This window comes from Gymnogyps californianus, chromosome 1 (genome assembly GCF_018139145.2).
Source record: "Gymnogyps californianus isolate 813 chromosome 1, ASM1813914v2, whole genome shotgun sequence".
In the NCBI taxonomy this organism is placed as follows: Eukaryota; Metazoa; Chordata; class Aves; order Accipitriformes; family Cathartidae; genus Gymnogyps; species Gymnogyps californianus.
The window spans coordinates 164,896,475-164,966,831 of NC_059471.1; the positions used below are offsets into that span (position 1 = coordinate 164,896,475).

General features: G+C 47.6%; 3 protein-coding genes across 3 annotated transcripts; 1 reads left to right on the forward strand and 2 right to left on the reverse strand.

Annotated features, from left to right (window-relative positions):
• Positions 1 to 11,257: 11,257 nt before the first annotated feature.
• On the reverse strand, positions 11,258 to 30,261 carry ERP27 (endoplasmic reticulum protein 27). The gene is made up of 7 exons (XM_050901220.1): positions 29,901 to 30,261; positions 29,594 to 29,694; positions 26,533 to 26,670; positions 22,916 to 23,029; positions 19,791 to 19,916; positions 12,499 to 12,696; positions 11,258 to 11,776 (listed from the first exon to the last, which is right to left on the reverse strand). The coding sequence occupies exons 1-7, from the start codon at positions 30,259 to 30,261 to the stop codon at positions 11,732 to 11,734; spliced, it is 1,083 nt and encodes a 360-aa protein (XP_050757177.1). The 3' UTR covers positions 11,258 to 11,731.
• Positions 30,262 to 30,767: 506 nt separating this feature from the next.
• On the reverse strand, positions 30,768 to 39,571 carry ARHGDIB (Rho GDP dissociation inhibitor beta). Its single transcript, XM_050901722.1, has 6 exons — positions 39,535 to 39,571; positions 35,683 to 35,871; positions 35,019 to 35,102; positions 34,069 to 34,145; positions 32,505 to 32,568; positions 30,768 to 31,559 (listed from the first exon to the last, which is right to left on the reverse strand). Exons 2-6 carry the CDS (start codon positions 35,858 to 35,860, stop codon positions 31,360 to 31,362), a joined length of 603 nt encoding a protein of 200 aa, XP_050757679.1. The 5' UTR covers positions 35,861 to 35,871; positions 39,535 to 39,571; the 3' UTR covers positions 30,768 to 31,359.
• A 16,565-nt stretch (positions 39,572 to 56,136) lies between these two features.
• Positions 56,137 to 57,576, forward strand: PDE6H (phosphodiesterase 6H). Its single transcript, XM_050914883.1, has 3 exons — positions 56,137 to 56,276; positions 56,547 to 56,587; positions 57,500 to 57,576. The coding sequence occupies exons 1-3, from the start codon at positions 56,137 to 56,139 to the stop codon at positions 57,574 to 57,576; spliced, it is 258 nt and encodes an 85-aa protein (XP_050770840.1).
• The last annotated feature ends 12,781 nt before the right edge of the window (positions 57,577 to 70,357 follow it).

Genomic DNA, 70,357 nt, shown 5'->3' on the forward strand with positions numbered 1-70,357 from the left:
TGACTTACAGCATATATCAGTGCTAGAAGTTGCTTAGAGCTTTTTCCATAGTAGGACCTTTCTTTAAAGACTCTTGCCAACAAAGACACTTTTGTCCTTCCTGGGCTTTAACTGATGTTTTTTCCCCTCTGTTCTAGTAATAAGATCTGTTTACAATAATTCCTGGCACCAATTGGGCTGTATTATTTGGGATTTCTCTTCTCACTGTCTCCCACCTACAGCCACGCCTGCAGTGGAAAATGTTGCTGTACATTTATCAGCAAAATACACTGCATGAGTCACATGTTGGGTACACAAGCATTTACAACCCTGCTGGCTGGCTAAGCCTAAGATTAATGAGGACATTGTTTAATACCATACATTTTCCTAAAGCAGACATTGTATGAGAATCTCTGCTGTGCATATATTATTTACCAAACATCTGTACACATCTGTAGAACAAGCCTTCCCACATGTTACTTGACCAACCATCTGCTTGTCACTTCGGCTCTTTGAGGTAGGCTCCTGTCTTTCTTGATGGTCATTTCACTAGTGAACCTGCTGGAGGACCCAATAAATAAAATACCAATGCTACCCAATAAATAAAACATACTCACTAGCTCCTAAAAAGACCCTTGTCTATTTTGAGACCTGAGTGTACACCTGAAATGAACAGCTAACTCCAGTAAGGACTGCAGTCAGGACAGTCATTTCATTACAGTCCCCCAGGGACCTCACTAAGGAGTAAGGTCCCGTTTGTACCAAGTGCTGTACAAGCCCCAGAAGGGAAAGACGTGTGGTTACGTGCCGGTCCTTGCCCCTCCTGTCTGGCAGGAGTACCTTCCTCAGCCAAGGACCCCCTTATCACTGCCTGGCCTTCCCAAGCCTGGGGCTTGGTGACGACAGATGATATACAGGCGTCTCAAAGGCTCGGACGTCAAGTTCACCCTCTTTTTCGGACCCCGGAGCATTTCTGCATTATCTGATCTCTCTGGCCCCCTCTGTGCTATCGCTCTAATGATAATCTGTTGCTGACCCCCAGCAACTATTGCAGGCACTGGGCTGCTAAACAGAAATCTGCTCTCATTATACCTTAGCTGGGGAGATCTTGAGATAGTAACAACATAAGAAAATAATTTATCACAGTGGGTTTGCACTTCCAGAGAGGGGCACCATCAGTGAAACAGCAGGAGGAGGTGTTACAAGGAGCTCTCTACAGCCACTGAAGAGAGAGATCTGTAAGGCTGGAGTGACAGCTGAGAGCTTGGGTTTAGCTCCTTCTCTCCTGCCTGAAAGCAAGCACCCGAGATTGCTTTGGTCAGGTTTCTGCCTCTGCCATGCAACACTTGGCACTGAGGCACAAAGCTGATCTTAAGCTGCTCCTGAGAAAAAGGGTCCTGCTGGCTTGCTGCTGAGGCTGGTTCCTGCCCATCCCTGCCTGTCTGGTGGCTGCTGTCCTTCGTTCCTGCAGTATGCTGAATCGTGTGAGCTCCCTGAAAAGCTGGGGGAGCATGCACAACCAAGCCCAAATGATGGAGCAAAGCAGTTGCCAATAGCAGCTGCATAACCAACGAGGAAGCAAACTGAGGTCTTGATACCCTGGGGCCCCTCTCAGGACCCTGGTGTCTCCACTCTCCATTTGGGAGCGTTTTGGGGCAGATAACCTTGCCGTTCCTCCCAGCCTTCTCCTCCTTGCTGTTAGTGGGGGCCTTTGCTGCTTTTGTCAGTGACCTGGGCAACAGGGCTCCCTGGGAATTCGCTAAGTCGGTGGTGGGACTGGGGGAGAAGCAGAGGAGGAGGGTGCTTGTCTGGAAATGGAGCCCCCTCCCACACATGCCACCCATCCATGGCATGTCTGTGTGTCACAGAGAAATTTGCAGAGACAGATTTAATATATTAAACATAAACAAACCAGCGCCAAGCCTTTGGCCGATGGTCATGGCTAGAAATAGAAGCCAACCACTTCAGGGACTTTGGGCTTGCATGCTCAATGGATTCCCAGCACAAGGACAGACGTTCAGCTAACCCAAGCCCAAATCAAAGTAAACACTCCCGCCTGGATTTTCAAGAAGGGGCACAGAGGTGAGTTGGAGAACATTGATGCCATTCAAGGTGATGTGCAAGGAGCAGCTCCCAGGCAGCTCGTCTTGGGAAGGTTGAGGGTCCCAGCAAGGATGTGAGGGCATGTTATGAGCAGGACCACAGTACCCCTGGCATAACAAAGCTAACGATGTAGCTTTTGGGACTTTCCTCCTCTGCCCAACACTTAGTCTCACAAAACCATTAGCACCATAATATCTTAGAGACCACTGCCCTGCTGTCAGGTGTGTCTGAGCATTTGGAAGTGGGGACAGGACAAGCAGACACACAAACCACCTCATTTCCATAAGAACAGCCACAGAAATAATCCTGCCCTATCATGTGAAATGCTGGTAAAGCAGTTTCTCAAATTCTAAATATCCTGGATACAGTTATCTTTATTATTAAAAGAAAGAGGGTTTTATTGTCCTATATCACAGAGCTAGACCTGCCAAGAAGGACTCCACTGAAATACCAGTTGCAGGACTCAGAGAATGAACAGAAACATTTGGGTGAACAGGGCCCCCACGGCAAGGCAGCTAATCCATTCCCTTGTGTTGCTAAAGTCTTGCTTCATCACCACTCTGATGGAGGGTGCGTGGCGGGTTCTCTTTGTTCTCCCTTTGTGGGGGATATTTGTTCTTTTTAAAAGGGAGTGCCTGGGGCACGTGCAATGTGGCAGGCACCTTCCCTTGGGAGCAGCAGGGTTATGCTTGGGACAGAGCTGCCTCCAGATCATGGGGTGGTCAAAAAGAGAAATAAAATCATAGCAAGGGTCAGAGGGCCTGTCACTCGCACAGAGACAGGGAGCCAGCAGGGAGGAGGGTGCAGTAAGAGCCAGCCCTATCCTGGAGTCTGGGAGGGACCATGTGGAGTGTTTTGTACCCTTGAATGTCTCCATGCTGCTGAAGAGACAAGAAGGCAGAAAGAAGAGACCTTGGTTTGGGATACTGAGGACACCCAAATGGGATGATTCTTAGGTCACCCTACTCCTGCCTGCTTCTCCATGGGAGGACTGCATGTTTCCAGAGTGCTTTGCATCCTGTGCAGTGTTGGTGAGTTATCAGGTCACAGGAGAGACACCAAAGAGGTGCTGTTTCTATGCTAGGGAACTGCAAGACGGAAGCAGCTGGAAGACCCATTAACAGTGGCAGCATCCAGACTCCTGGATGACAGAACGGATCTGTGAAAAGAAGACTGATGACCATTTAGAGATGGTTGATCCTTTGATACAAGCATTGCTACCTCAGTTATAGCATCAGAAATAGCCTTTCACTTTAACAATCCCTTCCTTTCTGCTACTGTCTTGCCAAGACTAAAATGTACCAAGCAGGGGCTCATTCACATTTTCCTCTCACCTGCCATAGATATTTTTTTAATATGCAAAGACATCTTCTTAGTATCTTTCTAATAAAATATTTTAAATAATATTTAAATATTTATTATTTAAAATATTAAAATATGTAACATGCAAAGATATCTTCTTAACAAAATATTTTCTTTACTGCCAGAATTTCAACAGGGGAGAAAGCCTGAAAACATTGCTACAAGATGGGGTGTGAAATCCAGGATGCCCAGGGATCCGAGACAGCATTGCAACTGCATTGGGAAAGCCACGTGGCAAGAGAGCACATTCCTCATCAGTCCCCACAAGGTTAAGGCAGTTGCTCCAGAAGGAAAGCTCTCACTGGCAAGGAGGGAGAGATGGAGGGAGAAAGCAGTGATCCAGAACTGTTCAGCATCAGCTGTGCCAAACTAGAGCAACCAAACAAGGCAGCCCTTGATTCATGGCAAAAACCTGCCACTTCAACTTAAAAAATAGCCATTGGGAGTCACAGGGAGATGGAGGGTGAAGAGAAAGTGTGTCTATGTGGCTAAGGCTCAGGAGATCTGGATGCAAGAGATCTGGGTTCTCTCTCCAGCTCTAACCCACAGGCTTCCTCAACAATCTGGGGTAAGTTACTGTCTCTCTTCTGTTTCTCAGCCAAAGAACAGAAATAATTGGCCAAGGAAAATAAAGTCTTGATTACAATGGGAAGTCATGAAATAGCCTAGGGTCAACACCCACATTGAATTCCAAAATGCCAAAGAACACTCAGAGCACAACAGATTTATATGGAAAGTATCACATCTTTATTTTAAAACACAATCTTTTGGGCATACAGCCCTGTATTATGCAGTGGATAAGAAAACGGATGAAGAGTTTTTCTTGGGGTGATTATTCCAGTGATTCCAGTGATGAACAGGAACAAAACAAAAACCAGGCAAACTGCAAGATACTATCCTACTCCCCTGATAGCTGATTAGCAGACCCAAGGACTTGACATTTCTTTGTAGCTGCCCACAGATCAAGGAACCAGAAGTGGACTGCACCAATGCTAACTATGTCTTCTGGTACCTATGGAAGCAATGACATGCTATCTCAGTCCTGTCCAAGAAAGTTACAGATAGCAATACTACCAACACCTCAGCTGCTAGATAAAAGGCAAGAAATAATGCTGGTGATGTAGTGTCGTGGTTTAACCCCAGTCAGCAACTAAGCACCACGCAGCCGTTTCCCCCTCCCCCTCCCAGTGGGGTGAGGAGGAGGAAAGCAAAGGAGAAAAAAAGTAAAACTCGTGGGTTGAGATAAGAACAGTTTAATAACTAAAGTAAAATATAATACTAACAATAGTAATAATGAAATATAATAATAATAGTAATGAAAAGGAATGCAACAAAAGAAGGGGGGGGGAAGAAAAAAACCAGTGATGCACAATGCAATTGCTCACCACCCGCTGACCGATGCTCAGTTAGTTCCCGAACCGCGATCCGCGCCTCCCGGCCAGCTCCGCCCTGTTTATATACTGGGCATGACGTTCCATGGTATGGAATACCTCTTTGGCTAGTTCAGGTCAGCTGCCCCGGCTCTGCTCCCTCCCAGCTCCTTGCCCACCTGCTTGCTGGCAGAGCATGGGAAACTGAAAAGTCCTTGGCTTAAGATAAGCGCTACTTAGCAACAGCTAAAACATCAGAGTGTTATCAACATCATTCTCACACTAAATCCAAAACACAGCACTGTACCAGCTACTAAAAAGAAAGTTAACTCTGTCCCAGCCGAAACCAGGACATGTAGGCATTATACAAACCACATGACATGCGTGGCATAGAGTCGCACAAAGTCCCTAACAAGATGATGAAATATGGACTCTGCCCTAGGAAGAGAGGGAGGTGGGTGACATGAAGGGTACATAATACTAAATAACACAGGGATAGGGAGAAACCTGGAGTGCACACAGAGCCCATGAATTTAGGCTGGAAAGTGGATGGGTCTGGCTTTTCACCCTGTACATGGTCAGGATGTGGGGGGCTCCAGGGACCACTGTGATGCATGAAGGATTCAAAGGCTTGAGCCCTGGTGAGCACGTAAGGAGGAGGACACGGTGCTGGTTGCAGCCATGATACAGAAGGTAACTCTGCACAGCTGCCACACGTGGAGGCCTGGTGCAGGCAGGGAGGCAGTTATCTATGGGTCTTTCCTCTAACCTGGAGAAATGTGCTGCTTTGCAGCTCATGGGACTAACCTGCCTGCCTGGATTTGTAGGTACATTAGCAGAGAAGGGAGAAATTCAAAGGGGAGAACAAGTACTTTCTTCTTCAATGTGCATCTTGTGGCTTTGCAGGTTTTTCCACCGAGAATATTCCTCTGAAGTTTCCTTAATGACTGAGCCAAAATGGGTCAAAGAGGTACTTGAATCACAGCGCCAGAAAAAACACTGCTATGTTCTCCTCTCCATCATTATCAGTCCCCTGTGGTACCCACCCAGCACCTTACCTCACTGACCCTTGCCTGTCCCTGGCCACATCACTCCCTGGGCAATTCCTTTCCTTCTCCCAGACCAGCCTCTGGCTTTTCCCTGCCCTCCTCTTTCACGTTCCTGCAAACCACTTCACCAGTCGGATCCTTCAGACAATATTTCCCCCTCCTGTGTCAACTGCCCCCACCTCTTTGCCAGCCCATGGGCTGCCGTTAGTGGTACTGAGGGGAGGCCATCCTGTGTGGAGGTGCAGAGTGACTAAGCCCTCCGGTCTGTCCACCTTCAAGAGAGGATTTGCTTCTACTATTGCTGCCTGGATTTATTGATTCAACTTCCTTCCAGATGAACAGAGGTGTCAGACAGCTGTTCCCTTCCTCCTTTTATTATAAGGAGGACAACGGTTCCTACCATATCTTACGCTAAATCTTCACTATCTCCCCCCACTCCTGTGAACTCAGGCCCAGCTTGGTGCTGGACTTCCGTGCATGAGATGGGATCTGACCTGAGCACCATAAAGTTCATCCTGTGACAGGTATTCTGGCATATAACAGAGAGATTTTTAAAATTTTTATTCAAAGTTGGCAGGGCCCTGGTGCCTAGCACGGTCCCTAGAAGAAAGACAGGAGGTTCAGTCCTGCCCGGCGAGCAAGCCAGGCAGCCTCGCTGCACTGGTGGCTGCCCTGCTGCTCTGCACACCAGGGCACCAGGGCTGGGAGGTGTCGCTTCCCTTCATGCTGGCAGTCAGAGGCCTCTCAGCATCTCCCAGGCACCGCTGGGAGCAGGAGCAATCCTGACCAGACAGACTCACACGCAGAGGCCAGGGCCTGCTCCTCTTCTTCCGAGTAGGTGCAAAGATCATTCTGGTCCTCCTCCTGCCAGCCAGACTCCTTGTGGCTTGGCCAGACCCAGCACTCCATGTGCAGGGGGACTGGAGTGACAAAGCTGAGGTGCAGAGACGTTCATATTGAAAGTCTTGTTTCAATCTGCAGCAGATAGGGGCCAGTTCAGAGGTCTAATTCCCTTGCATCCATTCCATCCTTGCATTCAGACTTTGGTTTCGGCCCACACTACACAAAAGGGAGGAAACAAATTCTGTGCCCGAGGACAGAAGTGAGCAGAGATGGGAACCCCAACAGTTGATACACCACACGTATCATATTGAACTCCCCCTTCCCCAAACAGCCTTGCCCAAGTTGATATTCAGTATAATTTACATGAAGATGGCACTGTATCAGCTGCTGGAAGAGAGAGGAATAAAAGCAACAGAGAGCTGAGCCTTGCGCTGTGGACCTCAGGACAGAAGAGCAGCAACTCTCAGCACCAACTCATCCCTCAGGTCTCTTGCTGCCCGGTAACATCCTTGACCCAGAGTCAGACTCCTGAGGGATGTGCATACCCAGGAGAGGTGCTGATGAAAGCTGAATACTGCAGGGGAAACACCCCACCAGCCAGTAGGAAATGCTGAGGAGAGGGCTGTAACATAAACCTCTGCATCTCCAGGGCTCTTGCAAGTACCCAGGGGAGCTGAATGGTGCCACTAGGACCTGACAGCTGGTTTCTGCCTAGGGAGGGTATGTGGGGAGCAATCCTGGGACCCAGCCCTGACCTCTAAGGAACATTTACTTATTTTATGCCACACACAACAGTTCAGGGGGATAAAACACAAAAATGTTAGTCCCCTTGTTGAACCTCCAGGTCTTTGTAATATTCTGCTTCTGGAGGTGTTCAAACCCTTTCTCATCAAGGATGAATGCAAAGTTGTATCTTCCACAGCACAACCCAATTCCCTGTTCCCTGGGGTAAAGATGGCAGCTCTTGCACGCCTCCACAGCCTCGCTTTGCTGTCAGGCAGGCTCAGCTGCTATCTTAGCTATTTTGAATGTCCCTTGAGTTCAGGTGCTGCTGCAGAGCAGGGGCTCTCACACCATGGTATCTCTACAATACTGAGGGGAAAGGGAACCCCCCCATCCTGCCCTCTGTCAGTTTGCATCTAGCACTTCCTCCCCTTGAAAACCAACCCAGCCTCCCCGGCCAGCTCAAAACATCTGGGCCAAGTACATCACAAATTCAAGTCAGAGATAACACAACAGGGGACAAAACCCAAAATAAAACAACAAACAAGAGATTGCCCCTCCACAAGATTCTGCCGCTGGTTTCTACCTCGGATGCCCCATCGCAGTGGCTAAGCCCACCAAAGCTGCATTGCAGAAGCCTTTGAGCACAGGGATTAAGGCAGACCACCTGGCTCCACCGCCACCACCGTCTGTGCCCAGGGCATCCTGAGTGCAGCATTCCGGGGCTGTCCGTGCTGCGCAAGTCCCGGAGAGTACTGCAGAGCAGCTGGAGGAGGAGGAGGCTTTTCCTGTGGCTGCCTTGTGGCTCCCAAGGTTGTTGGTTAGGTGCAGAGCTCTGGAAGGTGCAGAGGGTATTAAACTCCTCAGTGTACATAATGAACCTCCTGAAAAGCTGTCCCTATAATTAGCTGTGTACACAGCGAACACAGTCACCGGGGACATTGCTTTTGCTCTCAGGCTTGTTTGCAGAACCAGAGCTTCATTCATGACCTGTTTTGTTTCCCTCCAGCACTGAGGAAGAGTCACGTCGCTGTGCCCAATTCCTGCAGCTGTTGTGTCTGCACAGGGCCAGGACACAAACCTCAGACACCCATGCAGCAGGCCAGTTCCCCCCACGCTGTTTGGTCTGGACCACAGGAGTGCGTGACATTGGAAACATCTACGATGCCAAGGCTCCTCACAGATGTCTCCGCAGAAGACCTTCCCACTTTACCTTACTGCAGAGAAAGCAGTACAACCCTTCCTAGGGAGGAACAAGCTATAGCCATAAAAAGGAGCAATTTTCCCATTGAGGGAAAGCAAGCAGGGCTCTTGCTAGGAGATACTGCCCTGCATGTTCTAGGCCTAGTATAAAACCAGGAGTTCAAAACAATCACACACCACTGACATGGGCATGTTGGAAGGCAGGTGTGAGTTTGCTCTGCCTGGGCTCTGGGCCAGTGTGAGGTGAGCCATCTCTGATCCTCAAAGCTGTAGTGTGTGACAGAGTCTGGGATGAGACCCTCTGGTTCCCCAGTGCTTCAGAGGGGCTGAGCCCTGTGCTCATACCTTCACATAGCCCTAGGGTCAGAGACAACTGATCTTCCCTCCACCATGCCCCTTGCACAGGGCACACACAAGCCTGGCAAGCCTCATGCATTGCACAGGAAACTCCAACACCAAAGTCGAGGCTTCATTCACGCTCTTCCAGTCCAGCACTGCAACCTCTGCCCACACCCAGGGGCTGAACCACCAGCCAAAAGCAGTGAGACATTCTGACACCTTAGACCCTTCCCCCCTCTTTGGGGCTCAGCCTCCTGCTCTCAGCATCTTTCCTGTGCTTCTGCAGCCCTTCTTCAGTGCACAAAAGCCACAAGAGCATCCAGCAGGATTCAGGCATATATATTGCCACTAGACACACGCTCATTCAAGAGGTCATCTGGTGCAGGCAGTTCTCTTCCCTGGCCCTACCGATGGTGAGGGCGTGCTTTGCTCTGCTCACCAACAGCATCTCCTGGGTAAGCTCACCGAGCAGGAGAGAGGCTGCCACACAGCCACGTGATGCTACCAGGCAAGGCCCTCCACGCCAAGGAGTGCCGCCAAGTAGTCTTCACTTGCAGCTCCAGGACTAGCATGTAAATCCAATGCACCAAATACAGTGGCAGGTATGTGACCCACCCTGAACAGTCTCATGCTTCAGAGAAAAAGACACTTAAGAGGTCTGCAGAGATGGCTTACTCCAGCTGTTATATGAACACCCATGGGCCAAATCTTATGGCCTTGTAGGCTCCAGCTGATGACAGTGACATCTCCACTTCTGGGACTATATGCTAGTGGCAGAAGGTCACTGTGAAATAGCTGCTCAGAAGAGAGGACACCCGAGTAAAACAGTTTTATGGGCTGAGGGCAGGTGCCTCCACTTTTACCAGCCTAAAGAAATATGCCACACGTAATGCCCCAAACTCACCTCTCCCTTGACATCTTCAGTGTTATTATCTAGCTGTGTCCAGAAGCAATACCACAGGTTCTCATAGGCCACATACAAACCAGAGGTTAGGGAGCACTAGCTGTGACAAGGGGAGAACTGAACAGAGAGAGGTGGTTTGCCTCTCTCTGCTCTCCTCTCTCTTTTCCTGCTCTTTCCTGAACTGCCTCATTTAGGAAACAATTCTTGGCTATTGCGTTGATCATGGAGCTTCTGAGACCCCATATTGCCCACCGCCCTGCCTCATAGGGGAGAGCTCCCTGTGCAGGGAGACAGTTTCCCGGCCTTGCCAACACAAGGCACAATCCTGAATACCGTTTTGGTCATACCACTCTTCCTTGGAAATGTGCAGCAATTTTGATTCCCCATACCAACTGTTACAGCATTGGGCTTGCTTTAGGTAAGCAGAGGAGAAGGGAGAGTAGAGCACTAAAGAAGATAAGTCCAGCTGCATGGGAGACAGAGCTGTAGGGAGATGAAAGACATCAGCTTGATCCACATGGAAGAGGCAAGAGCTAACGCAGGGCCTCTCTGTTGTACTGAGAGCCTCCCTGCTGTGTCCCTCATCATGGTGGCTGGCAGTTACTTTGCATCCCTTCCAGCTCCTGACTTCTCCCTCTGCGGTGGGGAGCTGTGTTTGCCTCGTCCGCAAGAACAACTTATTTCTATTCCCAGTTCTTTGCCTTGGGCTAATCTCTGAGAAAGGTCTGAGGTTTCTCAGCTCTACGCCTCTTAGGCTCCATGTCCCAAGCCAAGTCTCTCAAGCCCTGAGAGACAATGCAGTCATTGTTTGACAGGGGCATCCATACTTCATGCCAAAGGATGCTGAGCCAAGTATGAGGCAAGCCTACTGCATGCATCTAGTACAGCAGAACAGGGATGGCTCATACATCTTGCCTGCAAAGTCCCCATGCCCTGTATGCCAGCAGCGGGACCTCTGAGGGATGTCTAAGGTCACTACACAGACATTAGCCTTTGCCTTTAATGCAGTGTGGAGATATCCCCTATCTTGCAATGCAACTTTCTACTGCCCTTCTGCCACAGCGCCCATTCCTCTTAGCCTCAACCTGCATCTTAGGCTCATTCATTTTTGCTGCACCAGCTCAGACCTGCTGTACCCAGTGCTGTTCTGACCCCAAACCTTCACAGAAATCTCCCATCCTGCTGGAAATAGCTGTTGATGATGGGTCCAGTTCCATGGGGAATGATTCTTAGCAACCAATCTGACTGGTTAGACATTGCAAGCCTGGTTAAATTCAGAGAAAGGAGATTTTTGAGCTTACTCATTCAGAAATACACAGGCTTTGTCCTTAAGTGAAAGACGTGGGGAGTGGGAAATCATATATTTGCATAAAAATTCAGGCTATTCACTTTCTGCTTTATTTAGTAAAATAAATGGAAAAGTCCATGTGACTTCAAGCAACCAATCTGTTCTTAGTGTCAGAAGAGGCTGACAGTGGATCTCAGAATGCACCAAAAGCAAATAGAACGAGGGAAACAGATCTCTGGGAACTATGAGCTTTATCTCTGATACTGCCATTTTGCTGTATCACCCTTTGCTCCAACAGAGGTGGCATGGAAGGACACAGTGTAGGTCAATACCAGAGCTCCTGGAGTACTGAGAAAAGAGAGCTGGAGCCAACAAATGAGAAGGGAGAAGAGATTCCTAGAGAGGACAGACAGCATATATGTACATAGCATGGAGATGGGAATCCATGACTGACTTGGCCCCTTAATCCTACTATCCCAGGAATTCCTGAGTGGCGGGGCTCAGTGAACTCTTCATACACCAGAAACAGATGACTCTGGGCACAGTCATCCTGTTGGCTCAGAAAGAATCAGAGTTCCTCATTGAGGGCCTTCTCTTCAGGTTCATCTTCTTTCTAAAACACATTAGAGGCATGAAATCAGTTTTGACGTTGCTCAGTTTCTCAGCATAGAGATAAAAGGAAACAAACCAACTTAAATGCCTCCCTCTGCTGTCTGTGCCACTGCCCTGCCTATCCCACTTCAATTGCACAACACAGGGTCCTGACACACAAAGCCTCTGTGCTATAGGAAGATGAGCTTTGACAAAGAGACAACTCTTAACACTGAATGAACATGGAGGTTAAATTGTCCCTCTCACGGCAGAGACCTCTGGTAGAGTCCTGAGCCCTTGTCTGTATACTCTATTGTGTTCTTGATAGATTTCCTTCCTATCCATGCCACTGTCTCTCTGATCCTCTCCTATGGGCTGCCAGCCACCACCCCAATTCTCAGTGTCCAAAAGCACCCTTCACTCTGTCTCCCCAGCTGCTGTTCCCAGACAATAGATGCTTCACTTAGACCTTCATACAGTTGCAGAGGTCAGTGAAGTCTTCTTGCGGTAGACTAGAAGGTAGAGGTCAATGAAGAAAGAGGCTCTGCAAAGACATCCATCTCTGCTCTGCTCTAGATCTAATGCTTTTCTGATATTCAGGTGCAAATGAAAATGAAAGAGGAGGTTGCAGGGGTGGGGAGGAGTTCAAGGAACTGAAGTCATCTTCTTCAAGAGCCTTGTGAGCAACACGATCATCCTACAAGATCCCAGCTTCCTGTAGACTGTACAGGAGTCCCCCTTTACCTTCTGCATTCTTTGTAAGAAACGATTACAGAAGTCCTGTACACGCTTAATGGAGACTTCAGCCAGAGTCAACACATCCTGCTCCTCATCTGGTGTGTGGAATATAGCCAGAGCTGGCAGCTGGGACTTCTTCAGGTTGAAAAATGACACTGTTCGTTCATTGCTCTTCAAATTGCTGTCTACCAGGATAAAGAGAATCTGTGATGGAAATAGGAGAGGAAACGTGAGCAAAACAGAGAGTGAGAGAGAGAACAGATCCCCAAACAGTGATCATATGAAGATTAACAGTGATATTTTTATAAAGAGTTAGAGAAAACCTACCATACTGTGTTAGGACACTTTCCTCTGCCACTATCTAACTGCTTCATGTAGTGCATTTTTCTGTATTTTATCAAGTCCAGACTTACACTACCAAACAAAATGTCTTCTTTCACCTTCTTTAAAAATATATTTACAGTATGGCAGGAAAGCAGTCTTCACTTCTATTCTCTTAATAGATGAGGAAACAAGATGTCTTTTATCTTAGTGGCACATGTAAAAGAAGCTGACTCTTCTACTTGCATGTTATTTGGATAAGATGCTCACATCCATGCAAGACCCAGAGTGGCAGAGTAAAAAGGTGTTTTGGTGTGTGGAGAATCAAACTCAATCACAAGAATGTGGGAGTGAAATATAGGGCAGCAGGAGCCTGCAAGGATAAGAACATGAGAGTACCAAACAAAAAGGACGTATTTAAGTGAGCTGCAGTGAATAGAAATGAAGATGCAATCATTTGGGTAACAGGAGTTGTTGGCAAGACACCAATATGCACAGAGCCCAGCTCAGTGGAGGGTTGTTCAGACCTGGGGAGAGAAGTCCAACAATGAATAAGCCAGGATGAGAATGACCTACAGTTTTCTGGGCTCCCGAATAGTCTTGAAGAGCAAGATCAAGCCAAGGATTAGGATTCTGCTGGCATGATTCAATAGTATGGATTTATCACAATTAGTGACCTACTCCATGATTTTATTTTAAGAGTAAGTGTCAACTGAGATCTTACAGGTGCAGTAGGAATTGGTATAAATTTAAAATTTTGGAATCTGAAAGATTATCAATAAAATATACAGCTATCTCAAAAATCTTTGTTAAATTATCTGTTAATACTAAATACAAACATTATGTATGAATCTTATAAAAGAAAATAAATATAGCAATTGAACAATTTAATCAGTGACCTGATTAAATAGAATCTCTTGGCAGGTGACATCCAAGTTAACAAAACAAGCATCCAGCTAACATGCGTCATTTTATCTTCTCTTTACCCTGTGCAGTCTACTGGGCCTAGCATATTCAGTGAACCTAGAGACATGGGTATGACTTAACTTATTCAAGAAAAAAGAATTTAAAAAATGAAAAGTAATGCAATGTGAAGATGATGTGCCCAGTTCCCAGGCTGCAACTCATGTTTTTCTTTCTTTTCAATCAAGAACACTCAAGTTAGTTCAAAACTTTTTTCTTCTCTAAAAATAAGCTTGGTAAATCTCAAATTCTTTACTTTATTAAATTTATGTTCTATAAAAACCCAAATATATCTGGAAACTTTCCTAGGCAACAGCCTATGGGAAGGAGGGATAGTTAGGCTGGTGTAAGGTTTAACTGCAGTGATTAACTGCAATACAGAAACAGGAACAACACTTTCACTGCATATGTGATATTTACCATTTGCAATTTCTCTTCCAAAAGCCAATTGTGCCCCAAGAGTAACAAGCTAGTGAGCAGACAGGTTGTGGGGAACTTCTCCCAGAGTGCTAAATTCATGCTTTTGCAGGATGAAACACCAAGCTAGAGAAGGCTCACAAATCTAAGAGTCACAGGTCTAAGGACCTGATCTAAAAGGCTTTCAGCTGGAGCAGCAACACTTATGTTTTAGGGCTCTCCTTCCAACTAGCAAGCTGGAAACAGAGGCCGGTGTTGGAGGGAAGCACTTTCAGAGGGTTGTTACAGGAAATGGTATCACATCTTCACCAGTTCATTCACCAGCTTTTGGTTTTCTCTATGAAAGATTCACTAGACAACAACAGTTTTTAATCAAATGTCAAACAAGAAGTTAATAAAAAAAAGCATTTAGAATACCTAGGTTGTTAAATGTTGTCACTTTCTATACAAAATCTCCTCCACCTTTAAAACAGATGAATAGCATTTTAAAATGGTAATATAAATAAATGTTAGTCAACATTCTTCACTTTATCAAGCTTCCAGCCTTTGTTAAAAATCCCAAAACTAAAAAGATGTACATATTTTATCCATGAATACAAAGAATAGAATAACAATAAAAGAACAGAAAGGTTGGGGTTTAGAACTCCAAACGCTTTCTTCCTTACAGAAGAAAACAAAAACACACAAACAACTGGCCCCTCAGCTAGAAATGCTGAGATATCATCATTCACAGTTCCTGACTTGGATCTCTCTAATGACTCACACTTGGCTCATGGAGTTACAGGGTGCCAAAGTACAGCAAAAGTTTCCTTCCCCTTTTGTATTCCAAAAATACAGGAGAGACGACAATTGCATTTGTCCACTGTTGCTCGAAAGAAGACAACTTAATGCCTATCAATCATCACACGCGTTTTAGGATGACACATTCCCAGTAGGTACTGTGACGTGGGATGAATCCTGCTTCAGCAAAAGGACAGGCCATACATCCTATGCTGGATGTGCTCCAGGGGTCCTGCCAAGGCCTGTGTGGCTTCAGTCACACCTGCGAAGCAGTCTGTAAGGTGTGTTGGTACTGAGGCCACAAGCACTGGAAGCATGGTCTCCTCAGCAGCTGGAAACCAAGCACTTGTCTCAATGAGGACATTTCCACGATAGGTGCCACCTGGTGGAACTCGCATTTTCTCATGAGGAATTTATTTTTTTCAGAGATTCTCAGCCAGCTCTAATCATAAAGAATGAATGCAGTGACCATGGAAAATTATACTGACCATGAGACAAGATTCACCTCGCCTAGGTTCTGCCACCTAGATCTTAGTCTTGTCTCGGCCAATCATCTAGGTAACATCTCTACAATAAATGGTGACAGGCACTTTATTCCACCTATTTTAGAAGGGAAGGAAGGACATGCCTGTCCTTCTCTACCAGTGCTGAAAAGAGCCTAAAGCCTTTGCTCAGACAACTTACCAAAGCTATAATTCACCAAAACAAATCCCACTTATGATGCCAGCTCTCACATCACTCCTAGAAACCAGGTAGTTCCATCCCAAACAGTAAGTTCATTTTCTATTTCATACTATCCTGTACAATAGCTGGTTTTTTCATTCTGAAATGATTTCCATGAAATTGTTCCATTTTGTAGCAATATTCTTGCCTGTGTTCAGAGGTCTGCTGCTACAGGCAGTGAAGGATCTCCTGCATGGATGAGGAACTCCTGACACAAATTATCCCCTCCACACATGCTATTATCTGTGCACTGTCACCTGCAGTAAGCCCTCTTCCAGAAAATTTTGTACACTGGTACTGTCTTGGTGTTTTGACAACTTGATTCCTAGCCCAGTGCTTTTAGAACATTGACTTCCTGGTAAATACTAAGACATGGAAAGATGTTATTGCCTAAGGAATTAAAGTTAATTGAAAATAGTACTGCAGTGGTAAAAACCAAGTTGACATTGCTTAGTTTTTCCTCTAACGAAGACAAACAGGAAGGATGATCAAGCCTCATATCCAGTGTTTGATTTGAACATCATGGAGCTGCAACCTTCATTCTTTGAGGAGACTGTATAAGCAAAAAGATCAAATTCTGAAGTTTGAGTACATTCATAGATAGCTTACATAGTACCTCAAAGCAAAATGAAAACATCAGTCATGAATTTAAAAAAAAGCAAGATATAAAAACAACTTCGCTACAGATATCTGTTAAATGACATAGACAATCCATATTTACAGGTTCCCCTGTTTATGGCTAAAAGAGGCATGTCTAAATATTATCTCTCTCAGTTCTGGAGCCACCAATGTCTGACAAGAAAAATAAAAAGTGTATGAGTGACTGCAAGAGAAAGGGCATCATCCTTTCATTTCCATAGAAGAACTCCTGAATGACTCTCAGGAGTTTCTCAGAACCCATTTCTAAATAGGCCTACATATAAATTAAAAGGGACTTTGCAAACATCTCTACCCAAATCATTTTGACATTGTAAACCAGTTATATCAGTTGCAGCAAAAGCTGCTTTTGTTATTCCCAACATCACCTTATTGAAACTTTTGCAAACACCCATGAGGTACACCAGCCGTAATTGTCATGTTATATTGTGATACTGTGGAAAGAAAACTGAAGATGCTTATGCTAGTTTGGCTCCGCAACACAAACCCTGACATTTCCTTTCCAGTAGAAAGCCTGGACTCTTGGCAGTACTTTCTCAAATAAGCACATATTTGATTGCAGTGGGATCCTTCCAAGAAGGCTGGTGGATTCACTCCTGCAGCTGCAGTGTTCTGAGCTCTGTCTGTTCACTGTTACCCACACACAACCATTTCTCAAAGTCTGCTAGAAAAGTACCATATTTCTTCTTATTCTTGTCAGCTCTTGCTGGCTTAGCATCATCTAAAATTTGCACTTTCCTCTCCAGCATTTTATAGCCCCCAGGTTCCACGATAAAATCTACAGGAATCTACACTGCCTTCAGACACTCACTGCTGCTCAGAGTGCAGTTCAGGCTGTTTTCAAATAACAGTCCTCACCATACAGCCTCATGGATCCTCCAGCTGCAAATCTCAGCTTCCTCTCAGGCAAAAATGAAAAGATCAAAAACCAGAGATGAAGGAACCATAATGCAGGAACTGGCAGGTGAATCACTTCCTCATGATCCATTAATGGTTGGACTCGATGATCTTAATGGTCTTTTCCAACCTAAATGATTCTATGATTTTCTTCACTCTTTGGGGTCAGCCACTCAGCAGCAGAAGTTCCTCTTCATCTCTCCATCAATCCAAGCATAAGTTTCTCTTCTCCCTCCAGCTGGTGACGAGAATGACAAGGACTCCTCTTCCCTTAGTGCGCAGCAGAGATGTGTGAAAGGATCGGTACCCCTTCTCCTGCTTGGGAATCCTCTTGAGGCTCTGTTTGTGTTCTGCCTGGCTCGTAGAGAAGTTGCCACACACACCAAGTCTCCCCACTCTGTTCTGGCACTCTGCAATCACTGTAAAGCACTGCTGGATGCAGTGGTACATGCTCACAGGGAGCCTGAACACCTCTCCACTGCACAGCAATGACTCCTTGCTCAGACCACTGACAGCACTAACCCTGCAGCACATACAAGCCTTTCACCACCAGCCCACAGGCTATGAATTATTCACTGGTAATCCTGAATAAAATTCCAGTCAAGAATCTTGCATTTATTCACAGACAATCTGCGAGCCACAAAAAGGCAAAATCTACTCAATACTTTACTTGTTTTGAAGTAAACCTGACTTAACTTGGTAGTCCTGACAACAGATATAATTCCACTTAGGAAAATTAGCCAGCAGAGATTTCCATGGTATTGTGCAGTGGCTGCTTCTGATACTCAAATTAATTCATGTCTTTCTACATGACAGAGCAATGGAGACAAACCTAGTGGGCATATCACTGCTTACTCCTTAGTATCCAGATCTAAGACCCAAACAGCAGGATCCTAGCTCTCTCTTACTGCTTTGTAAGAGGGCAGTCCAAACCACAATTTACTCCTCAGAGTGCCACTCCTTTGGGAAAAACAACTTATTAGACTCTAAGTCCCTTCATCTACGTGTCCTGCAGTACCACTGCAGTAAAGTGGAACTAATTAGTCAAATCTCCACATCTTTAATCTCCGTATTTTACTCTGGCAAACTTCTTCTAGACTGATTCGGTGGGAAACTTGCCTGTATGAATTTTAAAAAGTTAGATTTGGCTTGCCGGCAATTCATAAATTATCTGGACTTCAGTACAACATTTTATCCAATGTTTTGTGAAGTATTTCTAGGAAAATCGTTCACATTTGCTCAGATCTGGGCATGTCACATGAAGAGAAAACTGGCTGCAGCCACATCAGCAAAGGATATTGATGCTAAACAGCAATGCACTGTATTAGAAGAATTTACTGCCTGGGGGGAGACCTGTATCAGACTGCTGCTTATGGAGGACAGGGATAATGGTGTCACTATAACACACATCTCACATGAGACAGTGGGAATTTTTCAGATAAATGAGTTTTCTTTTATCACTATGTATTCATCAAAGCAAAACACCTTTGAAGAGACTTTTTGACTTTGATGCCTGGTTTCTGCCTGGTCTCTTGCCAATGGGTGGGACAGATGGCAAGGTCCAAAGTAGTCCTGCCATAAACGTATCTCAAGACTTCTGAAGGTGCACAGTTCTGAGGTGACCCCTCCATTTGAAGATGAGGATATACTTGATTATTTTAATCTGACCCTTCAGTACCACAAACAGAAGCATGCAGGTGTTCTTGTTCTTAAACCCCAACTCTTTCCAGCTCCACTCTTCTCCCAGGAAGATCTCTTCCACTGCTTCTCAGCTTAGCCTTCTCCGCTGCTGTGATCCTCTGCCCCCTCCCATCTGCCGTTCACCCTTGCTCCAAATGCCTTCCTGTTGCTTCCAGTCCTCCTCTGCTTGCCAGTTCCTTCCTCTGTTCCCTGGACACAAATTCCCCTGTAATCCAGCTGCTGGCAGAGAATCAGCCATGGGAAGATTTACTATCTGGGGAGCTCTGCCCACAGAGGGGTGGGAACCAGGCGAAATTTATCTGAAAGACCCCATCTATCCCATCACCTTAGTGTAGGAAATTCGACAAACCCATTTGCAACTCCTTTAAAATAGCTATTTCCCCAGGATCCAACCAGAAGGCTAAGGGTTAAGAAGCACCGCGACATTAATTGCTGTCTCGTCACTTGTATAATGCTCCTTGGCATCTTGCAGGCTGTATATACAAAATCACCTCTCACACCAGTGGAATGCAACCATCGTCAGACTGAAGTGCAGCAGCTGTTTGTTAACTCCCAGTGCAAGGGAACAAAACTGGACCAGAAGCAAGGAAGTACGTAATGTCCCACTGAGGGAGCAGAGGAGCAGGATACAGAGGATATTTTCCCCACAAGGAGGCAAACTGGCAAAAGGTGAACAGCTCCAACCCCTCCACTTAATTATCCAGCTAATCTTCTTTTCCTGCCATTTGGCCTCCCCTAATGCACAGAGAAGGAGATTATGCCCTCCTCATCCATGGAAGAAATCACTGTTCTCCCTTTTTTCTCCCTAATGGCTCCCCTTCCTCTCTCTTTGGACTTACCTTCCCCTTGAAGAGCTCCGCTGCTGCCCGATATCTGCGCATTCGCTCGGGGTGCTTTGGGGACATCTTGTCTGTGATCAGGAGGAGGTGAAGCTGGAGTGAACTCTGCATCACACCTATTGCTGTCTGCCAAAAATACGGCCACCACAGACAGAGAGAGAAACACACACAAACAAGGAGATTGAGAACGTTCAATCCGCACTGGATGCACTGCCAGAGGGACATCAATCCTCATGTTTCAGCTGAGATTTCTTTGCAAATCAGCCTCACAAGCAGGACAGCTTTCTTTAAAGCAGGAGGGATCCAATCTGGGTTCTTTATGGAAGCGCTTAACCTCCTGGCTTTGCTTATTCCCAAGATGAGAGTCTGAAGAGCACAAGGGTTCATCACTGGCCTCAGGATAGTCAGTGACTAGGCAGGGACACTGCCTGGATACAGCAAGCTGAAGTCTAGAGGGGCAAGGAAGTGGAGAGGGAAGGCCAGCAAACACTGAACATAAGGGTGCCCTGAATCACTGAGGTCCAGCACCCAGCCGAAATGGGAGCAAGAAAGTGGGAAGGATTTGTGGTGTCAGGGTTGGTGTCTCCCCTTAATTCCTTTCTTTAGTGTTAAGCTGTGCGTAGGATGGGGATGAGTCCAGAGCTTCAGCAGCCCCTGGGCCTGGGCATTCCAGAGTGCTGAGGGTTAAAATTGCTTCTGCAGTCCCACAGTGGGAGAAGACCTGGTGCTGGCTGTCCCTCGTCCCCTGGGCAATGGCCAAGCGGGCAGCACACACTGGCCCTCTGTGAGGAGACAGGGCTGGCACTGCCCAAGAAGCCGCCGCACCATCTCCAGGCACTCACTCACTCACTCGTCATCTCGCTTCTCCTTCCACCTGCTTCCTGCAGCCCTGCAGCCTCTCCCTCAAACTAAACATCAGCCGGGCCAGACCTGCTGCCTCCCCCGTGTCACCAAAACCACAGAGGCGCAGACTGTGCAGGTCCCCGCCAGCGGAAGAAGAAAGTTTCCACATGCTCCAGGAGTAATAAGGAAAGGGTCAGGGACTGCACGCCAGCAAGGGCCATGCACTGCACAGCATCTAGTTTTTGGCAGCTGGGACTCTGCCATTAGCCTAATGTTTACCAGACATTTTGTATCCCTTCACTTCTCTGGTGGTATGCAGATGGGGCAGGGGAGAGTAGAGGGGATGCAAACCAAGACTGGAGAGCATTAGAAGACCTCATGGGAGAGAACAGGGCTGAAGGTGAGGGTGAAGCCGGCCAGCACCAAGGGCCGTGACAAGGCTGGGCTGGGAGCAGGCAGGGCTGGAGCAGCAGTTCCTCTGGCAGCTCCACACAAAGGTGTGCCTGTCCACGCAACCTTGTGCAAGAGCGATCAGCAGAGCTCATCAACGCGGCCGGGTCACATCTGGCTCTCCTGGAAAGCCCACAGGGTAAGCATTGCCTAAAAACGCCTGAAGTATGTGGGAGAAACAGTAAGGGCCCCAGGATGGGGAGAAAAACTCTTGGCAGCACTCAGTGTGATCTGCATGACCCCAGCCTCTGCTGACTGGCAGCATTCTTAGATGTAAACAGCATATGCACTGGGAATAAATATTTACGAAAAACCAAGCTACATTAGCGGAGCTGGGAGGGCTTTGGGCTGGAGACTGCAGGAGGCACTGTTAATTGCAGCACCTTGATAGGACTCCAGACTGTCTGGAAAAAAACCTGGAACAACATGTGTACTGCCAGTCAGGGTGGAAGGGACTGGCTGAACAGCTCAGGACTTCTCAGTCAGGGAGACAGCCTGGGTGCCGAACAGGACGCCATGGAGTGGGAGCTCAAAGCATCAGCAGAAACGCGTGAAGAAAGAGCCATGATCTCATGAATTGCCAAAAGATGCAGTGGAGGCTCCAAGGGTTCAGAAGGCCTGGGTGATTATAAAGATAACAAGAACATCCCCGCTAATGTGACTTGGATGTTCTCAAAGGGCTGTGAGGACAGTGGGGCAGGATATAGCTTTTCTGTCCCCAGAAATATTCTGTGATTTTGAAATGCATTTTTCACACCCCTTATCAAGACGAAAAAACAAATCCACTTTTTTTTTTTTAAGAAGAAAACAGAACTTCTACAGTATTTCTTTCTGGAAACAAAATGTTGCATTTCCAAAACAAAATGCTCTCTCTACTGGCAAGCTGCACCTGAACTGCGGAATGTGTCAGCCCTCTTAGTTGATCCTTGGCATCAGCTTGAAAAGGTATAGCTTTGAAACAGGTTGGGTCATTCTCCTTTGATTAAATTGAGCCTGGTCAGCACTCTTGTAGCTATCCAGAAGTCCACAAAAGACCCCATCAGCAATGATAAAGTCTCAGCCTTGCAGCCATCAGGGCTTCTAAGACCTATTGACTCCACAGCAATAAGCCCAGTGAACTGCTGAGATTTCAGAAGAGCCTAAATCCTTGGTCACCCTCTATGGCAGGGAGCAGCACTGGGATCCCGCCACTGCCAGTCATATGGGTGAGCTAATGAAGATGGCCAACATGGAAGCATCCTATGTCTGATTTTTTTTTTTTGTTGAACTGATAAATACTGGAGTAAGGGATGGAGGGGATGGGAAAAATTTTCCTTGGGAAGTTTCCAACCGGCTCTTGAATATGCCTTCAAATAGCCGGGCTTATGTCAAGCTGTATGTGCTGGATGATGAAGAAAAGTCTGCCTTCTGGGAGTAGGTCACGTGAGTTTCCACGTTTCTCAAGGCTTCTCAGCCAAAGAGAGGGGATCCTGGCTGAGCGAGGTCTGCAGGCATGGTACAACATGGCAAATACCCATGGGAGGAAGCAGCACTGCTGGTAGGAGTGGTAAGAAATGGAGCTCTCTGCCCACCAACACCCCAAATTTACTGGAAAGCTAAATGAACCACTATGCCTCCCTTCCTCTCCCCACCCCACTCGCACACTCCAGCACAGCATCTGCTTCCAGTTCCCGTATGGAGTAGCAGCAAAGAGCTGCGTGGCTTCCCCAACCCCATCTACACCGTTGCCGCAACCCTCGCACACATCTGGGTATGCAAACTCTTGGGCCAGAGAACGCCCATGAGAAGGAGGCCAAGTACCAGGGGGAGGGCTGTGGGGAGCCGGTAATTACCACAGGGTTGTACTCTGTCACCAGGCGGAGCTCATTCATCCGAATGAAACGAGTCATCTTCTCGGCATCAACATCTTTGCTGTTCATATCCAGATCCCTCCGGTCATTGTCTACCTGAAGACACGCAAAGACACCTACAGTCACAGCTGTGCTCTCCTCTCAGCACCCCCTCCAGAGGCACTGATGGCACTCACTCATGGAGACATCCACCCCCTAGGACACTGCCATCCTCTCCCTCCCACCACATAATCCCCACTTCTGGAGGTCCAGAACCTACAGAGACCAGCCTGTATTTCAAGATAAGGATCTTCCACCCTCCTTCCACCCACCTGTCTCCCAAGGACAAGACAAACTCATGGCATATCAGAAATCACTGAGGACTCCAGACATCCCTACAGTATCAGCTCCTGATGCACTGGAGACAGGGAAGATTAGCTGATAAACTATTCTAGGCATTGTGGGGAGAGATCATTAAATAGCCTAACTCCTCACATCAATTTTGGCTTTACATCCCTTTTTAAAATCTTCATCTGCTTATCCTATTTCTTCTACAAGTAATAAGCATTGGCATGGGCCTGTATGGATTTCCTGGAAACATTGTGCAAGCAGGAAATCTCTCCAATAAAAAGAGGATTTTTTTCCCCAGGACAGCAGAAAAAAAAGAAAAAAAAATCAAGCGCAGCACATTTTAGCTTTAGAGGAAAATCCACCCTGCCACACACCTCCCCACACTCCACGCCCCCCACCCAAACAATGTGATTTTATTGAGGTTTTCACGACCTGGTAAACAGAAAAAAAGCAGGCAACCATTGAATGATAGCTAAACCACCTGAAGGGGCAGAGTTGCTGTGCAGTACCACCGCAGGACGTGACTGAGTTGAGCCATGGGGACACTGGGCTCTGACACGCAATAGGATCAAAGTTTGGGATTTGAAGGCCTTTGATACACATGTTGAATGACATTCTTGGGGCTGAGGAAAGGTCCACATGCACACCCCAGATTTTATTCTCTGCATCTGTACGACCTCTGAAAGTGCTTGTGTTATTTTTTCCAGTGGTGTGCAGACATCTAAAGCCCTTTTTGCTGTTCTGTGGTCATTGGCAAGGTCTTTGATCTGGTAGGGGGCCACAGCACCCTGTCTAGCAACCCAAACTGGTGCTTTTCAGACTGTGTGGCCTGATTCCTCTCACACTGCTCCTGCATAAAATGAAAGGGCAGCTCTACTCAAGTAAATGAGATCCGGCCAGTGCAACACCTGAGCGGGTGAGATCAGACAGGCCTTGGGAACCAATCTAAAGCACCCCAGACTCCACAGAGTCTTCTCTTGACTTTCATGGGCTTCTGGAAACACCGGATTTCCATTTTGCGATAATAACATCTTAAATCTGCACTCAACATTTATGATTTTAAGAAAATAAGGCTGGAAAATAGCCTGCATCTAATAGTTGAAGCTCTAGTCAAAATATCTTTGTCACTCCATATAATTAGCTTGTTAGCATCTGTTAATTATGTTCTTTCTAGGTCTATCAGGCCAGATTCCTCACTAGAATAAATCAGTTTCCCTCCACTATATGCAAAGAAGTCTCACCAGTTGACAGCCGCCCCTCCTACTACTGTAATTATGGTTTAAACTTCTAAGCATTATAAGTGTTTCATACTCTGCAAAAGCAAAGAAAAAATGAGTTTATGCCTCTGATTCACTGCTATCCTGGTCACGCATCTTTGTATTCTTCAAATGAGTATTTGATTCCAAGTTCCTGTCTCAGTTCTTTTTTCTTTTCCTTTTTCTCTCTGACCCTTTACTCCTACACAGTATTCAGCACAGAATAAAAGGAAAAATAATGTGTCTGAATAGCTTAATTTAAGAAAAACTGACAATTAGACAAGTGAATTGTCAACCACATTTGAACCTGACTAGTGTATTAGTTTCTTGTTGGTTTTTTTCCTATTAAACAAGAGTTCAGCTGCAAAATCTGGACTGTGAACAAAGAATATTCAATATAATCCAAATTGCAACAATCCAGACACTTTCTTTTATCAAACACCCTCCTAATGCAGCCATCCTCACTATCTGCCACAGCGCAAAAACAAAGGATCTTTTCAATATTTTTGGAAGAAAACCACCATGACTAAGAACCAAAACTGAGATGGGTGTTGCTTCAAATTGCAACATGTGCACATAGCAAATAAAAGGTTAAATAAAAGGACCTGCCTACCTATTGCTCACTCTTAGATCATTCTCTTTGAATTATTTGGATAAATAGTAAACCAGTAGTAAACACAGTGCAGGAAATTATGAGAAAGAAAGGGGAACAAACTGGCTTTGTCCAATCTTTGTACAGCCTGGATCTAGAACTTGGCAAAGCTGCCACATTTAGTTTCCCTAGTACACGCAGTGTGTCTCCATTCCCCCCCCCGCCCTGGGTGCTTAGAGCTCTGGTGACACACTTCACAGGCTTTTAGGACATCTTGTGCTACCTAGGGCCCCTCTCCTCCTCAGATACACCTCTCTCTCCAGTTTTCAAGTGCCACACTTGTGTGAGAAGGGGCAACATGAGGAAATTGATATAACCAGTAGAATACCTGCTCTTAGCTTTTGTTGGTACTCTTGAAGCAAGTACACAGACCTTCCCAATATAATCTCCTTAAATTTCAGCAAACATAGCTTAAAATTCAGTGAGGCACCAGCACTTACAGCTGGAGTCAACAAAGATTTGATCTTGCACAGCATCCATCCCTAAGAAACTGTAAAGTAACATTTTTCATGGGCCCATGCCCAAAGCGTACTTAGGGAATAACTGCAAAGCACTTTGCAAAAGCAAAGTGTAGGAGACAGAAAAGAGTGTTTGGGATTTCTTTTCATGGTAGAGCATCTGTAACTGCAGAAACCCAGTCTGGATCTGGTTTCAGTCATGACTGAAAAATTGTGCACCCAGGGAGACAGCTTTGCCTGCCTGAAGTGACACTTGGCAAGATTTGATATCAAGCCTGCTGTGTTGATCCATTGTAACATGGCCTCTAGATGCTTTTCATGTGTCTCAGGAGCCTTTCCAAAACCACAGAAACCCCATCCAAGTAACACTGAGCTCCAGGCAGGTCACTCAGAAAAACAGACATCGTTCTTTGCAAAGCACTGGGTGCTGGACCAGATCCATAGGGCAAACACTTAAAATGGAGAATCTCATCAGGTGTAACAAACGTTGCATGTCTCAGTGATGGGCACTCTGCAAGTGAAAAGCAGAAGACCTCTTTGGGGCACGAAGCTCTACAGATGTGCTTTTAGGTGGGCAGGCAGAGTGATTGTCAATGACAAGCCTTTTTTTGGCTTGCTCTAAGGTGAGATGACCAGCTTTAATCTTCTTCTTTATCACTACCACTCGGAGATTTCACTTCTGTACCATGACTGCGGGCAGTTTTTAAGCGCTTGTCCTAGAGCCTCTCTCACCAAAACCAGCGGGCAGGGGACCCCCTAAACCAGAGAGTTAATTTTGTAGATACAGCTTTTTGCGTGGCAGCGTGTTTCCCCGCGAGGGAGCTGCCCGTGGGCAGCCGCGACTCGCCCCGCGTACCTCCCCGGGTCCTCCGGCCCCCGCCCCGACGCCGCGGGCCCACGCACCGTGCGGAAGAGCGTGACGGTGTTCGCCGCGACGCCGTAGTGGGACAGGACCACGGGGCTGATGCTGAGGCCGAAGGGCACCTCCGGGATCCGGCCGGCCGCCAGGCGAAACTGGGACGCTTCGGGGCTCTCTGGTTCCTGCGGGGGGGGGGCGAGAGGGGGGGGTTGAAGAGCGGAGCCTCCCCCGGGAGGCCCCCCCTCCCCTCCCCTTCACGCCACCGCCGGAGGTGGCGCGAGGGCGACACCTACCGCCCGCCCGGCAGGGCCGCCCGGCCCCGCGTCCCCCGGCCCCCGCTCCCCCCGGCCCCCGCCCCCCCGGCTTCGCGGCCCCGCCGGGGGAGGAGGGAGACGGCCGGGAGGGGGGGGGGCAACCAAAGGGTGGGGGAGGCCGCGGGGCGCCGGGGTAAGCGTCTTTGTCTCCCGTTGTCACCTTGCCTGCGTGGCCGGGATGCTGCAGAGATCCGCCCCCCCCCCCCCCCCCCCCCCCCCCCCCCCCCCCCCCCCCCGCCCCGCCAACCACCTCTCCTCCCAAAGTCGGGGAAGTCACCAGGCGGCGATGCTGAGCGCGCTGTCGGTGTCAAAGCCACAGCTAGCAGGTAGCCATGGCAGTGTGGGAATCTCGCCTTCCATTGCTCTGAAACCTCACTTCTTACCCTCACACTCACAGGTAACACCGTGATGATGCGAAGCCCTAGAGCTCTCAAAAGAGAGGAGAGAAACCCAGAATCTGGATGTAGCATGCTTAAATACATATACGTATATATATATACACACATATATGTGTACACATACACATATGTGTGTGTGTATAAAATATATAAAAATATAATTAAGATAACCTTGATTCTAGAGTCAGTGGTTTACAGTTTTTGAACACCTTGCATTAGCAGTATCCTGGTTCCTTTTATAAAGGTGTCTTAGACATCTTTAAAAAGTAGCTGATGCAGATACATTGAAGGATAGAAATGTGCAATTTCTCAGTAATTTGAGGTCCATTCTCTTTCTTGCAGTGAGAGCATTAGCTACAGCCTTAGCTCATATTAAAGCCTCCCTTGCTATTCCCATTCCCAACTTTTATTTTGAGTGATGTATTTTTGATATTTTTACTTATTGAATTTAAATTCTCGAGGCACAGTCTGTGCTTGGAAATTGGTTTGTTTTTCTTTTCAGTTTCAACCATCAGCTCAGCTGTTTGCAAGCCCAGAGAGAATGGAAAACAAAATTCTTTCTTCATTCAAAAGAAAAACAACTTTCTGACCTGTTTTGAAAATGCCAGAGCATCGACATGGCTCTGGTGAGAGCGCTAAAGCCTGGGGTGGGAATAACCTCACTGAGTTTTGGAGCATTCCTGGGAAAGCTGGGATTTAATCAGGCCCTTTCTCACAGACATGCAGGGTTTCTGGAGCAGTGTGCTGTTTTTCCATCATGGCATGCTGTTCCCAGTCTGGGAGGCCATGCTCGTTATACGGGGAGTTTGCTGAGCCGCGTACTGCAGTGAATTGAAAGGCTGCAGCAGAGGAATAGTTTATGGCGAACAGAGAACATGGACACTATTTGAATGAATATGCTGTCAGGCAGAGGGCCACGACAAGCCCTCATGGCACACATAACGTCTTTATCTACTGTTTAAATGCAGCCCTGTCGTGCTTCAGGCATTGAATGCCTGAGACGTCACTGGCTGCTGCCTTGTGCTCCTGGCAGCCCGGGCCACGTGGCAGCAGCCTCCTCTCTGACTCTGATAAATGAAATCCTGCAGTGGGAGGGAGGCTGCAGTGGCACAAGACACCAGCGGTTATGCCCCCATGCTGCTTCACACAGCAAGAAGCCACAGTCCCTGCCGTAGCTCGGCAGGAGGCTCTGCACCCCGGGTACAGCCCTGCCACAGGCCCAGCCGGCTACCCTGGGGGAAGGAGGTGTTTCAGCACTTTCGTTCTGTGTGTGCAGATTGCCTAGCTGATTTGCAGGACTGTAGCGCTGCAAGAGCAACCCCCGAGGAGCTCCGAATGCCTGCAGGCGCCAAAGGCGACGTGGCTGGTGCTCTGTGATCAGTGCTTAGCAAGGCCCCTGGGGCATAAGCCTCCAGCGCTCACACACTTGTTGCTGCCTGCACTGCACAGGCAGCACCATCGGTCCTCACTCTGTGGTGGGCTGCAAGATGCCGTTGCCCTATACGAAGGGCATGATGCCCTCCCTAGGCTGCCCTCCAGCCCCAGGCACAGGGCAGAAGGAGGAAGGAGCTTGCAGAAAGGAGTTGTTTTTGAAAGGCTGAAGTCTTCTCTGACAGAAGCCATGAGGCAGTGTGTGGGCAGCAGAAGCCTAGGCAGAGCTCAAGGAAGAAAGGGAAAAAGGTGTAACCTGAGGACCTTAAAAGTAATGAGGATCCTGTCAGAGGCCTCTGTTTTATGGTGCTCTAACTCAATAAATATTTTTGTCTTGTTTCTTAAGGAAAAATATTCATGCCATTTTGGGGGCAAGGGGCACATACCCATCACTCACCTTAGGACTCAATTGAATTTAGACATAGAGAGGCAGAGATCTCAAGGGTATCAGCTCTGGGGAACAAAGCAGCGAGACAGAGAGACCGTGCCTACACCCTCCCTGGGAGGAGGCTGCAGCTTGAGCCCAAACCCACTTGGACTTCAGAGGACCCACACCAGCGCTGCTCCCTGAGACCCAGCTTCCTCGGCCCCGTCATGCAGTGCCTTGCTCTGACTTTGCTGACTAAAGCAATCAACTGATGTTCCCACTCACCCCTTGCCAACACTGTTTCTCTGCCACCCACGTTCCTGTTTTGCTTCCCCTGCAGCATTTCCCTTTCTCCCGCTCCAGGGCTCCTATGACCTCCTTCACCTTCCTCCCTTGCTCCACCTCCCTTTCCACACACAGACTGAGTTCCCTGCCTTCTTTCTGTGGCCTGCCACCTAATTCCTGGGTGTCACAGCCCCAGCACCCTTCGGGACAGGAGCTGCCTTTGGAAGGTGTTTACACCACATCCAGCCCCATGCTGTCATCAGGGTGGGATAGGGCTCACAGATGCGGAGTGGAGGTGCTGTGAACGCACCTGGAAGAATCCAACGACCACCACCTCCGCACCACTGACGAAGGCTTCAGCATCCGTGATGTTGTTCAACAGGATAGGTTTCTCTACAGTGCCGGCTGTGCCTGGAGAGGAGAGGTCAGGGTTGGACAGAGGGTACACAAAAAGCAGCTCAAAGAGGCTCCCTTCAACACGCACGCAAGCATCCTACCCCTTACAAGCTCACCCACACACGTCTCCGGCAAGCTCGACACGCTTGCGCAGCACACTAAGGTAAGGAGGACTCCCACAGACCCAGCCTTTCCCTGAGCCAGGAGGAAAGCTCACTTACTGTGGGATGCAGAGCCGCTGTTTCCAGCACACGCTGCTGGGGAGCCCCCGGTGAACAGGATAATGCAGAGGCACAGGAAGACGGAGGTGCCCATGGTGCCACCTTGCCCTTTCCTTGTCACGCCACCCTGCTCCGGTCCTCTCCTCAGCAAGAGACACGTCAGCTGCTGCGAGGGCCCACAGCCACTCCCGGTGCGGTGGGAAGGGAGCAGCTGGCCCAGAGCGAAGCCTTCAGCTCCTGAGATAACCACCTGGCTGGGAGAGACCCCCTCCCTGGCTCCCCTCCCTGCTGTGCGGGCATCAGCCTTGGAGAGCCTCACCGACACTGCTGCCAGTGCGTCCTCACCCACAGTGCTGGACATCTCAGCTACCCTGCACCTGTGTGACCAGGCACCCCAGCTGGGTAAGAACATCCCTCCATGCAGAAGGAGCCACTGCACTTCTCCAGGTGCTGGGTCCCAGAGGCTGATGTTCCCTTGTGTTTGGCCAGCCGGGCAGTCACTGGGACATGCAACTCTTGCATTAGCTCTGGCTATGGGGAACTGCTGCTGTGGTAAGCGTTAAACATGAGAAAGCCATTTTATAGCTCCCTGGGCTCACTCAGTTGCCACCCGGGATGAGAGGTGGGGGCTGTCTACCCCTGGAGTCTACCCTATCACAGGCCAGACTTTGGGCTTCAAAGATGGATTCATGAAACCCCTAAAGGAAGCAGCTCTGAAATAATTTGCCTATAGAATTAGGCTGATGTTTTGAAGGAGGGGGGCTATTTCCCTTCTGAAACATGCTTAAGCCTTCCTATAATGCATTCTCCACATACTCATCACTGAAAAACATACTCTACAAAAGAATGTGACACTCATGCAGAAAAGAAGAAAGAAACTGGGTTTATTCTTGGGACACTGAAGTTTTGTTACAGCATCTAGCTGCATTCCCCCTGACTGGTTTTGCCTGCACAAGGATGGATTTTAACAGGGTAGGGCACCAGATACAGACCAGGAGACCATCACGGGAGGTAAGTAATCATTTACAATGAGTCAGAGCACATGGCAAGTGTAACTCAGATAGGGATTTTCCAGGGACCAGTCCGCCCTGCCAGGTGATCTTGTTTCCTAGAAAAGGCACTTCAGGGACCGGAGTTGGTACAGGAGAGATGGAGGCAGCAGGACGAAGTACTGGGAGAGAGGGAGGGAGATGCTTCCCAATTTAACCCATTATGTGTCATGATGGGGCGGTGGTGAGAACAGGAGGGTTATTTTCAGTGTATCAGAAGAAGCAGCAAAGGCCACCTGCAGGCCTGTGCATCGACCGAGGCTGGCACAGAGCCCCGGTGCCCATGGGAAGGGCTGCCAGGTCTGTGGCCGGCCACGGTGGCAGGAAGGAGCAGCGTGGTGGGCATGGCCCACCTGGAGACTGGTGCAGGAGGCAAAGGGATGGGAAGGGGGAAGGCAAACTGAGTGAACTCATTCTGTCCATTCCTTCTTGATGGACAGGTTCCACTCCCAGGTGAGATGGTCGTGCTTGTCATCATCCGTGAAGAAGGACTTGTTGTGATAGGTGCCTCGAGCCAGCATACCCTTAGGAGCCTCCTCAATAGGCGTCAGGAACTCGTACTCCTCTGGCCGTGGCCCATAGCTGCCAACCATGAATGTGGCTTTGTCCACTAGGAGAGAACAATCCACAAGGGATGAGCCCCTCAGGTGGGGAATGATAAAGGAGAGAAGAAGCCACAAGCATGAGTACAGATCACAGACAGAATGGAGATAGTGGGGAGAGAAAGGAACAGTCCATGTCAGCAAGGGGAACACAATCAGTGGAAAAAGTGGGGTAGTGAGGCACAAGGACAGTGGGAAGGATAAATGGATGGACGGGCAGATGGACAGGCAACTCAGTCTGTACCCTCTCACATGTATGTGCTGCTGGAAGGGAGTGGGTACACCCAGCATATGGCTCAAGATCTCTCTTGATCCCCTGTTACTTCTCTTTTCTGGTGAGAAGACACCACTTACGTGTGCTGAATGGGACACTGGAGCCTTAGAGGTGGTTGCATGCAAAAATGCACGTGGGATGTGTGTGTGCAAAATGGGGCTTCCCTCTGCCTTGCCCAGGCGGGGCAGCACTGCACAAAGAGGAGAGGCCATAGGCAAACACAGGGCTCTGCACACAGCAGGAAGCTTCGTAGAGCAGCTCTGAATTTTTTACCAAGTGCATCTGGAAGAGCTTTCAGGGGGTGGGAAGCTCCACACAGGCCAAGCCACTCTACAGGGGGTGGAGGGGAGGTGAAGAGCTCCATACAGAGAGGAAATCTGTGGCAAGCACTGTCTAAGCAGTGTCTCTGGGGACTTTGCTGCTGCAGACAGTGGTGTAAGCATATAGATACCAGAGCTGGCTCATATTGAGTTTGCACAAGAACAGGAAACAGTTGGCCTGGGTGATGCAGCGTGCAGGCTAATGCACTCTGCTGAGAAGTCTTGCCTCCTGCGTGGTGGTGCGGGGGGGGCCTTGGGACCAGGGGAGGCTCTGTTCCAGCCCAGACCTGCAGGAACACTTCTTTGAGCAGAGGGAACACAGGAGTAGGAGCACTGGTGTGCAGGGGGCTCTTACTCACCCTTCACCCCTGTCCGGTAGGTGTGCTGCACATATTTCAGTCCCGACACAATGTCCCTGTTCACCTGCAAGAAGTGACCAGAAGTAAGTGTCAAGGGAAGGGTTTTGGTTCTGTATCTGCCGGTTTTCTCTCTCCTTAGAGACATACCCATCTTGGCTCCCTACACCACTGCTCTCAAATGCTCAGCACGGGACACATTGTGGGGAGTCCTAACATGACTTCTCCATAGGCACCTGGAGACCTACAGCATCCTCTGTGCATCTCCTGCACTTCCCCATCCTTTCCCTGACTTTAAAGCGGACTGGAGCACATCAGTCAGCTTCACAAGACGGGCTGATGAGGACAAAGAAAAGTGAAGCAGGGAGTTCCGGGTTAATAATTTCCATATTGAAAACCAGACATGGGTGACTAGAGTCATCCCTCCAGCACAAACTTGTGGGCAAGATTAGCTGGGCACTCCCAGCTGCCCTCTAAGCTCCATGAGGAGCTGGCAAGTTTCTCCTCAAGAGACAGAGGGACACAGTTTTGCTCATAATCTTTCCTCAAATCTCTCATGGATAGCTTGGATGTATCCCTTGCTGTCCCCCTCCAGCATACGCTGCCTCCCCACAGCACTACTCAATCTGGAAGCAAGACAGGCAGATCTTTTTACATCCCACGGGAGAATTCACATGGTGCCAGCTCTTACCAGCCTTGGGACTGAGGGAAGGAGTTAGAATAACTTGTCTGGCTCCAGGCATCTCCTGTCAACAGGACTCAGATACAGATGGAAATATTTCATAGCACAAAGGAGAGCTGGAGGTGTCTCTGGGGACAAAGTCATCTCTGAGAGAGCAAGCCTCAGAGAAGAAGGGATATCTTTCCTACAGAACCCACAACATTAACACTTTCCCTCATCAGTTTCAGGAGAACTATCCTCCTTCCCTCTTTGCTTTCTCTGCCAAGCCCAGCTTTGCCTGCAGCAAATGTTTGTGGGGATGATCACTTCAGTGCTGGATGCCACACTGCAGTGTGGCCAAGTTTCGTTTTCAGCTGGAAACAGAAGAAATGGCTGACACACTGGTTAATGGGAGAGGGGGAGAAATGAGCCCGTTTGGGTATATCGTGACCCAGAAGAACTCGGGTATCTGCAGCCAAATGCTATAGTATTAAATCTTTTTTATGCATACATGAAGCCCAGCAATGCTGACTGAACCAGTACTTCATGGAAAGACATTATCTCTTCTCTTCTCCCTGTCCATTCCCACTTTGTGTGAAATAAAGATTTTCTGGTGGCTAAAAAGCCAAGCCAAACTCAGCCAAAACTACCCACCTGGCTTCCAAACCACCTGTTTTTCACCATTGTGAGTGGACAGAAAGCAACTTCTTCCAAGGGGCAAGCAAGCAGAAGCAATTCCCTGGAAATACCCGGTCCCTTGTTGGGTAGAACGACACCTGAAACTAGGGGAGCTTTACAAGGGCCCAGCTTTTGGGCAGGCATGCTGCCTGGCTCTAGTTATCTGATAGACTGCTGCTGACTGGCCTCAGCAACTGATGAGAAGCAACAGAAAGGAAAACAACTCACTCTGAAGTGGATCTTAACTCTGTATTCCACTCCTTCCTTTAATACAAAGGTCTCTTTCTTGAGTGCTTCAAGGTCACCTGTAAGGAGAGGATCAAGCTGTTAGCTAGAGGTGTCACAGCAAGAAGAGACCACGTGCGGGGGGATGGGGCTGGGATTGGTGTTGGAGATGAGCATCCCTTTGAAGGACGGCACACCTGCAAAATGAGTACGCGGAGCTCTGTATAAGCAATTGCACTGTGAGAGCACATACACAGAAACACCTGGGTGTACGTATGTGTCTGTGTCCACATCTATGAAGACAATGCCTAAACAAACACAGGTCTGGGCACATATACACAAAGATATTTATGCACAGACTCATCGTTAGGCATCTGCAGGAGTGTGTGCATGCTTCACCCATGCCCAGCCCCGGCTTGGGTGAGTGGAGCGTGTTTCACAGCTCCTGCCCGGCTTGTGAGGCTGCCTGGGCTCTGCAGGGCTCTGCGTGGTTTCAGTTGAACAGGAAGCCTCTCTGCTCCTCCAGGCCCAGCTTCCTCTCTCTGCAGAAAAGCCCATATAAGGTGAAGCCTGGTTCTCTCCCCATGTCCCCAGGAGCAGGAACCGCAGTATTGCTCGATTCTGAAGTTTCAAAACAGCCCATTACCCGAACGCGTGCACATCCCTTTTGCTTGTGAGGTCTCATTGAAAGGAAGTAAGAAGAGAAGGCAGGAGAAACCCAGGAGGTCCTAGAGCAGGCTAGATGAAGAAAAAGACTCTCGACATTTTTCTCTGTTATATCTCCTTTTCTTTTTCATACATGTACACCTTAAAATAAGAAACAAGGCTAAGATGCCCTCAGAGTTCCTCTAAAACCCACTGTAGCATCCCAAGGACAAACTCCCTTTCAATTTGAAGCATGCCAGGGCCTTTGCTTGTTCCCCTTCATGCCCAAGGACAGAGTCTGTGCCTACCTGTAAGGTCCATAGTGATCGGTCCTGGAGCAGAGTCACATACCAGGGTGAGTCGGGTGACCACCACATTGGGAGCTGTTGGGTCTGCAGGTAGGAAAGTCAGGGGGAAGCTGTCAGCTTGCAAAATTAAATGCAGGGGGAGGGAAACAACACTGAAGAAACGGGGTTGCTTTCCCACACAGAAACTGCACTTCATGAAACACCCAGTAATGCCAGGCTTCTCTTAGCACAATAGGACCACGCATCTACCCCAGTCCTTCAACATGGATCCATTCAGCCTCCATCCTAATACCTAGAGGAGGTCTTTCCACTACAGGAAACTCCTCTCAAGATCATTCTGAGCAGCAAGACCCCCTTTCAGCATAGGCTGGTCCCCTCATGTTTCTAACCCCTCAGGAGTCCTCCAAGGCCCACACACCTCCCACCACAAGTCCCTTTCCGATGCCAGCACTCCCTAGTAACCTTACACCTAATGCTCACAGCATCTTCCCTGCTTCCTTTACATGCATGTCTCTACCTGCTCATCCCCAGTCCTCCAGCAGAAGCAGTGCATGTGCCTGGTCAAACAAGCTCCCTCTTCTTTGAGGCCAACTTGCCCCATCCCCACAGCGCACTGTTGTGATGCATCTCCCTAGTCCCTTCCTATCACCGTGCCCCAGCCTACCTGCTACCACAGGTCCATCTCCCAGCAGGGACTTCTTGTACTTAGCGAGGCTTTCATCATCCTTGTCCAACTCTTGCAGCTCCTGCAGTGTTTTCTGGGGAGGAGGTTTGTAGTTGAGTTTCCCATCCAGCTCATCATCATCTTCCTCCACATGAGGTTCTTGGGTCTTCTCAGTCATGGTCGCTTGCTCTGGGTAACAGAGGAGGGGACAGTCAATGAGATTGCTCCGGAGGCGGGTAGTGTCCCCGGGGGCACTCGCTTTGAGCACAGCGTGGCTCAGTCCCCTGGGCAGGCAGGCACCTGCCCAGCGCCAAATACAGCAGGATCGTTACAGGCAAATGGCGACGGTGATCAGCTGCAATCTCGACACTGCTGTGCTGATATTCTGGCTCAAACACAATCCCCCTCTGCCCCCGCTCCTCTCCCTGCAGGCACCACGCGCACACGCAGACCTACACCATTCTTCCCTCCCGGGGAGGAGGTATGGGAGCGGAGGCTGAAACCAGAGTGATTTACAGCCACTCTGCAGCACGGTTGCTGGCCAGCAACCCTGCAATTACAAGCCACCGTACAAGGTTTCAGCACTTGCCAGCTATCTTGCACAAAGAGCCACTGCCACACACAGACATGAATAAAGCCAAGGCCAGAGGTTTCATTCACCCTCTCATAACAGGTTAAAAGCCACGGTCAGGCAGCATTTCATACAAAGATCAAATACCTGACAGCAACTCCCTTACATTAGCAAATTAACTGAAGCCCTCAAGGAAATGCACCCACAACAGTCTATCTGCCGGCATTCCCAGTGCTTGCTCCCAGGAACAGCTCACTTCACGCACTGATCAGGTTTCCTTCTCACTGAGGAAGGAAGCGTGACAGTGACCACATCCAGCCCAGCTGCAGAGCAGCCCTGCATACCTGCACTGCATCAGTGGGGCTTCTCGGAAAGGAGAGGCAGGATGGCTGGAGCCCGCAGCCACGCAGACAGCACAGCTGGGACATGCGCCACTGAACACAGGAGGGCAGCGAAGCTGCTTGGGAGGCATCCCAAATGGGAGCCAGAGCCGGGAGAGATCAACTGATGGGCAGCCAGGAGGAGGGCAGGGAATGGGGAACAGGAGACAAAGGCAGGAGAGGTGAGCAGTGCTGTGCCAGGTCCCCCTTAGTCAGCTGCTTGCCTCACGGAGCCAGCCACATGGTCCTAGCCTCCTTTCCACTCTTCAGAGAAAGGCTGAAAAACAGAGCAGTGCCCTGGTGCAGTGACGGTTGTTGTAAATGGCCAAGCCATTTCTTGCCATTTGGCAGCAAGGAGATTTGGTCAAGCTACACAGATCATTCAGTTCACTTCAGCTTATCCTTACATTAACTCTTTCTCAGAGGCTGTCCCTGCTAAAAATTCCCCTTTTGCCTGCTTATTTGCAATTTCCCCAGCAAGCCCGTTATCCCTCTCTGCAGCTGTGCCCTTAACATTTGCCCTTGCTCCCAAAAGTTAAATTGGGAGCTACCAGAATAGTTTTCTCATTCATTAAAACAGAAAGGAAATACAAAAGAAGTATATGCAACAGTTCAGGGTGAATCAGCAAGTGTCATCAGGCAGCAATGAGCAATACGCAGACCTTCCAGTGCAATCCCAGCACGGGTGAGACCAGTGGAAAAAATTCAAGGAGGTGTATATTGGCATGTTACAGAGGCACAGAGAAGGACCAAGGAGCACAGGAACAAGAAGACTCAGTCAGGCATACTAATGGACAACGGCTCTGATGCAAGACTACTTTGCAATGGCATTTTGTGGTGAGTCAGGAACTTGTGCAGAGTGGGCAGCTGGGAAATAAAAGGGAATCCCAACTCAAATGGACAGGAAAGAAAGCACATCCCAGCAGCTGAATAACCTTGGCTGAGTTCATGCTCAGCCCTAGGAGTGCTAAGGATCTATGTACCATGGGAAAGGCCCTTCAGCTTGTCCTCATGAGGAAGGAAACCAGAAGCTCCCTCATGAAAGCAACAATTGCTCATACCCCACCGCTCTGCAGCCCCAGCACAGTCACCTTACAAAGCCTTGCGATCCCCTCAGTGCCATCCCACACTCGGCACAGGAAGAGGACGTGATGAGCCGTGTCAGCCACCACCAGACCTTGCCTTCCATTTGGGCTCCAGCTGCAGATCTGAGTCATTTTCACTCTCCCAAGCTCTCTCGCGATACTAGGCTGCATCTGCCACCACTACAACCACAGAGCAGAGCTGCCTGCCTGCCCCCATCCTCCACGGGGGGTTTTGTGGTTTATCACAGGAGAGGGAGAGACCCAGGCGATGGAGAGAGAGATCTCTGGCCACACGCAGAGAAAAGACAGAGAGTCGGGGCTGGACCAGCAGGTTGTTTCCCATCCCTCAGACCTTCCCTTTGCATCACACATGCTGCAGAGACTTTCCCTGCCAGCCCGTGGGGGTGGCTCACTCAAGGGGGGACGCTTTTAGGCTCTGAAAACCTCCCAGAGAGGTGGAGAGGCAGACCTGCTGTGCCAACAGCAAGAGCCTGAGGGGAACAGGACCAGACAGGCTGTCTGGACTGAACAACCCCTGGGTCACATGCATCTCAGGATGGCACCAATCAGACCCAATTCTGGCATTTCTCCCCAAGTTTTGGACCTGACCCTGCCTTCCTGCCAAATTCCCAGGCAGGAGGTGACCAAGAGGAAAGCTCACATCTCAGCTGCCCCTGCCTCTACTCACTCCAGCTCTGGGACAGGTTCCCTCTGCAAGCTGAGACATGCTACTGGGCTCAGGCACCAGCGCTTCCCCAGAGTGAGCATGTCAGTGCCCAGTGCCCAACTGTCTGGGTCCCTGGGCTCCTGTGTCACTGTCCAGGCCAAGGGCTGGGCTAAGACGGAGATCCCCTACAGTCTTCAGGCCACAAGCCTCATTAAAAATGAGAAAATTAACCCTATAAATGCTCTATGCAAGGAGAAAACTGGGTGATTTGTACCCTGCCCCGCCACATTTTTCTTGCTTTCCTGCAGCCCTAATCCACAGTTGTGCATCACCTGCACCTCTGATGCCTGGCAGCACCCACAAAGCAGCAAAGAGAGGGGCAGGGGCAGGGCTAGTGATCTCCTGACAGAGAGAGAAATGGCTGCAGGAGGCGAAGGAGGAATCATGCCCTGCCAAGGGGTGCAAGCATCTCTCAGCTAGGCTCTGCCTGTGCCGGGGGTGGGTGGCTGCCCTCGCACCTGCAGCAGGAGGCGGCGGGCAGGCAGCAGATGGGGTGGATGGTGAGCACCTCCTCAGCCCCCCATGCCGCCACGGGACACAAAGAGGGGTGTCACAGGGGCAGCATTTTATTTGCCCTCCCTCTGTGCATTACTCCCCCAAACCACCCCCTGATCGAGGGCTTATCTCCAGGAAGCGGGTTTGGCAGGGAGGAAGCAATTTTCCGCGATGGGGGAGTAAGCCACTGGCCCCACCAGCGCCCCCGGCCCTGACCTCCCCATCCCACCCGCCTCGGGTGGGAGGGCAAAAAGGGAGCCCATTGCCCAGCCACCCCCGGGGACCGCCGGGTACCACCCCGCAGGGAGCGACACCCCCCATCACCCCCCGGGGCCCTCCCGCCACCCCGGGGGCGCGGGGGCTGCCTCCCCTTCCTCTGCCCCTCCACCCCATCACAGCGCAGAGCCCAACTTCCCCCTCGGATGCAGGCAGGGCCCTGCCCGTCTCCCCGGGCAAGGCTGGGTAACGGAGCCAGCCGCCGGGAACAAAGGCGCAAAGTTGCGCGGCGCCAGGGGAGACCAAGCCGGGGATGGGCCCGCTGCTCTCCCCCTGCCCGGCTCCCCGCGTCCTCCCCTCGCCTGGGCTCGTACTCACCGGCTGAGTGGCGCCTGCGGCCGGGGTCCTCCTGTGCTCTCAGCGCTCAGCTTTGAGCTTTGGCAGTTGGAGCAGGAAGGAAGTTGGTGAAGAGAGAAAAAAAAAATAACACACGCAAAAAAAAAAAAAAAAAGCAGCCGCCGCCACCACCACCACCAGCCCACTCGCAGAGGAAGCCCTGCGCGGCCCCGCATGCTGCAGCGCTCCGCCGCCTGCCTGCCCTGCTTTGTCTGCGCGCCCGCCTGCCCGCCTGGCGCTGCGCTCTTTTTGCGCAGAGGTGCGCAGGGCTTTGTCTGCGGAGGTGAGCCCGGCTAGGGACGCGGGAGTGCTCCCCGTGCGCGGCTCCGGGCTCTCGGTGCGTGCTGCTGTGCCTGCGACCGGGGGGGGGGTGTCTTTGTTTTTCAACCCTGGCTTTTATTGTGTTTGTTTTCCTCGTGTAATTAAGGTCGATTTCAAAAGCTGGCCCTGATTTATACCGATTAAAATAAGTGGAGAATCAGGTTGAGTGTATTCCTGCATACGTGGGGGGATATGGGGGATATGGGGGTGTGCAAATGGGGGTTATTACTGATGAATCTCATTTTTCCTGGTTAACACATGCTACCTGCTGCACTTAATCAGCTAATTGTTCCCAACTCCCAGCCATTTTCACACAAGCAGTTTCAAAGATCAGCTACCTCAGGAACAAGCTCTCATTTCCCAGGGATGCTTAAATGATCAGAACGATTTTACACCACTTGCTTTCTGAAATATCAGCAGATTTTCTCTTTCTTTTCCACTCACAGAGTGCCCACTTAGTTCTTCAGTCACATAAATCCTTCACACACACAATCCTCAGTGCAGAATTTAAGAACAAATTAGATCATTGGTTTGCAACCAGCAAATCTGGATCTACAATGACTGATAGACTGCTCTTAATGCATTTGCAGAAGCAAAATAAGCAAAGCAAATCTATTGTCTATGGGCTTAAATTCACTGCCCCGGATCCACATGTCCATTAGAAAACGTTTATCGTACGCAAATTTTTAAAGGTTGCAAACAACTGAATAAGAGGGCTCTCCTTCAGGGATGGACAGATCTCAGAAGAGGGGGACCGATTTTCCTAGCCTACCATTGCTTTCATTTAGGCTACGGGTGGCACTTTGATTCTGACCTCATGCATTTCAAGGGACAAATACAGCATATGTCTGGCTGGCAGTGGATTTCCATTTAGCAGGGGCTGTAGCCTCAGAAACATTTTAAGCCTCCATGAAATAGCTTCACCACCAAGAGAAATTACTTTATTCTCTGCTGCTCTTTTTCACTGCTATGCTAACCCTCCCCGTGGGCCAGTGCAAAAGAACTGAGCTGCACACAGCACTGAGCTGAGTTTAAAACGTACCTGGCAAAAATATGTAAGCAAATGCATAAGTATATACCAATGAGTTTTAAACCCAGATAGGTTTCCCAATCCTTGTTGATGATGGCCAAATGTGGCTAAACCCTTGCGCTAGCACAAGAGAAGGAGCTGTGTGGGACAGGGATGGGGAAAGGACAGAGCAAATTCTTTCAATGACAGTGCCATGTTATTGTGGCTCAAATTTTTCATGTGAACAGTCCTGGCTTGGGAAAGGTGTGAAGAGTTGTTAATTATGGGGAGCTTTGAGAAAATGGTCTTGTTAAGCAGCCCCTGTGTCTTGTACATCAACTTCTTGTCTTGGTTCCTGTGCTGTCTGGACTAACTCTCTGATTTCAGCAGACTTCCTAATTTGTACTGGGAGACCAGAACACCCTTTTGGCTGGGAGAGTGTGTGGGTTGAGGTTACAGTTCGGTCATGGCTTGGCTTGAGATTTCCTTGGTTTTAGTGGCTGTGTACAGAGACACCAGTGCAATCATAACTCTAGTGTTATTATGATCATTTTTGCTGGAGGATATTAGGGTTTACCTTTCTCTCATTTTTTTTTAGTTGGAGATAAATACCAGACTGCCTGTGTCTTTGTGTAGCTATTTGCACACTATTTCTAAACGTGTGTGAGCATACATCAAGACCACTATATCCACAAATGTGCATAGAGGTATAGGGATGTATAGCTGTGTGCCTCCATAGGTATGTACACTCAGCCTATATTGGCGTCTGCCTAGCACACAGGAGAAGGAGATTTTACTCCTAGATTAGAAATTAGCCAGTATGTAATCATGGGAAAATCATGTCATTGCTCTGTGCTTCATCTTCCTATTGCTAAGAGGGGTGAGAAGGAGCTGCAGACATTGGATAGGCACCATGCCGAGCAGATGGGAGCTTAGAAGCCAGGCATCATCCTTTGGGTCAGCATATCCAACATCCCGCTGGGGAACCACGTCATTGATCTGCTGGAAGAAAAACAGGTTTTGAACCACGTTGGAGCAGAACATCACTGAAAGCAAATGCCTACCACCAAGTGTTTCATCTCTGACAAACCGATGCCATGCAATGAAGATCATCTCTTGGCAGACATTGTCCAACTCCAGCCAATTCTTATGTTTGTGACAGAAGGAGGCAAGGACAACAGCCAGAGTATACCTGCTTTATTGCAAAAGAAATGGTAATATTTCAAATGTGTTCTTAGTTGGAAAATAATATTTTCTACTTAAAATATTATGATTAGGTCTTATTTATTTTGACCCCACTGATCACAGCTGGTTGTACAATTAGTTGAAAACATTAATACATTTGATCAACCGCTAGTGTCTAAACTTATTTCAAGTAAATAGCCAAAAGCTTATGCAAATTTTTAAATGCATATCCTTCAACTACACAGCCTTTACTCTCAACAGTCATATTCTGTAGCACTTTATTTGACCCAACAAATCTTGAGATTTCTTAAAAATTGTAAGATTGAAAAAATTAACCATGGCATTTTTTTTCTATTTGAGTTTGGATTGCTGCCATAAGCTGTCCAGCATTTCTGGATTTGAATTTTTTAGATTGGTGGAACATTGCTGCTGCACGCTGCTAAATGTCATCTCCATCTTCTGCAGAAGAGGTGGCTGCATTTGAGGAAAGGAACTATTTTATGGCCTTTAGAAGTGACCAATTCAGGAAACCCTCACCTGTTAGAACCCTTTACTTTCACCTGCTCTTAATTTCCAAAACCATCTAATTTAGAGCTGAGATTTCCCAGGCTGGAAGCTCTGAGGGGAAAAATAAAAAGAGATTTCAGTCCGGGCAGGGAATCCATTTTTGTAATTGTAAGAGGCCCAATAGTGTAATATTTTTTAGTACTGCTCTTGTAAAGTGGTTTGTTTTGGAGCTACTCATTTGCATTTGCACTGAACTCAGTACATATAGTGTTACTAACTTAGATTTCTCTCTAATGAATAATGTTGCTGAATCCTGTCACTGTCATGAGCTTTGCCTCCCCCTCAAGCTTTTTGCAGTCTCCAGGAAGACTGCAGGTGATACACTGGGAAGACAACCTCATGGTGCAACAAATTCACGTCAAGAGCTGCTGCAAGGTAAGCATCAGTTTCGGCCGTGGATGACCCCCAAGTGGGTGTCCCCAGATGGTGTCCCTCACTACGTGCAGAGATGGGAGGAGGTAATCCGGGCCTGAGAGAGTCACGAGGTGATGAGCATGGGTGAAGATGACAGGTCAGGGAGCTCAGACACGAGGCCTTTCCCTGCCATATGAGGGGGCATTCACTGCATCACAAGGTGCCACCCAACTCCTTGGTAAACCCAGCACTGCCTCCTCTGCCTCCCAGTTAAGCGGGATAAACAGGGGGATGCAGCCAATGAAGCATTAATTCATTCTGCATGAATAAAACGCAGGCACAAAGCGTCCCAGGATTTGCTTTAAAAGGCAGCATCCTAAGGTTGATCCTGCTGTGCCTAGCACACATGGTCCCCGCCTTCTTCCTACTCAGTGCCACTCACCCCTCCTAAAGCGCTGCAAAGGAGCCTGCATCTGATGGGGGGAGAAGGGAGGAAAGGGATGGGGACTAGACATGGTGCCGGGCAAGGGGGCCAATGTTCAGTATGGAGAGCAAGGAGGAAGAAGGCACTTCGGGGTGCAGCCACAGAGCCCTGGGTAAGGGTTTAGCTGGATTTCCCACCCCCTGATCCCATGGCAATCCCTTCAAACCACCCAGCCACAAGACTTGAGGGCGCTCAGTTGGATGAGGAGCTGACCCCAGAAAATATGACTGGGTGCTCCATCTCTCCAGCTCCTCCAGAAGAGATTTCCTTGAAAGATGGAGAGAAGATTGGAGATTTAATGCTTGTCTAAGCAGCTTTCAGGCCGGTTAACGTGCTAATACCATAACCCCCATCTCCAGCCTGAAGGTGTGCAAAGACTTCACATGTCACTTCTGGATGACTCGACTCCCCTGGAGGAGCAAGGGGAACAGCAAGACAGAGAAAGGAAAAGGATTTTGTTGGAGATGAGAGAGTAGGGGGAAAACAGAGCCAGTTTCCTCCAGAGGCTAGCCTGAGAAAGGCGGAGGATGGACAGAGCAGCCCAGTAAAGGAGAGGGAGAGCTAAGCAGGTGGAAGGGGGAGAGTGAGAGGACAGGGCTGGGTGAGGGGAAGAAGGTCCCTGCCACCGGGGAGCAGGGGTGTCTTCTCTGCACCCCCTGCACTCCAGAGCCCAGCATCAAAGAAAGCAGCTTTTGCTCTCCATCCCTCAGTGGACATCACAGCGGGAGCTGGCGTCTTGCAGGCAGTGGTGTCCTAGAGAAGTCACCCACCGGAGCTAGATTTGAAAAAGGACTGGATTATTTTAGGACCTCTCAGAAAACAAGTGGTTATGTAAGGTCAAATCTCAGCAAGTGTAATCAAATCTCAGCTCTAAGCTGATCACCAGGCAGGGTGTTAGGAGGTATTTATCCAAGCACTCCTCCTTGCGTTGTGACTTTCCTCCAAAACAGCCAGAGCTGAAACTGGGACTAAATTAGGAGAGCTGTGGCATCCTCTCCTCCTCTGCTGGCCTTGGAAAATCTCCCTTGCCAGCTGCACCCTGCCTTGCCTGCACTAAACACTCCTCTCAACAGAGACCTTGATTTTATACTGGAATTCATGGCTCCGTAATCAGGCTGTGTCCAGGCTCCTGCTAGCTCTTAGGTGCCTTATGTGCCTTGGTGCTTTAGCCTTAGCAATACTCAGGGCATGCTGCTTGCAGCTACATAACCTCTCCCTGAAGCCTGGAGGCAGTAATTATCAGCATCTCTGTGGCAACGTTTTTCCCTTATTGCACTGGTGCTGTTCCCAGATTATTGCTCTCATGGCCCTGCCTCTGCAAACCCCCACAGCGTTATTGTGGCTGATTCTCATGGAAAGCACCAGTGTGAGAATTGCCCCTCCTCCCTCTCCTTCTTTATCTCTTGTTTTGTAGACTTTAGTATATAAAAGAGAAAAAAAAATGTGGTGCTCAACAAAGCAGGTAACAGCTATTTAAATTCTCAGTAAATATTATTCAATAATATCTATTCACAGAAGCTTAACAAGCAATGAATGTGCCACATTTGCACGTGATGAGCATTCTCCTCCCAGATCTAATAAAATCACAATGAGGAATAACCAACAGCAAGTTTAAGTGGGTCCTGATGAAAAGTACGTAATATATGAAAAGTATATAAGGGAAAGCATGGCAAGAAATCATCCTCCTCATCATTTTTGTTGTCATCACCTGCTGCACTGGAGAAAGCCCTCAGAGGAGAATGCTCCTATGGGACCCCATCATTGCCCTTCCCAGCTGGCCATTGGGGAAAGGTTCCCCTTTTTCTCTCTCTCTCCTCTTCCTTTATTTTCATTTTTCTCTAGAAATAACTTTCACCATTACAGTCAAAGTATGCCATCAGCTGTGGACCCCACAAATAAATCTTTGTGTATATGAGGCTGTCAGAACATCCTTTGTGCAACATGTGTTCACCCAGCATGCAATGATGGCTACTAAACAGTTCACTTAGCCTATGATGTGTTTATGATGCTTGACTGGACTCCAGAAGTGGGCTGTGGTTCCAGGTTCTTGGCACAGAAATATCCTTAGGGGCCTCCCAGTAAGAGGCTCTAATTCACTTTATAGAGGTGTGTACCTCCACTGAAAAGCAAGAGTTTAGAGGCTCTAAATTAAAAGAAAGGTTGGAATCTGCCAGTGAAAGGACATAAAAAAAACCCATTAAAACATTAAACCCTATGCATTTGCAAGATCCTGAGGGGAGAACAGAAGGCTTAGTACCTGGCAATACACCTGAGCAATAAAAGGAGAAAATTAAAAAAAAAAAATTAATTCACATTTTCATCCCCTGGCTTTTCCCATTTCACAGTGATTTCCACCAGGGATCTGCTATCGCATGGCAGCTAGAGCATTTAGCATCCATGTGTCTGGGAGGTGAGCAGCCACCCAAGAGACGAGATAATGGAGCAGGAAGAGCTGCCTCCTCTGCCCATTAGTTGAATGTTCCCAAGGAGAGTGCGAGATGCTCCCCAGAAGCAATCATTTCTGTTTGAAAGCCTCAGCTGTTACATGAAAAAAATCATAATAATGGTGGCAAAGAGCTGAACTGAATGAGATTGCTCAGCGGTGCTTTTATCTGGTAGGAGGAGGAAAGAAGAGTATGTCTGTAGCATGGTGTGAAAGCCATAGGAAGAGATGTGCCCCCTTAAGAAGAAGAAAGAAACATTTTACCAAAATGTTTTAGAAGAGCCTGTCTTTATTGGGCTGCTGGTTGCCAAGGAGAAAGAATTGATCGTTCAGAAAAAAGATGAGAAAAGGAGCTGTCAGGAAAGAAGACATCTGGAGCTGACTTGTGTACAATTTCTTCTTCTTAGCCCAGTGACACTGAATCATTTGCTTCACTGTTTTAAACTGAATAAAGCTCTGGAATTATCTGATTTCCATTTAAATAAAAACACCCTCTTGCAGTCTCTCTTTTTTTTTTCTTTTTTTTAAACAAGGCAGTATTACTTTGTTTAGTTCAAAGTGTGATCATTTTAGTGAGTGCTAGTGGATCATTTAATCACTGTTCACACATATATGGCATGCAATTCATAGAGAAGGAATCAATTATGAAAAAAGAAAAATCTAAGGAAGACCCTTGAGACAATACTGTGAAAACTGTGTTATTCAGGTACATTTTTAAGAGCAACCACATGCTCTGCTTTCTGGCAGTCACATAGATAACAAGATTAACTACCTGGGTTTGATCAAAAAAAAGGGGAAAAAATATTAGGTCATGGTTCACTATATTAGTGTTGAGCATGTTCTGTAAATGGCATTCAGGAGAAAAATAATCTTATAAAAGAAAAAACAGATATTTTAATTGTAGGTAGTATGAAAATGGGAAAGAGAGGAAGCTTTTTAAAATGATCTAACAAACTCAATCCCATTGCAGCACTACCAACAGCCTGGATGCAGACATTAAGCAAAGTTCGTGCAGGGCAAGGACGCTCGTTAATGTTACTGCTTTCTCATGGGACAACTCTGCAATGAGCAGAGGGATGCTCTTAAACAATGAATCACAAAGCAGTTATAAAGTACTGAGCTTTTTGTGCTGCATGGCCAAGCACATCAGTCCCCACAGCAGATGTCTGGATGGCTGGGTCTCATCTGCAGGTCTATGAACTTTCTGTCCATCAGCTTCCATATTTACAAATAGGGATGATGAAAATTTATCTCTGTGTTTTGAGATCTGTGGGTGAAAAGTGCTATCTAAAAAAAGAGAGGATTTATTCTCGTTTTCCTTCTATTTATGCCAATCAGGGAAAAGTTCATGTAAGTTAATAATATCATACCAATGTAGCAGTCTTGTAAGTATTAGATGGTAAGACTTGGTTATCTGTTCCAAGAAAGGTCAGACTAACTGCTCAGAAGAAAATGTAACTCTCTGGTAACTAATGAAGTGTATGACAGGCTACATGGGTTTACATGCTACAAAAAGCCCCAGCATGTTCTAAAGCATTGGTGCCTGAAAGCCTGGGGCCTGTAATGATGTTCTGACATGCACAAGTCAAGCACCCTTGACTGAATGAGAAAAGCAGGGACTTCATTTTTCCTGAAGAAGCCTTGGCAATGGCCATTTGGCTTGCGGGCTTAGTCATGTCCCCAGTGCCGCCTAGTTTCTAACACAGACAGGGCCATTGCTGATAGTTCAGCTAAACTTTGCAGCTTGATTTATGTTTCCTTGAAGGACCCTTTTCTCCAGACTGACCATGGAAATGTCTCTCTAGAGCCCTGGAAGTGGAAAAACAGACTTCAGCCTCTGTAATCTCTGCCCCATTGCCAGAGCAGCCTCCAGGGAAGGAGTGGAAATGAGAATCGAGACCAGGCTCTTTTGCAAGCTGAGCTCGGAGACACTCAACATAACTGTTGTATCCAGCAGCAGGCACAGATTCCCAAAGTCAGCACACCTGGTTTAGTGCAGGCTGTTATAGATGCTTAATCCTGACACCAGAATAGTGGTACATGATTTCCTGAAGGAAGAGCGATAAAACTCTCCATGAGGATGCCTTCTTCTCTGCATCTTTGATGGACTGATTTGCATGTATTCAAACAGCTAAATATCTGCACCAGGGAAAGCCCAATCCTCTATATCTGTTTCATTTTTTTCACTAGCACAAACAACAGACAGCTTAGGAACATGATGGGCATTGGGGAAGGAGGGTTACAGCATGCGAATCTTCTTTTGCAGGCAACTTGGTACACTGAGTTTTTCACCAAAATGCTGTTGACATGACAACCTCACTGACCTTCTACAAGACCAATAGACAATCTGATTCCAAATCCAGGTCCTACCACTGTCTTTCTTTCACCAGGGATTCAGGGGCACTTGGTAGGCTGCCTGTCTGCAGGAGGGAAACCAAGGTTTAACTGCAGATGCCTGGGAAATTCCCTGCTCATTTCCAGTCAAGTATGTCTTTGTGGCAAGTGATAAAGCTCTATCAATAAGGCACAAAGTCTCCCAAGCACCTGGCACAAGCTGGTAGAGATATGTTTCAAAAGAGTTATTGTGGCCCATTCCAGCCACAGCCCTCATCCGCTGCATCCCTGAGTCTGTGCCTCAGCTGGGATTTCCTCCCACAGTCCCATGAGCTCAGCCAGCCCCTGGAAAAGTCAGTGTCTTGTAAACTTGTGTTTTCTTTGTCATTCAAGTGAGCTGCTATTTCTGGTATAACTACAGTTACCATGGCTACACCAGCTCATAAATAGGGTCAGAAACCTTGGAGATGTTTTTAAGTGGTTCCTTGGAATAGGGAATAATCTGGCCAGAGGTAACAAAGCTCATGGGTTTTCCTTTGGGGCCACAGGGACTGCACTCCTGCTACAGCTTGGACCCCATGGCTTCTGGTGCAGCTCCGGTCTGGATCGAGTGGCAACTGATGTGGCCCAAAAGGCTGGCGCTGGCTTTCCTGGGGCCAGGGGATGAAGACCCTGGGCAGGGGCAGGGAGGGACAGGGATCGGGTACTCGGTCCCTGGGCAGAACTCGTCATTCATCTGGGGTAGCAGCCAGGCACCGACACAAAGCTGGCGCCTGTTGCTCTGCAAAGGAGCTGCGCACCCACATCCCCGCAAAGCAAATGCCACCCATTTTGTGAGGGGAGGGGGGAGAGAGAGGATGGATGAAGAGAGAGAAGGAGAGGGGGGAATGGCCTGATAATCATGGGACATAAGAAAGAAAATGATAAGCGGGGGCCTTTAGGGAGTTTCTGCCACATTTTGTCAGTGGTCAAAAAATAGCTTCATGTGACACCATGGAAATTTTTTTCCCACATGTCCACTTTTGTTGAAGAGAAATGAGCCAGATTTCATTGGGAAAACAGGAAAACAAAGGGGGTGTTTTGAAAACAAACAGCCTGAAAATATGTAAATTTTTAAGGTTCAGAAAAGAGGAGTAGGGAGCTGTAGAGCCTATTTCCCCAGCAACTCTACCTACATAGGAGAAGGCAGAAGGGGAGGGGGAGCCCCCGGAAACCTGTCTGCAGCAGATGGAGGCATGGCAATGAGCAGCGGGGATGGGAGTGGAGTCTGCTGCCAGCAGGCTGCACCTCTTTATATCCACACAAGCAGGTCCCTGCCCACAGTAATCAATTCTGCTGTCAAGAGCTGCTGAGCGCAATCAATCTCCACGCATTTGTATACAAGCTCTAGTCGTCACAGGGAAGAGACAATGCCAACACGATGCTGCCCCTGTCCTCTTTCCTGTGCCCAGAAATTATCGCACAAGCCTCTGAAAGCTGTGCGATCGTCCTCAAACACGTGGGAATGCTAAGTGTGTTTGCTCTTTCTCTGCTAGATTGAAAGCCCCTTGGCTGCATCTAGGATTTACTTCCCAGCTTCTCTGTGCCCACTCAAGGGCTAGGACCTTATCGATTTTTTAAATGTAAGCCAAGAGTCTCACTGAAGGATTTATCTCATCTAACTTCAGCCATCTGAAAGGCCAGAGGCCTCAGCTGTGGGGCTCTTGCACAGCACCAAAGCAGTGCTGGACTGGTCGCCACTGCCAGGGTCTGTCATGTCAGAGAGAGCCTGTCCTTTCTTGGTCACACGCAGTCACACCCCTGCCTGGCATGCCTGCTCCAAAATCCCCTCCTCCAGCCTCACCCAAAGATGAAGCCTGTCCGTCAGTACACAAACCCACACCTTGGTTTCATTCTGCCCCTGCACTGCTCTGATGCTCCTAGCGCAGCTCCGTTCTCTGGGGTCATTTTTGGCCCTGCCAGCCCTGATCTCATGTCGTGAGCTGGATGCTCAACAAGGGTAAGTGAGCGGTGCTTCACCAGAGCCAACAGACTCCAGAGGATTGTTAACCCTGTGGTTATGCCTTAAGCCAGACAGCTACAGTCCATGACTGAGGTGCTGCTGCAGCTGAGGATGAGGATGATCTTCCAGCACCTTCTAGCAGGGCCCTGGCCCTTCTCTTTTCATCCTGAGACTCCACCCACTTTTTCCACATCTCTGACACCGATCTCCCAGGCAGTCACAACAGGCATTGGAGATACAAAGCACCTGATAAAACAGTGTGAATTACCATCCATGGAGTTTTGTTGGGTTGGAGTTTGGGCTGAGGCACCAGCTCTTCCCTTTCTCAAACAGCCCCTCAAGTAGCAATGCTACCAGTACCCAGATGTGACCTAGCTGTTACCCTCAGCCCAGCACCTCAGGTCTCAGAGGTGACAGGCCACCCCACTGGCTGGCCACCCATGTGCAACACAAAGGTTCCCCCTTCTTCCTCTGCCATCCCATCTGCTGGATGCAGTTAAATATTCACCGGGGCCCTGTGCAGCATCTCAGCGGCGTTCCCTATGACTCCCTTGAGCAGACTCAGCCCTCTCGGCACCGGGCTGACTGTGTGCACCGTTCTGTAAGGTCTTGACCCCTGCGGCACTGCTGGGAAGTTTGCTGGAAGCCTCTCCATGCATTCACCAGCACAGGGGAGGGATCTGGGTGATTAGGGCCAACTCCTCCCTTCCCTGCATGTGCAGGCGTGTGTGTGTGTGTGCGCTCACAAGCAGTGGCATTGCTCAAAGGGCAGGTGATTTCCTTATTCCTCTTTGTTTCTCCAGAGATCTCCCCCCAGGAGCTCCAGAGAAGCCACAACCTCTTCTTGCAGAAAGGGGCACTTCTCCCCTCAGGAGCGTGTCGAGGCTCTGCTGCTCCCCCAGACCTCGCTGGAGCTGTGCCTGCAGAGCACTGAGGTCATGGCGCTCCCCACAAATCCCCCCCGCCGTGCGGGGGCCCGCCCATGATTGGTGCCCTGATGTCACCTGGTGGCAGGGTATATCTGGAGGAGAAAGGACACCTCGAGATCCTTTCTACGCATGCTGGAGGACGGGAGTTGAATGATTTGCAAGAGGACCCCTTGGCACTGTAAGTATTTCCCAGGAGCTCAAAGCAGTAACGAGGGTGGCAGGGGGATGAAAGAGGAACTGGCTGCAAAACCCAGAGGAAAGAAAAGTCCTGGTAAAACCCCATGGGGGAAAAATTTGGATGTTTGTGCTTGGAGAGCGTGAACAGACCCAGTAGCTAAGAGAGGGAGTTGTGGTTCTTGCGTGATCGTTTTGTGTTTCCTCTTAACATTAGAGCAAGTGCTGCAGCAGTGGTTTGTCTCAAAGCTCCCTGGCTGTGTGAGCAGCTCTGCCCTCTGTGGGGCCGCTCGGTTTCTCATGCCAGGCACCCCTTGGTCGGGGCTCCCTGGCACCCCCTTGGCTTGCATCCTTGGCTGGCTGAGCCTGCAGTGAGCAGTGCCGGGGGAGCTCCTGAGAAGCAGTTGGGACAGGCAGCTGGTGTTTCCTGCCCTGGTGCCCAGCCGTACATGCAGGGCACATCGGTGAGGAGTTTATACTGTGTGATGCTGTACCTCTGGTGTTACTGAATCCCTTCGTTCAACTGGGATAGTTTTTCCAATGATCCCCATCCAGGAAGCAGTTGTGGGAATATAGTTCTACTTGAAATGAGTTTCTGTCTTTTAGAGTGCATCCTCTTTCATCTGTTCTTGGTCTTAAAACTGCTGCTCAAATGAAGGGTCTGAGATCCTGTATGAAACACAGGAACAGAAAGGGCTGAACCTGCGTGGACTTCTTCCATCACTATGATTAGCCAGATCAAGCAACTGAGACTGGAGCTGTGAGACTCCTCACAAGCATCTTACACTGGATACAATATTCCCTGATGAAAGCCTGGCTGCAAGAATGATGCTAGTGGCTCTCATGAGGTCAAGAGCTGAGCATGCAAGAATCCCATCAAAAGGAATGTGAAAACAAGGGTATTTCCTCCTGGTTGCTGGCTACTGCCAGTGTATCCCTGCATGGAGGGCCACGGCTTATGGGGGTTCTGTGTCTGACATCCCTGAGGCACCATGAAGACAAGTGCACATAGAGGAGTTTGTATTTTTGAAGGTTTCAGACGGGGGAAGATGAGTTCCTACACTGAATCTGTCTGAAGAAGGCCAAGTGAGGCATCTGCATTTTCTGTCAGGGAAATTTTCCACAGAGAATCAGAGATTAAGGAGAGGGCAGATTAAAAAGTCAGCATTTGTCAGTAATATTCAAGCCCCTTTAAGTTCAAAGAAAACTAAAAGAAGGATGATTAACCTGGCCAGCCACCCAGAGGTGGGATATCTGACGCAACTGAGATAAGCCCATTACCGTGTATTAGGTATAATTAGCATTCAGACGCAAGCAGAGCTCTTACCCAGAGGATTAAACCCTGGACTGAGCAGAAATGCTGTCAGGGGCAATTAGGTAACACCTTGTCAGAGGAGGGGGCAGAGGAAGTGCGTGGAAGAACATCTTGTTCCTCCAACAGCCTTTGCATCCACAGCCACCAGCTCTCTCCCAGGAGCTCCATCCCAGTGCCGGCAGCAGCAGAAGAGCTCTGGCAGCCCAGGAAGCACTGGTTGGAGGCAGCCTAGCACCTGCAGAGATCTAGAGGAGGAGACTCAATCTCGTCAAACATTTGTCAAGCCATCTGTTTGGTGTGGTACCAAGGACTATCCAAGTACGCAGGTATGGGGAGGCAAAAGGCTGGAAAATTCCCCTGGGAAGTTGCTGTGGGAATTTCTTTCGCATCTGTGATCCTGGGGTGCCTGCCACCCATGTCCGGCTGTGTGCAGGGCCAGCTGGTTCCCGAGGTGTGGGAACTGAGGCAGGTCCTGTGCTGTGGGGCAGGGCCCTCTCCAGCATGAATGGAGACATCTTTGCCTGCATGTGATGACAAGCACGTCCCACCAGCTCAATGGTGGGAGGGCAGCTTGATTCCTGCTGCAAGATGGAGGCTGTTATGTGGCATAAAGGTTGCTTTCCATCCTCTGCCATTACTTTTGGTGATGTGTGGAGAGAATAGGTAGAGGGAAGTTGGTAAGGAAGAAGTTAGAATTGTCCCTTTTAGTTTCATTGAGTGCTCTTTCTTGAATTCATGCAGGCAAGGGAGAGGATGAAGTGTGATTTGGGCAGATCCTTTTTCTTACCAAACCCTGGGTTATCGAGTATCTGGTAGGTGGATACAACTACTTCACATCGGGGGAAAAGGACTGAGTCTTCCCATTAGCTATTGCTCTATTGAGTGAAGGCCAGGGGCAAGGCATGGACTCAAGGAACTAAGAGGAGCTGACCCTCAAAGACGTTTCTGTGGTTAAGGTACCATGCTGGCAGACAGCAGGGGTTGGTGAAGCAGGGCAGGAACTCACTTGGAGATGGAGCTCAAATGCATCTTACAAGTTTTGGATGCCAGTCCAAAGGGTTGGAAATCTGTTAGCTGGTTTGTTTCTTCTGTTGTACTTTTGGGAGTAGCCCTTGAGAGGGGTGCCAAGTATCTTGGCATGTCAGATGAACATGGTGCTTAGAAGTGGATGTGTGTCTCTTGTAACTCAGGAGGGGTATCTAGCACTGAGACAGACACCCTACCAATGAGAACTGCACCTGAGGCAGAGGCATAATACTATACTTTGGGGCATTAGCAGACATGCCATGGAGCAGTTCTCCAATGTAAAGCATTTTTTTGTAGGGCAGTACCATCTGAATTCCTCACTGGTCCTGAGTAACAGTAAGGCACCAAATTCTCTCTTTGGTTTAGAGCCAAACTGCCTTCACCTCTCAGTTTGGCCCTAAGAAACTGCAAGTCAAAAGATCTTGTCACTCCTCCCAGCAGTGCGCTCCAGGTCATACAGATCACTGCACCTCTGTCCCCATTCTGTAAAAGATGAAGGTGACAGTGTTTGCTTGTCCTGCCACTGTGTTGCAAGGATAAAGCTGTAAATACTGGGTGATTGTTCAGGTGCTGCAGAGATGGCAGCCAAATAAGTAACTTCTACAATTTGAGCTGATCCCTGTGTTTGTGGGCACAGTGTGTGCTTCGGAAGCATTGTGTTACAGGCGGGGGAATAGCATCTGTGCATACTTCAGCTGCAGACACAACCATCTGCTGCTCCATTTGGGGCTGCTGGAACCCGTCCAGTCTGCTGCTTGGGATATTACAGCTGAGACAGGAGCCTGACCGCAAGCGACAGGAAAACTAGCATGCCTCTAGGTGCTGTCATTAGGATCCATCCTACTGCCAGCACAGATGGAAAGATGTCAGGGTGAAGTATTCCCAGACTGCCACAGATACAGAACACATGGCTCTTCGCCTTGCACTGATGTGGAAGTGACACAGGAGGATTGCGTGGATGGTCTTTCTCCTTGAATCTCAGGCTTTGCTTTCCGGCACTCTTGCTATTTCAGGACTGTCAAAGACATGAACTGTCTTCAGACTAAGAAAAAAACGGAATGAAACAAAACAAAATATCTTTGATGGCATGCGTAGTTCTGAGATTAAAAGTCCAGAGTGTCACTGCAGGTGATGTTCGGGATTAGGCCAGAGTGCTATGGTGACATAATGGGATTAACCTTTAGCACCAAATCCTGAAGTTAATTCCATCAGCGATTCCATCAGCCTGGCTGCACAGGGACGAACACCTGGAGACAGGAGTTATATAATGGTCATGGGGAAGAATGTGGCTTCAAGGAGGGGAGTAAAATATGGCATTTATTTTTGTCCATAAATGCACTTGCTCAGACCATACTAGCACACTAATTAGCACAAAATTTGAGGAAGAGCTGGAAGCTCCCCCTTGGGCACTTGTGAGAGTTATTGCTGTCCTCTCTGGGAAGGACGCAAAGGGCTCTTAGTGCAGCAGTTCCGTTCCCTGAGGCAGAAGAGATGTCTCCCACCCAAGAATTGCTCCCTGACAACTATTTAGCCCCTGTGAAGTGGAGCTTGGCTAATGTGCAGGGTGGTGCAGAAGAGGTCAGCGCATGTAATATAATGCTCAAAAATACCAAAATGGACATATCCTGGGGAAAGTTACGGGCTTTACTCTCCTAAATCCTGAGAAATTAACTTCTGCCTAAAAGACGGTCTCCAATGCTTTTTCTTAGCCTTCTTTACACTCTTTCAAAGATCCTGTGCTATTTCCCGTAAGTTTGGTATTGACAAATATGAGGCCCTAATTGCAGCTCCACCCAGACTAAGAGCCCATCTAGCTCAGCATCCCATCTCCATCAGTATCCAAAAGGTAATGCTTAGGCACAAATATAAGAGCAGGTGAAGTATATCTTGATGATTCCCAAGGATAGGATATTTCTCTAAGCCGTAAGTGTGTCTTTGTGGCTCCTAGTAGTCATGTCCTGAATCAGTAAGTAAAAACATCAGCACTGCTGTTGCAAGGCTAAATAGAAAACAAACAACATTGGCATTAACCTTCCTATTTTACCCAAAGTGTGGGGCAAGCTCCTGCAGCAACCTGTCTCCAAGAGTCCAGCTACGTCTGAGACAAAAGAAGGTGTGACTCTCCATGGCTCTGCAAGTCATTGTACTATGGGGTTAAGTGTCTTTTTGTCCTTAGCTCAAGTGTCCCTTGTTTGGCATCTTAATTCTAGCGTGCCGGATGAAAGGCAGTGCTATCCTGCTTACTTTGTATGCATTATAATCTTTCTTTATGTTTAATATCTTTATCTTTAATCCTGTCACAACTATATTTTCCGTAATTCTGTCACCTGACCACTGATACCTAGAAACGATAAGCAGAGTGTTGCATCAGTCCTTGCTGTTATTTTGCAGACAGAGGGATCTGAGAGAGGCGCGCACCTGCCACACACAGCAGCCCAGTGATGAGTGAGAACACAGCTACCACCCTCAGCACTGGAGATGCTCCAACTGGTCCCACCACACCGCGCAAGGGGCCTCCCAAGTTCAAGCAGAGACAGACAAGGCAGTTCAAGAGCAAGCCCCCTAAAAAAGGAGTAAAAGGGTAAGGGCATTTTGGAAAGAAAAGAAACCATGCTAGTCAGATGGCTCCCCACTGCTACGCTGGGCTTCTGCGGTACCATCTTCCCTTGGGCAAGGAGCCAGGAGGCTTCCTCCTGCCCCCTGGTGCCATCAGCTCTCCCGCCTGGAGCTGCTTCTCTTCGTCTGCTGCCCACCCACAACTCTCCTTCCCTGGCTGGGGGTGCAGGGCAGCTCCTCTTTGCTGGATGCTGCTGGCACAAACTCACCCTTCACCTGCTCTTTTCTCCCCTAGGTTTGGAGATGACATCCCAGGCATGGAAGGACTGGGCACAGGTAAGCCCTGCGCAATGTTGTTGTCATGCCCTGCTTTAACACAAGTGCAGTCATACTTCAGCACGGGACGGGACTCTCTGGGGTGGCCTCTCTGTCTCCCTGGCCTCTCTGCAGCTCTCAGGGTCACCAGAGAAGGCTAGTACTTCCTCCACAAGCTGCCACGGTCATGCTTATGCTTACATACACTACAAGACAGAAAGGCTATTTAGGCATGCCTCAATTTCTGAATACTTTCATTTGGCTGCAAATGTGCTTGTTTGTCTTTGTTTCCTGCTAATACTCTGGCTAAGAATTTCAGCAGAATGAGGTTCTCAAAGAAATGCCAAATGCTAAGCTATTAATACCAAAAATCACAGGAACTAAATCCCAGCTGGTTAAGTATTTCTGTTATCACCAGAATCCTAATTTTAAGAATTTTATGCACCCATCTGGGATTGAGAAACACGCACTGGATGAGCTGTAGCCAGTGAGAACTTCTCAGGTATCAATAACAACTGCACCTATCAAAGAGTTACAGATCCTGAATGTTGTAGATCAAATTATTCAGCATCTGATTTAAGATTGCACATGTCTTCAAGGAGATCACAGTTTGGCTACAGGTAGTTTATAAGAACAGGAGAAAGCACATAACCGGAATGAATTTTTACACCAGTCTACACAGTCACTGAAAAGACTATAGGAAATGCTAGTTTGCTTTTGCTCACAGAGAAAGATAGCACAGGAGAAAATACACTGATCTGGTTCAGTCTGGTAGGTAGTAGCAGATTTGAAGAGCTCATCTGCTCATTTAATCTTCAAGTGGAGTCTCATTCTTCTTAATGTTTCCTGAGTAAATCAGCGTTTCCATTAATACAAAAGAAATCCAAGAAGTGCAGTGACCAGAACCCATTTCTCATTCTCTCTCTTTTGCAGATATCACAGTGATTTGCCCATGGGAAGCTTTCAGCCATCTGGAACTGCATGAGCTGGCCCAGTTTGGGATCATCTAAGGTGCCAGCATCCCTACTGGTGTCACCTGGTGACTCCACAGATCCCCAGCATGGTCTTCATCACCTTTGACACTTATTTTTGGCCCTTACATCCACCTGCTCATGGGCAGGGTGGTTTTGTAAGAGCTAGTTATGAGAAAGTCCTTTGCAGATTAATTTGGCAAAGAAGTTATTTGGGACCCTGAACAGACCTCATGCTCCATGTGATGAAACTACTGAAAAATGTCTTAATGCCTCCCTGCACCATTCTGTCTTCTCCCACTGTCGTAGATCTTCATGTTTATGGAGATACAGGGAGGCTGTATTTGAACTTTTCCCCTGGTTAACTTTTCCCCTGGTTAGCTGAGATACTGTGTGCATGGGTGTGCATGTATGTCCAAACCTAATTATATCAAGTCCATACTGTTTTCTTTCTTCCCTCCCTGGCAGCTGTCTGTATAGGATTTCCATGGGTATGTCCCCGTGTTATCCAGGCCACCAATTATTTGCTGAGAGTATATCTGTAGAGAACAGCATTAGAGTCACCAGTCTAGACATTAGGCTATTTTTCTGTAGGAGACCCTTCCCAAGGGGTTCACCATAAGGAATCTGCTGCTAAGATTTACGTCATCAGCAAATGGGGGAAAGGGCTTGCAAATGTTGTCTCTGCTGTACTCCCCACAAGCTATAAGCCATGAGACTCTGGCCGTTCTAATAATGTTAAATGAAAATATGTGTGTCTGAGACCAATAGCCAAGTGAATTAATCCTGCTATTCGTTCCTTTGTGGTTGCAATTCCAAAGAAGCAGCACTCCAAATGACACTGTGTTTCCTCTCCTTCAATGGGACGCCCCTGAGTGACACTTGCTCTGTCCCATGCCCGTACATACTTACATGAGGCATTTGCTCCCCAGGACATGTTTGCTGCCGGTTAAGAAGACAGAGAATCATTACGATCTGTCACCAGACAGTGCCAGTAGTCCCACCTCATCTAGCAGAAGATGGTATTGCATTAGTTGCTCCATCTTCCCTGCCTTTAGTATGGGGCAAGTCTCCCTTCACACAGCCCCCTGTCAGCAGGAAGGCTTTTCTCTTCACCCCCTGGCAACTTCAAGCTCTGGAGCTTGTCTGGACAAGCAGGCAAATGGTGGTTCCCCAGAGAGAGATAACAGCAGAGCAGGTGGGGAGGCAGGGGGAGGTTAGGATGTGTATACGCAGGCAAGCACAGAGCGAATCCATTTAACCCTATCGATTAATGTCTGTTGATCTCTGGCAGCCTGAGTGCTGGTGAGTGGTGGGGCACTCATAACCACCTAAATGCTCGGGGAAGGCACTGAGATTCCCTGCTGCCCTGGCATTAAGAAAGAGCTTTTGTTTTGTTTGGAGGCAAGGAGTGAGCTTTGTTGTAGCTGCATAATATTCATAAGAGGAGGTGGCATTTTTAATCATTCCCTTCAGCTTGACGAGCCTCATTGCATAAGAACTGCCTCCCCCCAGCTTATCTTTCCTATGCTGAACATGTTCATGGGAGCAAGGAGTGGTTGTCAAAAGGAGAGCAAATCCTGCCTAAAAGATCGATCCCCACGCATAAAGCATTGCTATAAATCCATGGCTGTGCTATAGTTATCATCTGCTACTGTTATTCCAGAAATAAAAGCTAGCAGTTTTCAGTTAAAATATAGCTTCAGCACCAAAAGCTAAAGGAAATTCCTGTTGGCAAGCCAGAGTACAGCTTTTATTATTCAGCACTCCTGCCGTTATAAACAGCAGTAAACCAACAAGCGGTTCAGAACCACAACACAATCACAGAGCGGGAGTCATGTAGCTAATTGCAGCCCACAGCTATTTCCTTGGGCAGAGGCAGTCTGTCCTTTCCACGTACTCCCAATTTCTCCCACCTTTCTCATCTTTTAAGGCTTTTCTTCTTTCCCTAAGTGTTCTTTATGTAAATGACGTTTTATTTAGCTTTTACTGTAGGGGACTGATTTCATTTTTTTTCAAGCTCATGTGCTAGCCCTCTCCTTCTGTGGTTAAATGTGAATGTTCCTATGTCAGTGCTCTTGTGCTTTCCCTCACGTTACACCATCCTATAGCATGTGATCCTTATTCCACTTTCTCAGCCTGTCCTCTTCTATCTGGGAAAAGAGCCGTTGGATCCAGTTTTGGATCCTGCAAGCTGGCTGTCTCTATTATCATTGAGTTTTCCATTTTTTAAGCAGGAGAACAAAAACAGGAGAACCTTTGAATTAGTCCTTTTGCTCCCTTTTCATCCCAGGCCTTGGGAAAGCAGTCCAAAGATAGTGAGATCCTCTATCAGAAAATACTGAGGTAAAAGCAAAGTTCTCCTTAGTCCAGGGACTGAAGCATTTCAGCAAATGGGAGGGTCCTGGTGTAGTTCCACATCTGATTGCCATAACCCCAGCTCCCATCAGAGAACTACTCCATTCTCCTTCCTAGAGGAGTCCAGCAGGAAGGCACACATACCCCAGCTCTCATGCCTGGCTGATGAGCTGTATCAGAAGGTGTTTTGAGTCAACACAGTTTGTTAGTTATTTAAAAAATATTTTCTGTTGATTAATAGGCATTACATTCGTTCCTTTACTTGTAAGGAATTTTGAGACTTAGGAGTCTTAAAACATCCTCACAGTTGTTTTGTCTGAGGTTCTGAGTTTTTTCTAATGAGCTATGACCACTGAAACTTCCATTTTTCAAACAGTGAGAGATGGCATCATAGGTGCAAGAAAGCAAATGTGTTAAAGTAGCTTGTTGAAGGACTTCAGTCTATATACATTGTAATATGTTATTCTTTGTTCTTTTACTATAAAAACAAGTCAAAAGCAATAAAAATGAATAAAAAATGTTTTAAAAATCCTAAGAATGTAGTCTGACTTGCTTGCAAAATGTATCCAAAGAAAGGCAGATGACTTAGCTTTTCATTCTAAAATCCTTTCCTGAGGAAAGCTCTGAAAGCCACTCACCACTCCTCATGAGAGAAAACCAGCTATTTATCTCCAAACAATAGGCAATAAAGACTAACCGTGATATCATCTGAGAAGCAGTTTTTCCCTGAGTGATGACTGGTGTATTCTCTGAGGCGTGGTGCACATGTTTTCCTTAGGGCCATCTTTTGGCCAGTTATGTCTTCCGGGACTCTTTATGCAACTGAGTGTCAGCATGTTTCTACCCTATAGCAAAAAATGACTGAGAAGTGAATGCCACTTAGTTGCTTCTCATTGCTATGACTGCACAATAGAGCTGCAAACGCTCATCTCCTTTTGCTTCTTGTTGTTGCTGAACTTTCTAAACATTCATGGGGGTTTCAAGTTGGTCAGGTTTAATTGCCTCCTGGTGTATGTTGCCAGGTCTCAGCCTTAGAAAGTGTTTTCTTTTGTGCCATCTTTGGAGCTTTTTTCTTGCAACTCATCACTGAGCCTCTAATTGAAAGTCTTTTGTCTTTGAATGCTCTCTATCCTGTGAGATACAAATATGAGTTAGCCATAACTCATAAATCCCTTCCCAACAGCACTTTGAAAGCCAGAGAAACATCTTTTCACATGGTTACTGCTATTTAATAGCACCAACTTTAAAGCTGGGTTTAGCTGATGCCTGGAAAATTCTGTATCACACCAAGAGTGCCCTCAAAGATGAGTCCCATCCTCACTGACCTCAGTTTCTGGCTCTAGTGAGAAAGTTAAATAAACCTAAATCTCTGCAAGAAAAGAAGAATGAACCTTGGGAAAAGTGAGAAGCATTTGTCTTGCTTTTCCTCCCCTAATATATCTAAATCACCTCAGGAATCTCAATTTAAAAAAAAAAAATAATCTGCAGTGTAAGTTGGATTCTTCAGGAGATCTGGAGATGCTCAGTGCAAGATTCCCATCCTCCAACAGTTTGCAAATCAGTGCCTCACTCAGTATTAAGCCACTATCACATTTTCCTATGGTATTGATCAATATGGTATGGACTAACAAATGTACTCTGATAATATCACTGTGTGTTTTGTGGGGCATTCTTCTATTTTATAAATGGGATTTTGAGAGTTAGAAAAATTAATGTCAAGAGTATCCATCACTTTTAGGTCTCCAGTACCTGATTTTTCAGAGTACTTAACATCATGTCTTGGTGTTTAAAATACAGCTGTCATTGGTTGTGGCTGCAGCTATGAGTACTTGTTAGTGAGTCTCACGCTCTCTGAGTCTGATGTCACTCAGACAGTAAGATCCAGGGCCTCAGCCTGGAGATCCAAGGAACAATGAGTATGTATTTTGAGAGCATTTATGTAATGCCTCATAGGAATGACTTGTTGAGCATCACTCAGGGTGGGCAGGTTATTCCAGCCAACAGTCTGTTTCAGCATCACCACACCACTGTGATGCAAATCTAGACAGATTTGAAAAAAAGAACAGAAGATCATGCAATTAAAATTAAAGATAGTATCACATGCTTATAAATGTGCTCAACTCTGGAATTTCTTCATACTGGACTGCTTAACTTTGAAATCTTACTCCCAGTCCCCATAGTGCTGTCAGGGTTGTTAAAGCTGGGCTCAGCTTAGCACCCTGATGTTGGGCACCTGCACCTCCAGAGGCTGTCCTGATTGCCCAAGGCAGGGAGCACTTATGGCTCCCAGGCTTCCCCACACCGACTGTAATCCACCTGTAGGGTGTCGTGCTTTAACCCCAGCCAGCAATTAAGCACCACGCAGCTGCTCGCTCACTCCCCCCACCCAGTGGGATGGGGGGAGAGAATTGGAAAAAAAAAACAAAACCAACTCAGGGGTTAAGATAAAGACAGTTTAATAGGACAGAAAGGAAGGAAAATAATAATAATGATAATAATAATAAAATGACAATAATAATACTAAAAGAATTAGAATATACAAAACAAGTGATGCACAATGCAATTGCTCATTACTCGCCGACCGATGCCCAGTTAGTTCCCAAGCAGCAATCCGCCCCTCCCAGCCAACTCCCCCCAGTTTATATACTGGGCATGACATCATGTGGTATGGAATATTCCTTCAGCCAGTTTGGGTCAGCTGTCCTGGCTGTGTCCCCTCCCAACTTCTTGTGCCCCTCCAGCCTTCTTGCTGGCTGGGCATGAGAAGTGGAAAAGTCCTTGACTTAGCATAAACAGTACTTAGGTACAACTAAAAACATCAGTGTGTTATCAACATTATTCTCACACTAAATCCAAAACACAGCACTATACCAGCTACTAGGAAGAAAATTAACTCTATCCCAGCTGAAACCAGGACAAGGGAGCTGAATGGCTGAAGCCTCTGTGTTGGGTACACATAAGGATTTAATTCTATCAGTTTCAACTTTTAGCTTATCTTTAACAAGTGCTCTCATTTTTTATGTGGTTCCCCTTCTTGAGGTTTAGCATAACTGTGGTGAGATTTTTGGCCCTTGCTGCTCCTGCTGGGTGAAACAGTTACCTTCACTATGAAGGCTCATTGCCTCCAGGCATTTTCAAGCACTTTCTTGTCTCCGGCATTTTTCTGAGGGCCTCTCACATTCCTGAGGCTGTAAATGAAGTGGCTGAGCATAGCAATCACCAGCACGTATGCAACATACACCAGGCTGTCCCGATGGCTGGGCAGACCAGGGATATGACACAAACAGATGAACTACATTACCCTATGAAGAGTATGACTTTAGTCAGGGGGGCACTGGGAGTGGAGAAGGCTTTTGGTACCCTGAGAGCTTGGTCAGGACAGTGGTGAGCACAGGAAAAGTGCATAGGAAGGAAAGATTCCTTCAAGAACATGGAGAAAATGGAGCAGCAATGTGGTGGAGCCCCTGCTCTGTGAGCTGCCTGCCAAAGCAGTACACCGGGCTCAGCCCTGCGGACCATGCTAGACAGCATATGGCAGATGGCCAAGGAGCACTTGCAGGAGATCCAAGCCTGTTATGGTACTGAAGAAAAGCATCCATACAAGGCACAAACTATCTACAAGGGGCATCCACTGAGCATGCTGAACTTGGTCCCTTACAAGAGGCCTTGCTCTATCTGGGAGAGAGTTGCTGAAGCAGCACAACCATCCAGGAAGAAAGAGAGCTTGGAGAGAAACACCTCAAAATGTGGTCACAAGTGGTGCTCCAGACTACCAACACACTGACCATGTAATCACAGGTGACAGAGTAGGTAAGCAGGAATAATATCAGTGGGAGAATCTGTATCTTCTGTTATTAGGAGAACTCAATATTCTGTGTTTTGTTTCCCCTCACCTCTGGTTAGGACACCAGAAGGAGCAAAAGATGGAAATTCCAGGGCTGTTAACACCCCCTCCAATGTAGGCTGCTAGAACACATCCCTTGGAAGTGTGATCTATGCAGGCTTACAGAGGGTAAAGAGGGGTACAGGAGGTTATAGACAGATGGGAGAAAGGGCCAGTCCCTCAGCCATACAGAGGTTTCTGCCCCACAAGTGACCTGAAACCCCACATTGGTTTCTCTAGGCACAAGGAGAAGGCAAGCTCATTTGCTCATCTCACAAGCTAGCTGGATACAAGTCAGCTCAAACCTGTACACCAGACAGCCACCTTATCATCCAGGCAGCTGCTGGCACAGGCATAGCAAGCTTGCATCTGTCTGCACCAGGGGAGCTGGTTGCAGGTCTGAAAGTAAAGGAAGAAAAATAACAGCAGGCCAACCACATGGGAAACAACAAGTAGTGTTAGATCTGGCTTTAGCAACTGCAGTGTTACCAGAAACCCTTGCTGGGATCAAGGTCTTTCCATGCTAGGCACTTTGTAAGTACATCACTGGGAACTAATGAATTAGTAATAATCCTGATCTCCAAGCCAGTGTGTTACTCCAGCCTGTGGATACTGAACTTCACTAACAAGGGGGGAACAGTGGAGATACAGCACAAACAGTCTTGAAAATGTCAGTACATGGGCAGGTCACATATAGACAGTTGGGATGAGGAACACGCAGATGGAGGCATCAGGGAACAGTCCTTTCAAACACAAATCTTAAGCTAGGAGAAGATCTGGTAAGCACCAGTCCCAGACAAGGGCAAGGGGAAAGTAAGTCAGCAATGAAATTGGAATGAAATATGGTCAACAAATGAAGCAACTTTGGACTAAAGCTGCCTATACAGAAATGGCACCACAAGGAGCTATATTATGAGAAACCTGAGAGGAACTTAACACTGTTGCATCCCCATCCAGAAAACTGCATTCAGTTCTAGGCATTTTGAGGACAGAGGGTGATAAACTGTTAAGCATTTTGAGCTAATGTAGAAGGGGGAGGGAGAGGACAGAAACATACAGATAGAAAAAAGAAGAAAGGAGGAGTAAGGACTCCACAGGCAGCAGAGAATTTGCCCCAGCATGCACAGCCCTCTGAAAGGGCCAGGTGGAGTTGTGATTCCCATCTGGATGTACCTGTAGGGTATAGATAACAAAGGAGGACAAATGTTAGCTAGGATGAAACAAGGAAAACCTATCTGAACATAACAAGACATTGAAATTTTAAGTAGTTGTTATCAAGAAGTCCTAACAAATGCCTTCCTTGGGAAAGTTGGCCTCTTGTCCCATGGGAAGTGGGAAGGCTCTGTTACTTAGGACATTTGTGACTGGACTGTAGAAAGTGTCCAAGAATCCCCTGCAGAGAACATCTGGTATGCATCAGGCGTAGTTCCTGCAGGAGGCAGGGCAGTCGCACTGGGCCACGGCCATCAGTGCTTTCTCTCAAGCTATACAGTAGTGATGTATAGAAAGTAAGTTTGTTTTTCATATGAAATTTATGCTCAGTCATTACAATATCAAAGTTAAATACACAGGAAGCTCTGGTTTGCAGCCACCTGTAAGCTTCCGACAACATTGGCTCAGACCCACACCCCCGTCAGCACCCAGCAAGCCCTCTGGGAAAGGTGGCTGTACCTGCCCTTCGCCCTCAGCAAGCACCAGACAGCCCAAGCGACCTCCTGCTACCACAGGATGGTTTCACCATCAGAGAGCAAATTCAGCAGCAACCGCCTCCCACTCGCCGTGCGCTATGAAAGCGTGATGCGGACACGTATGCAGTAAGCAGCAGTCCTCAGCAACCCTTCATCGAGCTGAGGCGTGGGGGGCCTGATCCTCACACATCATTTGCGTGCCCCCATCCATGGTCCCTGGCACTACACTGTCTGCTCCCCGCTCCATCCTCCTCCCTGCCCCTCTCTCCTCCCGTTTCTGCCTCCTCCCTCCTGTGTGCTTTTCTGCCAGACAATGCACTTCAGGAAAGCCTTTTCCCTCCTCCATCTGCTCCCACTGACAGCAGCTGGCCCAAGTCTCCTCTCCTCTCCTCTCCTCTTGAGGCTTCTTTCCTGCAGCACTGGGGGTCCTTTGCTGATTCTCTAGGTGCTAAGGGAGCAACTGCAACCAAAAGCTCATTTTGAAAAATAAGTATAAAAACCCAGCAAAAATCTAAGGCTCAAAAGAAAGAGCATGGAAGTACATGAGACATTTTCATTTCACTGATCAGCAACAGCTGCTTTTTGGAAAAAAACAGTGAGATTTTAGCTTCACATCCTACCTTTAGTGCTAGATTTCTCCACTTTGGAAGATACAAGATGCACCTCATTGTGTGTAATGCTATGATACGTAATTTTTTTCTTGGCTCCAGTCTGGGACCATTTCCCTCAAAGGTGGAATAAAGCTTTGCAGCTTTATCCCAGTCATGTAACCTCTTTGCACTTATTCATGGTAATGCCTAATCCCATTTTTAATCTTAATAAGCTCTTTAGTGCAATAACATCCTATTGCACTAAGGCATACAACTTAATTCCTTGACTTAAAGCCAGAAGTCTCTTTGGAGTTTTTTCCACTGACTTCCACAGGCTTCGGATCAGGTCAGGCTCCAAAAAATACCCAACCCACTGCAACCTGGTGAACTACCTGACTGAAAAAGTGCTATGATTTTATATCCTTTTAACATGTAGCTTTTCTATGTATAGAAAATCTGCATTCACAAGAACTTTGAGCAGTGTTTAACCTGAATAATTAGCTACCCTGATCCCAAGATGCTCTTGATAAACTGTGCAGGAAGGAATATTTCCTTACCCTCACTATCCTGGCCCTGGGCTGATACAATGATTCAACATGAGAAATTTGGAGCCTTCGGGTGCATACTCCCAGAAGAACCTTGTCTCTTGATCTATCTAAATTAGTCAATTAAAAACAAGATTCCCAAGTTCATGCAGACAAAAATGATAGAGATAAATTTAATATGAACTAAATTGCAAGCAGGAGAAAATTGCTGCTAGTTATAATAATTTAATTACAGAGCAAATGTTAAAACACCTCTTTTGAAGGACTGAGAAAAGTCATACTGCGGGGACCCCCTGGAATTTATCTCTGAGCCCCAAATAAAGGTCCCAAGTGGTCCCAATAGCACAAATCTTCTGGCTTGGTTTCAAACTGAAATTGTGGCCGGGAGCTACACAATAGTGTGAAAACCATTCACTGCCCTTCATGTGTCTTCACTTTGACACTACTTAAAAACGAGAAGAGAAATCTGTCTCCATGGCCCCTTCAGTCCCTCGGGCTTTGTGATGAGGCACTGAATGTGCAGAGAGGGGGTAAATTAGCTCAGGGTTCAGACAAACATCCAAAGCAAGGGGGTTGCCACAGCTTTAAAAGTTACTGCTTATTGACTGGGTTAGAGAAGGTGACCCCTTTGGCTGCTCCAATTGTCAAATAAAATACAGTTCACGGTGGCTTATGCTTGCATGTATCCTTTCTGCTTGCAGCAAGCTCAGAGCGCAAGCACAACTCATTGCTGCAGCTCAGCTGCTGAGCAGTACTCAGTAACCCGAAATGGCTTCATTACTTTCCATCAGGGATTCATAACCCCTGTTTGATTTACTAAAGACATGGTCAAAAGGCCGTTTGATCAGACCCAGCAATGTCTTCATGGGAACGCATTTCTAATAGGAGATGAGTCTTTTTTCCAAGCAGCAAAAGTAAAATCAGAATCATATCTGGTGGCTGGAAACTAGTGTTTGACAAATTCAGATAAGAACCACATTGCTCATTTCTGACAGAGGAAATAATGAACCTCAGAAACAACTTTCCACGTGATCTGTCCCTGTAGGTCTTCAAACCAAGACTGTGTGACAGGATGGAGGATAGATATGCTGTGGCTAACTTCTGTGGCTCAGGCAGTTCAGAGCTCTTGTGCAGGACCACTGGAGAAATTTTCAAGTCAGAGCTATACAGGATGTCACTATGTCCTGGTTTTGGCTGGGACAGAGTTAACTCTCTTCTTAGTAGCTGGTACAATGCTGTGTTTTGGATTTAGTGTGAGAATGATGTCGATAACACTCTGATGTTTTAGTTGTTGCTAAGTAGCGCTTATCTTAAGCCAAGGGCTTTTCAGTTTCCCATGCTCTGCCAGCAAGCAGGTGTGCAAGAAGCTGGGAGGGAGCAGAGCCGGGGCAGCTGACCTGAACTAGCCAAAGGGGTATTCCATACCATGGAACATCATGCCCAGTATATAAACAGGGGGGGTTGGCCAGGAGGGGCAGATTGCAGCTCTGGCATTGGTCAGCAGGTGGTAAGCAATTGCATTGTGCATCACTGGATTTCCCCCCCCCCCCCCTTTTTTTTTTTGTTATATTCCTTTTCATTACTATTATTATTATTTCATTATTATTATTGTTAGTATTATATTTTACTTTAGTTATTAAACTGTTCTTATCTCATCCCATGAGTTCTGCCTTCTTTCCCAATTCTCCTCCCCATCCCACCGGGAGCAGGGGCAGGTAACGAGGAGTGAGGGAACGGCTGTGTGGTGCTTGGCTGCTGACTGGGGTTAAACCAGGACACGCTAGGATGATCCCAGCTGGTTTTGACTATCACCCATGCTTACCGATTGGTGCATAGGTGGAAGCCCATTAGCAAGAGCTGTGTTTAAATATGATAGCCTTTATACTCATACGTAAGTATTTGGAAAAATGGATTTTGGCATGTATGTTAAACCAATGTCACTGAGTCTTACACAGGCACTGCAAAATTTCTAGCCTATTGCTATGGGACAGACAAAATAGGGCTTCAATGCTGCCTTCTGCATGTCTAATTTAAATCAGAAACATTCAGAAAAGCATAAGAAGGCAGAAGTGTCTCTACCAAATCAGACAAAAGGTCCCTCAAATCCAATACTCTGTCTCCAGCTGTGGTCAGTAATGGATGTAAAGGAGAAGATACAAGAAGGTGGCAATATATAACACTACGTCACTGTCCTCGTTTCGGCTGGGATAGAGTTAATTTTCTTCTTAGTAGCTGGTACAGTGCTGTGTTTTGGATTTAGTGTGAGAATGATGTTGAGAACATGCTGATGTTTTAGTTGTTGCTAAGTAGCGCTTATCTTAAGCTAAGGATTTCTCAGTTTCCTGTGCTCTGCCAGCAAGCAGGTGTGCAAGAAGCTGGGAGGGAGCATAGCCAGGACAGCTGACCTGAACTAGCCAAAGGGATATTCCATACCATAGAATGTCATGCTCAGTATATAAACTGGAGGGAGTTGGCCGGGAGGGGCGGATCGCTGCTCAGGCATTGGTCAGTGGGTGGTAAGCAATTGCATTGTGCAACACTGTTTGGTTTTTTTTTCTTTTTTTTTCTTTTTTTCCCTCTTCTTTTTTTTGTTATATTCCTTTTCATTACAATTATTATGATTATTATTATATTTCATTATTATTATTGTTAGTATTATATTTTACTTTAGTTATTAAACCGTTCTTACTTCAACCCATGAGTTTTACCTTTTTTCCTGACTCTCCTCCCCATCCCACTGGGAGCAGGGGGGGAAGTGAGGGAGCAGCTGCGTGGTGCTTAGCTGCTGGCTGAGGTTAAACCATGACAGTCACTAACATAATCTAGTAGCTTCCGGTGATTTGCACTCAAGGACACCCTGAGCCAGAGATGATGTCTTCGTGTTTCATAGCACTTGGTAAATTTTTTGTTCATGATGCAGTAGAGACACTTTCTGAACCTATAGATACCTTTACTATCCACGGTACCCTTAGGTAAGGAGGTCACACAATAAACACATTTATACCTAATAAAGAAATAAATAGAAGTGTGACCTTTTTTTTATCTCAGAATACAGAAAAAACCACCTCATTTTACTTGCTGTCACCTGCAAGTTTCCTCAATACTTGCCTTTGAAGAGACAGTAGTACTATACTGACAAAAGCAAACCTTTCCTATGTCTCTTGGTGCTCCAAAGCAGAGGATGCTGTGGTAATTCATTGTTTGGCCAGTTGTAATCAACTGCAAATGTCAGGTTCCAGGTTAGAATATCTTGCTTGAAAAATGTTAAAAGCTCTTCCTCACCTAGAGAGGTCAGGAAACCTTCTGCCTTTAAATATAGTTACAAAACACTGTAATAAGTGACAGTGAGAGGCTGGGTTTTCTTTTCATTCAGTGTTACTTAAGAGCAGCATTTCAAGAATTCAGATAGGATGTGGTAGAGATTAGTAGAAGTTACTGGAAGTTGGGTTAGTAAAGTTCCTGTGGGCAGATAAAATAATCTTTACAATTACGGCATTCTCCTAGGAGTTTCAAGGTACAAAAATACACTTCACAGTCTTCCCCTACACACAGGGTCAGAACCTCTGCTGCTTAAAATTGACCTTGCTCCCATAAGTCACCATACACTTACTGCAACTGGTTGCAAGACCAGCTTTCCAGGTCCTTAGGAGAAGCTCAGGTGCTCTTGTGTGCCCTGTTTCAAGGAACTGTGTTTTCTTCCAGCAAGCAGTCTTTTTCCACATTTGGTTTTTGAGGCACCACCATTCACAGCATCAA

What these genes read in the sequence shown, in the direction of transcription:
- ARHGDIB (XM_050901722.1), bottom strand. Translation starts at nt 35,860, where the DNA reads ATGACTGAGAAGACCCAAGAACCTCATGTGGAGGAAGATGATGATGAG. An exon ending in GATCACTATGGACCTTACAG is followed by an intron (nt 34,146 to 35,018) that starts GTAGGCACAGAC and finishes CTCTCCTTACAG; the next exon opens with GTGACCTTGAAGCACTCAAG. An exon ending in CTACCGGACAGGGGTGAAGG is followed by an intron (nt 31,560 to 32,504) that starts GTGAGTAAGAGC and finishes GTTCTCTCCTAG; the next exon opens with TGGACAAAGCCACATTCATG.
- ERP27 (XM_050901220.1), bottom strand. Translation starts at nt 30,261, where the DNA reads ATGTCCAGCACTGTGGGTGAGGACGCACTGGCAGCAGTGTCGGTGAGG. An exon ending in TGGTCGTTGGATTCTTCCAG is followed by an intron (nt 26,671 to 29,593) that starts GTGCGTTCACAG and finishes CCCCCCCCGCAG; the next exon opens with GAACCAGAGAGCCCCGAAGC. An exon ending in CCGTCACGCTCTTCCGCACG is followed by an intron (nt 23,030 to 26,532) that starts GTGCGTGGGCCC and finishes GCGTGTCTTCAG; the next exon opens with GTAGACAATGACCGGAGGGA.
- PDE6H (XM_050914883.1), top strand. Translation starts at nt 56,137, where the DNA reads ATGAGTGAGAACACAGCTACCACCCTCAGCACTGGAGATGCTCCAACT. An exon ending in CCTAAAAAAGGAGTAAAAGG is followed by an intron (nt 56,277 to 56,546) that starts GTAAGGGCATTT and finishes TTTCTCCCCTAG; the next exon opens with GTTTGGAGATGACATCCCAG. An exon ending in CATGGAAGGACTGGGCACAG is followed by an intron (nt 56,588 to 57,499) that starts GTAAGCCCTGCG and finishes TCTCTTTTGCAG; the next exon opens with ATATCACAGTGATTTGCCCA.